This window comes from Euprymna scolopes, chromosome 14 (assembly GCF_053919585.1).
Source record: "Euprymna scolopes isolate OS-2025 chromosome 14, ASM5391958v1, whole genome shotgun sequence".
In the NCBI taxonomy this organism is placed as follows: Eukaryota; Metazoa; Mollusca; class Cephalopoda; order Sepiida; family Sepiolidae; genus Euprymna; species Euprymna scolopes.
Window position 1 is genome coordinate 113318186 of NC_136495.1, and position 72089 is coordinate 113390274.

General features: G+C 33.3%; 1 protein-coding gene across 1 annotated transcript; it reads right to left on the reverse strand.

The window, feature by feature from the left end:
- Positions 1-32669: 32669 nt before the first annotated feature.
- On the reverse strand, positions 32670-33428 carry LOC145292792 (uncharacterized). The gene has a single exon (XM_080138831.1). The coding sequence runs from the start codon at positions 33426-33428 to the stop codon at positions 32670-32672; it is 759 nt and encodes a 252-aa protein (XP_079994957.1).
- Between the last annotated feature and the right edge of the window lie 38661 nt (positions 33429-72089).

The window sequence follows — 72089 nt, forward strand, 5'->3', positions numbered from 1 at the left end:
CTTGAACTTATAGATTTATTATGGTTCTAAGTGCTAGACGGGGTCATTTTTTTTTTTTTACATAATTAATATACTCACTATTCCATACTTAACTATAACATATACTGACCCAACTTGTCACGGGTATTCTAAATTTGTCACGATAGAGGAAGCTCAATACTATTAAGAGGAGCAATTGAAGTATATTAAATAAAAGACGAGGAATAAAAGTTATATATATTATATCATCAATTCAATAGGGAACGTATACTATAGAAAAAACATTTGTATAATAAAAGTTGTTTTTGAAGGCTTGACAATGCAGGACTATACATTCGTTGTAAGCAGATGAAAAACTAATAATGAATAATTCAATAATATTCTTTTATTTACCTGAATGATGTTGCTTTTTTCATTTTATTTTTAACTGTAGATAGTATTTATTCCAAAGATTCTTTCGAGTGGATCACTTATCATCAGCAGAGAAACCTATATCTACTCTCGAAGCTGTCAACTGTAAAGCGGTTGTTCTGTTTAACATTTTTTTAATATTCTAACGCTGTTTTAAGTTTAAATTATGTTAACTGTTAAGGAGATGTAATTCTATTTGTTACTATTCAGATTACAGGGAACAGGCCAGGCAGTTTTCAAAGAGAATTTGGAGATGATGGCTTGTGTGAAAACGCATAGTGTATGATAATAATAATAATAATAATAATAATAATAATAATAATAATAATAATAATAATAATAATACCAGACAAACTGCTGCAGAAGCAAAACAAAAAAAAACGCCATATGGAACCAAGAACATAGAAGCCGCATATCTATACCATTACCACATTACTGCCCCTCCTTAAAAAAGTTGGGCTAAACAGCCAAGTAGAATCAAGGAGAAAGGAAAGACCAAGGAGAGAGTACTGACCAGATTTCCGCTTGATGAGTGCGAAGAGAACTGGGACCTTGGGGATGCTTATTGCCACTCAAATTCCAGTGAAGACCAATAGCCGCTGCCAACGAGAAATCAATGTCACTCAGCTTCCAGGGAACACCACAGGCTGTTTTCAAGGAGAGATCTTTGATGATCTGCGTGAAAGCCTCTTTGTGAGCCAATAATAATAATAATGTTTGAGACTTGAACTGACAGGTGATGGACAATACATAAATGAAATCAAAATACGAAGAGGGATCTTCCAAGGTAATTTCATAGCACCGTTTCTGTTCATCATAGCCATGATTCCCCTGAACAATATATAAAGAAAAATGCCAATCCGTATACAAGTTCACTAACACAGAAGAAAGAATGAACCACCTAATGTAGATGGATAACCTTAAACTGTTTGTATAAACAAAAACAGAAGTAGAAATGCTAATAAACACGACCAGAATCTTTGGCCAGGGTATCTAAATAGAATTCGGTATCGAAAAGTGCGCACTGTTGAGCATGAGGAAAGGGAAAACTGGAAATAACAGAAAGTATAGTACTGCACAAAACCAGAAAAACACAAATGAGGGCACTAGGTGAACATGATACCTACAAATACTTGGGAGTATCAAACCAACAGAAATTATAAAAAGAGAAAATTAGAAAGGAATACCTCAGAAGAACAAGAAACTTTTCGTGAAATTAAACTATCTAGTAGAAACCTAACTAAAGGAATAAACACGTGCGCTGTGTCACTAGAAAGGAATATCGACCAGAAGACCAGTAAACCCATGAAAATGCACAAGGCACTACACTCAAATGATGATACTGACGGATATATGTAAAAAGGAAAGACAGAGAAAGAGGGTGGTCTATATAGAAGGCTGTGTAAATAGCACAAAAAAGAATTAGAAAAATACATAATGCAGAACACCGAAAAAATAATTATTGCAACAAAAGAAGTAGCAAACAAAATAGGAAAAGAGACAAGGAATAAGACGAGTAAAAAAAAAACTGTGAATAAAAGCAGCTACACGGACGATTTATATGGATTACAAAAAGATGAGACTAACGAAAACATTTGAAAATGGCTACAAAAAGGAAACTTAAACCGGGAAACAGAATCCTTAATAACAGCTGCACAAGATAACGCGATTAGAACCAACTACATCAAAGCAAGGATCGACAAGACACAAGAAAACAGCAAATGCAGACTCTGGGAACAAAGAGACGAAACAATAAACTACATAATAAGTGAATGCAGCAAACTAGCCCAAAAAGAATATGAAAATAGATACGATCAAGTGGGGAAGGCAGTACCCTGGCAGTTATGCAGACGATTGCATCTTGGACACCCAGACAAATGGTACAATCACAAACCGGCAGCAGCACTGGAAAATGGATTTCACAAGATCTTATGGAACATGCATATACAAACGGATAAACCCATCTAAGCAAGAAGACCAGATATCATAATAGTTAACAAGAAGAAAAGTCCTGTAGATTTTGCTATTCCAGCAGACCACAGATTGAAGACCAAGAAGACAGAGAAGCGGAGCAAATACACAGAACTGGCTAGAGAACTGGAATCTGGAAAATGAAGAAAGTTAAGATAACGCCACTACTAGTAGGAGCACTAGGAATGATACCGAAAAACTTCGAGAAAAAAAAAAGAATGGGAGATATTGGAATCAGAGGGATGGCTGAGAAGATACAACGGATAACAATAATGAAAACTGCAGAAATATTAAGGAAAACTCTTGAATGTGGAGACTAACACACACGAATTACAGACACAAATTGGACACACAGAAACGACTACAGATATAAAAGAAAAAGGGATATCACCAGGAATCAACGATATAACTGTAAGATACAGCTTCCCACTTTTTGTGTGTGTCACCGGAAACTGGCACCACACCAGAAAATGAGGAGGGTCAAGGAGGGTGGAAAGACCGATGAGAAAAGCACTAGCCAAACCTCCGCTGGTTGAGTGCAAAGTGAGTGGGACCTTGGGGAAGCTTATTGCCACCCAATTCCTAGTGAAAACAAATGGTCACTGCCAACGAGAAATCAATGATAAGCGGCTGTTGCGATAATGTAAATTCTTTTGCAAAGGTTATCGATAGAGGTGGAGAGTATTGGAAATCTGGGGAAACTTGCTGTCACTCAGACTCCAAAGAACACCACAGGTTGTTTTCAAATAGCAATCTGTGATGATGGCTTGGGTGACTACTTCTAGTGAGTAAATAAGAATAATAGTCTTTTTTTAATTTTTTCCTGATCAAATATCCGGTCATGCCAGTGCTTCTCACAATGTCTCGGTTTTATTTTACGAGGGATTTAGGAAATGAATCGGTTGCAAAAATACAACTTAAAAACAATATTTGAAAAATAAAAAACATAATCCAAAACTCGAAATTACGGCTTAAAAACAATGAATTCATGCGTAATGTACGTCTATTCAATCTACACGTTTAAAGATGAAAACGGCATTTAACGCTTAAGCGTAATATGGCTGACGTAAAAATTAATCCAGATTTAGGCAGGACACAACAAATAAACTTATCTTTATCACTTAAGCCTGACTGGCTAAAAATATCTTTAAAAGATATATTTAACAGACTAACAAAAATTATATTTTAAACTAAAACATGACAGACCAACTAAAATGTTATTTTAAACATGATATGACAAACCAGCTGAAATGTTATTTTTAATCTAATCGAACACAACGACCGACTGGGTGTTTAAACTAATCTTCTCTTCTCTTCTCTTCTCCTCTCTTCTCTCTCTATCTTCTATCTTCTATCTTCTATCTATTCTTTCTTTCTATCTATCTTCTTCTATCTTTTCTTCTATCTATCTTCTTCTCTTCTATTCTTCTATTCTTCTATCTTCTTCTTCTATCTATCTTCTTCTATCTTCTTCTATTCTATCTTCTATCTTCTATCTATTCTTTCTATCTATCTATCTTCTTATATCTATCTATCTTCTATCTTCTCTTCTATCTTTCTTCTATTCTATATAAATAAAATGAACTCATTTTTTCCCGTCTGATTTTGACATTAATAGGATTAAATATCAAGATATTTCATGCAAATATAATATGCACAAACGGCAGAACAATATCTGAGGTGTGTTATCGGCTTATTATTTCTCAAATTCCTCGATAATCTTAGATTTCTATACTTTTTCTGCTGAGAAGTCACGGCCAAAACCGGTTAAGATCAATGGAAGTGGTAAAATATTTTCTCTCTAATAAATTCCTCCTCCCCCTGCCACCACTTAACACCGTTTGGGGATCGTTCACAAGGAACAGTTGAGAAGATAACACCGGTTTGGCTTCGTAGTTCTTTCATGTGAAGTTATTTAAAATCACTAAACTAAGCTGCAGTGCTCTGTGGCGTAGTGGTTAGCGTGCTGGACAATTCACATTATATTTTCACGTTCGCGCCGACCTACCGTAGTCGTTTTTTTTGTTTTTTTTCCTAAACAACTGGAATGGACTTTTCTTGGTGGCCGAACTGTTAACGTTGCAGATGTTTTGTTTTTTTTTTGTTTTGTTTTTTCACACTTTATTTTCCTACTTTTACTCATGACTCCGGGTTTGATCCTTCCTACTTATCTACCATAACATTTTTTAAAACTCCCCCCCCCGTCCCGGAAACAAACACTCGGGCAACGCCGGGTACCCCCGCTATTAAAAATAAGATGCGCCTACTCTGTATTGACGTTTAGTTATTAAAAAGGCTGTTAAGGCTGTGTGTTTCATTAAGCGTGACAGTATTACGGTGGGACTCTTTTATATAGAAGTGTTGGATGCATCTAATGAAAAAAAAAGAGAACGCACCAAATCGTCCAACGAGTTGAAACGCAAAAAAGTAATGCTAATAAGTAGACATAATCTTTATTACATAAAATTCTATACGGAAAATGTTTCTCTAGGATAAATATTCTATTTTCTGCTCACTTTGAAGTATTCCTTCATACAAGGCCAATGACGACTCGCACATTTCTCGTGGTCGTTTTTATACACACACACACATACAACCACACACATATATACGCATACAACCACACATACACACACACACATATGCAGTAATATATACTATATATTTCGCCGTATAAGACAACTCTTAAAGTTAAAAAGAAAACATCTTTAAAAAACAATATTTCATTAGATACTGGGTGTTGCAATCTCTAGCCTAGGTTAAGCAAACATGGTTTCGTGATTTAGCAATCGCTTTACTTATATATGATAAATTACCTATATATGATAATTTATTAAAATTTGCTCCAATTTTGTACCTCGTCTTATCTAACGGGCGACTTAAACACCGAAATATTCGGTATTTTTATTCATAATTACAAAATAATTATTCTTTTTATATCTACAGGCACTAGTGCTTCATGCTTACGCAATCATCAGTGTAGGACATCAATTCATGCAAGTCGGGAGATTCGAACCCAGCAACGAAGCCACCTTTGACTCGATTTGTCGTAAACATTGCATTAACGCCAGTTGGCTACCTCTCAGTTTATACTTCATAGACAGTATCCATCTTTCAGTATTCCTAAATGGGCTTGATAATTATAATTAAATAGAGTTGATATGAAGACGAAAGTAGTACCAATAAAACGAGTGACCTTTTGTGACCCAGAATTTAATGTTCTACATTGTCACTGCTATTCTCGATGCACTTTTGCCAGCGATGAACGATGGCTGTGCATGAGAATCCCGAGCAAGTATAGATATAACAATTATAAATATGTAATTGACTGAAATGGAATGTCACTGTTTCTATAAAGGCTCGCAGTGGCAATAAGAAATAGCAGAGAAACTAAATGAACGTAAACATTATTAGAGAATATTTGAATCAAAACACCACGCGAATATGCGAGAAGAATACGCGTATAGCAAAGTGAGGGATGGGTTTAATAGAGTTAGTTAATTATAAATTACAGCTAATTTTAAGAATGTAAATGAAATCATTTTCGATTATAACTCCCAGGACAAGTAAATATTTAAGCATGCATTTTGTGTCGTTAAAGTATATGGGAAAAACTGTTTTTAGGAAATAAACTTTGATTAATACATCTTTAGTATCTAATCGTTTAAATAACAATCGTTTTAAAACAATTACGTCTTCTTTTAAGAACGTTAAATACAAGATAGGAAAAAAGCAAATTCGCACAAGTTTCTTTATTTCAATTCAAGCTAAGCCTTAAAACTGCTAAACAACTTGCGATATCAACGAATTGTTTGTCTCAGAGACTAATACCGAACGCACAGCACAATGGCGGTTTAAGAAATTTCGTGGCGGCGACAAGAGTTTGATGATGATGAGCGTTGTAGTCTGTCATCGAATATTGACAATGATCAATTAAGAGCCATAGTCGAAATCAATTAACGCATTGGCTTCTGAATTAAACGTAACGTATACGACGATTTCCAACCACTTGAGAGTGATTGGAAAGGAAAAAAAACTTGATAAATGGGTGGCTCACGAATTGAACGACAATCACAAGAAACGCTGTTATAAAGTGTCAGCTTCCCTGCTTTTTCGCAACAAGAACGACCCGTTCCTCGACCGAGTGATGACTTGCGATGAAAAGTGAGTTTTTTACGACAACCGGCGACGCCCAACTCAATGGTTAGACGCCGACGAAGCTCCACGACACTTTCCGAAGCCAAAAGTAAACAAAAATAAGGCCATGCTGATTGTCTCATCAATTACAGTTTTTTGAATGATAGCGAAACCATTCCGGCGGTGAACTACTGTCAACAAATTAATGAAATGTATCAGAAACTTCGACAACAACACCCAGCATTAATCAGAATAAAAAGCCAAATTCTCCTTCACGAAAATGCCGGAGCGTACGTTGCTAAACCGACCATGCAGAATTGGGCTACGAAACTCTGCCTCATCCGCCATACTCTTGAGACCTCTCACCTACCGACAGCCACTTTTTCAAGCATCTCGACATCTTCTGCTGTCAAAAACGCCTTTAACGACATAACCCACACCAAAACGCTAGATTCTTTACGTTACTGGCATAAACACACTTGTTTTGGCGTTGCGTGTTGATGTTGATAGTGCTTATTTCGATCAATAATTTTTGCAGTAAATTTTACGAAAAGTAGTACTAACCTTCGTAACTGAGAAGGGACGGCTGAGTGTTTCGGTTACATGAGCCTTGTAAGTTGTCCAAAATGGTGTTTTTATAAGTTTTTTTTTTAAGTAAACATCTGAAGAGTACGTGACTAAATATGCAGCAATAACATAATTTTGCAGACTTGTTAGTCGCAAACGAAACAATTTGGAATTGATACCTTTTGAAAAGTAATAAATGATAATTTGAGAAAGCTTCATATTTGGAACTAGGAGAATTATTATCCTACACTAAAAATCAAATCGTCTTGCTTGGATGTTGAAACCGTGTTTTCCAATTCTGATTTACCATGCGCATGCGTAAGGAAATAAAACAAAGCCATTAAAGCTTTTTTTTTTTCTTTTTGGTTGGTTGTTTTTGTTTTACGGCATATCAACTCTTTTCGGGTTATTTAATGCCGAATCCAAAGATTTTGAAGAAAAATTTTTAATAAAATATATTTTTTGTTTTCAAGTAGGTTTCTATTTAACCCATAGTTGATACCCTAATAGGTACTACCACTCCGAGTCAGAGTGGACCTGGGAACAATGGCAATTAAAAGGTGGCTCCACACTCCCCAAAGCCCGCAAACTGGGGCCTCGTAACTAGTTTAAGGTCATATCCAGGACCGGGAAGTAGGGAAGAAAAAAAAGGGGGAAGGGGGATGTTGCTTTTGTTTTTGGTTTTGTAGAACATAACTAAGTTTTACAAAAGAGAATAGAAAAACAAAAAGGAACATCAATGTAGGTGCATTTCGTCTCAGGAAGCCAATAGACAGCCTGATCTGGTAGCACCAGAAAGCTTTTTTTTTAATCGACGATTTTGCCGCGTTTAAAATATTGCAGGTAAGTAAATTTGTAAGAAAATCTATAAATTTTTTGTTTTTTGTTTTTTTTTACATCGGCATTTTACGAATTTTATGTGTATTTTTCATTGCAAGTAGGAATCGTTTTCAAACAAAAACAAAACAAATGTTTACGATTTAATGTCTTTTATTTAATTTTTAATTGACAGTTTAAGGGCGACAAAATTACTCAAATCAGCTTGCCCAGTCGTTGAAACTGTGTTGATATAAAGGAAATACTTAACTGTCAACACATAATAATATCTAACTTTTTTTATAAATATTTATTTAAAAATTGGTTTGCGTTACAACTAAAAAGACTCGGGAAAGATTGGAAATTGAATGCCAAAATACTCCAGATTCCTATATCACATAAAAGAAACCAAATTTCCCTATTTACCGTTATCTTACTATGCAAACGAAACAATAATTTCGATATTTCAGAAATTAACAGTTTTAAATAAGAAGAAATTATTTTTCAAAAATAAATATTAACAATTTTTTAAAATAGTAATCATTTTATATTTATTTAAACAGTATATACAGAACATTTTTAAAAATTAAAACAATATAAAACATTTTTATTTTTAATTATAAACAATATAAATAGAATTTTGTATACTTTTATACTTAATAAACGGTGGTATTTTTAATTTTAAACAATATAAACAGAATTTTTTTTAACAAATATCGTTCACGAATGCTTTTGATTGTAGCATGTACGGTTTTATTGTAACAATTTTAAAGTATTGTTTTGATTGTATTTTTATTGCAAGTAAGAATTGTTTTCAAACAAAAAAAAAGTGTTTTTATCTATATGCGGTGTCTACAGTTGCATTTATCTTGTTCGTTATTAAAACACTTTCCCGCAACCAACCCCTTACACGAAATTTTCAATAAAAATACCTTAAAATTATCCTACAGTTGTTGCGAAAATTTAGAGATAATAATTAAAGTACATAATAACAAAACAATAAATAAAAACAATGTAAACAACAACAAAATAAACAATAAAAAAGTAGACACCATGAAAAAAATAAAACTAACACTAGCACAAATAATAATAATAATAATAATAATAATAATAATAATAATAATAGTAATAATAATAATAATAATAATAATAATAATAATAATAATAATAATAATAAACCAACCCCGGACAAGAACAACCATACTATAAATAAAAATACTAATAACAAACAAGATAAATGTAACTGGAGACACCGCACAGTTTGCCCACTTCAAAATAAATGTCTAACCAAAAGCGTAGTTTACCAGGCCACGATATTTGGTAAAGAAAACCCGATTAACAAGAAATATTACGTAGGTATGACTTCCTTAGATTTCAAACTCGATACTATGACGACAAAAGTACATTCAACAATAAAAAAAACACCGTATGAAAACAACATTAGCGAATAAATACTGGGAACTCAAGGAAAGCGGGCATTCGCCGGTAGTCGAATGGAAAATAATAAGACAAGCTACCACGTGTAGGGACCTAGACGACCCATGTAGATTATGCCTTCATGAAAAAATTTCCATCCTGTACTTTAAAGAACCCCAACATCTATTAAACTATAGAAGAGAAATAGTAAACAACTGTGTTCACAAGATAAAATTTATTCTAGGATAGCGATACAAAAACAATAGAAAATAAACAAATAAATAAATTAAATAAACATGAATATACATAAACGATCACACATATATGTATGTGTATATATATATGTATATATATGTGCATATATGTGTGTACACATATATATATATTTATATATAAACTAACATTAATAAAAACACTAACCTAGATTAAAAACAGATCAAGAAGCTAAATATCCAGGCTAAATAGAGCACACACAAAGGAACAGGTCAACCAGAGGTCAAATAGGCCTTTGTCCGATAAATGCATTCTCATTGGCTTATAGGAAGGGCGCGGTGGATACTAGAAAGCTGATTGGCTAACTAAATTTTCAATAGAAGATGCGCATATAAAAACGACAAACAACCACAGAATTCGCGCATAAGCCTGAAGAATCCAAGAGTGGATGAAATGCGGAATATTCAGTGTAGCTTAATCGCCATATACATTTTATAACTTACTAACTAGCTCTTACTACGTATTGAGCACTTTTGAAGTAAATACTTAAAGTTTACGCATTAATCTATACTTTCGTATATTAATTTTATGTGAGTAAATTAAGTAGTTATATATATATATGTGTGTGTGTGTGTGTTACAGTTAAGTTTAACAAAATAATCAAGATGGCAAAACTAGAGTATATTATAAATATTGAAGAGTTAATATTTATAAAGTAATCTCAACCAGATATAAAAGCTCGATAGAACCATATATATATATATATATATATATATATATATATATATATATAATTCTTGGTTCGTTCTAAATCGATAAAACCATATTTCTACATTACCAATTTAATTGAAATTTTCAGAAAATCTATCTGTAAAGTCAATGAATGTTTGCATGTTATTAAAATAATTTAACATTGCGAATTATAAAAATATTAATTAAAATAAAAATAGTTTTCGTAAATCGTTTCTGCGAGACTGCCGGTTTTATTTCCGGTAACTTCCGTTTCAACTACTCTCGAATTACAAGATAAGTAAAAACAAAAAGTTATTCATGCAGAGACTGATTCATGCTGAAATAATAACGTTATTATTTAAAAAGCCATTCTTAACATGGGGAGGGGGAGAGTGTTTTGTACCTATTCTGTACTTTAACCTTACAATTGAATAAAAAAACATCATCAAACTTTAATTAAACGTGGAAATACGATTTAAAAAATAGCGCGGATCACTCTCTGCATTAACACAAAAAAATCCCCTATTTTTTTAATTTATGTATCTTACCAATTTTTTACTTTGTTTATCTTAAGGCTTTTCAATCATCAAACATTACGTTTTAATTGATTAGTTTCTTTCACGGCAGTGTTTACATAAAAAAAAAACTTTGTTTTAACTTTTTCTAAACTGTTTCATTTTTACGACATCCCTCAGCGTATTATAAACACCCTAAGCTCCCCATGTTAAAAACGGCTTTCAAATTAAACACGCCCTTCCACAAACCTCGAAAGCCGTTCTTAACATGGGGAGATTACGGCGTTTATACTATGCTGGGGCGAGTCGTAAAATTAACGAAGTTGCTATTTATTATTTATTGAAAAAAATTCTTGAAATTTATTTATTTGACAATAAAATCTTGATAATTATAAAGAATGTTTAAAATTATTTATTTGTTCGAAAAAAAAAACTATTTATAAAAGCCCAATGTTGCTTTCATTTCAAAAATGTTTTCTTAAAATTATGTTTTTACGCAAATTTTTCAATCAATGTCTTTATAATTATATTTCGATTCCCAGTAAAACAAATAAAAAAAGAAAAAACAACCCACTTCTCCGTTAAAAAAACAATCATTTAAATTACTTTGTTGTTGGCCTTTCAAAGTTGCTTTAATTAAAAAGGAAATATATAAAATTATGTATTTGTTCGAAACACACACACACACACACACACAAATGAAAAATAAACAAACAAAAAAAACTAATAAATGGTTTGGTCTTGTTTTGATTTTCAAATGGCGCTCGCCCAGTTTAAATAATTATGAATATGTCATTCCAATTTTCTATTTTTAATAAAAAAATGTTCCATGAAAAACTTTCCCGTTCTCATTAATTAAATCGAAACATTTCCAATTAAAAAATTATGGATATATGTTCTTTTTAACTTTCTTTATTTACTTTTTTTCATAGTTCTTTCCGGAAGTTTAATTTTTTTTTCGAACAAATAATAATTTTAAACATTCTTTTGAATTGTCAAGATTCATTTGCTCCAGTAATATCGGTTTACCAAGTTTCTGGACGTAATAAATAATAATTTTAGTTTAATTTAAAGTTTCCGGAAGTAATAAATGTTAATTTTGGTAAATTTATTCTTTCCCTTTCCGGAAGCAATCGCTCGACCATATAATGATGTCTCCCCTAGATTTGGATAACAAGTGCGTGAAAAAAATGGCGTCTCCAATTTCGGCAATAAAGGGTGGAAGCACCATTTTATTCATTGTTGATTTATTTATTTATGTTTGGAAAATAAACATTTAAAATAAAGTGGTCCTTGGGCGTTAAGTTCCATGGCGACCAGCAGAATTATTTAATGGTCGCTCCCTTAGCTCCCCATTAGTCAAGGCTAACGCATGCGCACGTAACATTTATCATTTATTTACTTACGTTGCCTTTCGCACTTTTACAAACATTATTTATTTACGTTGGCTTAACTCTTTTCATGAATAAAAAAGTAACTAAACCTGAATTTGTCACTTTTACAAACATTTATTTATTTACGTTGGCTTAACTCTTTTCATGAATATTGAAAAAAAGTTTTATTCTTTATGAATATTAAAAGAAAAATGTTACTAAAATTTATTAATAATTTCTAACTTTTACAAACATTTGTAATTCATGTATTTACTTACGTTGGCTTACCTCTTTTCATGAATATTAAAAAAAAAAAATAATTAAACCATGAATCGATAATTTCTCACTTTTACAGACATTTTTAATTTACATGAGTGGATAATTTTGGGGGTAAATATTTACATTTAGGTCCACCTCCACAATTTTCTTTTTTAAATGACGACTTTTATTGATAAATAAATCTACTTCTATGCAACTTTTATTGATAAATAAATCTACTTCTTTGCAACTTTTATTGATAAATAAATCTACTTCTCAGCAACGGGCACTGAACTCCTCCTTTTTTTTTAAATAGTATTTTCGGATGGGTATGCTGACAACAAATATCAGTTAAATTTTGCAAATATTTTTTCATCCCCTCCTCCAAAAATGGTGTTTATTCCGGAAGATGTTCTTAAGATGAGGACGTTGGAGGTGATTATAAGGTGGGCCTAATCTAAAAAAGAAAATACCAAGTTTTTTAAATGATTAAAATAATTTCTCACTTTTACAAACATTTTTAAACATAAGCAACTATTTTTTTATTAACTTTTTCTCACTTTTTTATTTAAAAATGAGTAAATTTCAATGAATAGAATAATAAATCATTTATCATTTATATGTGTTTTTGGTTTTGTGTTGAATGATACTTTTTTCATTACAACAATAATGAACCAATTTAAATCTTCCGGCATGCGTTTAAGGGTTACGAAATTATCAATAAATCGTTTAGTTACTAAGCCAACGTCAGTAAATAAAAAATGTCACGTGTGCATGCATTAGCCTTGACTGAGGGGGGGGGACTAAGGGAGCGACCATTATATAATTATGCTGGTCGCAATGGAACTCAACGCCCAAGGAGTACTTAAAGTGGCACTTATGTTATCGTGCTATTTTTTAAAATAGTATTTCACACTAAATTCAAATTTTACAACATCTTTTTTCTTTTATTAATTTGTTAGGTGAAAGCACAGATAAACCGGTCGGTTTCTAATGTGTGGAAAATCTAGCTCCCGACAAAAAAGGGTACTCTGGATAGTAACAAAAATTAAAATTGCCTCAGTCTCGAAAGATTTCTTCTCAACTTAACGAGGACAAAAACGGTGAAGTGTAGTTCACCTTATGTTTCTCTCCCCCTCTCTCTTCCTCTCTTAATATCTCTCTCTATCCATCTCTCCCTTTACCTCTCTCAATCTATCTTTCTCTCTATATCACCCTCTCCATCTCTTTTTGAGCCCCTTTCTCTCTCTAACTCCCTCTATCTCTCTCTCCTTTCCTCTGTCTCGCTCTCTCCTCCTCTCTTTCTAACTCTCCCCCTCTCTCTGTCTATCTATCAATCCCTTTATCTCTCTCTATCTCCTTCTTTTTCTCTATTTTCCCCTCACTTTCTCTTTTCTATCTATATATCTTCCTCTCTATCTGTCCATCTCTAATCCCGCATCCTATTTTAGTCTCCTTAATTGATTACAGTGAATAAGGCATTGTCAAAACATAGATAAATTCTATTTTAGTCAACTAATTTACTGACTGTGAGAATAGAAGTTATTTGGAAATTAATGTTACCTTGAACATCACCAAAAGTAACTGGTAAAACCTTTCTAATTAAATTGATTTTGGCAGCTATTCGGTAACAAAATTACATTGCCTTAGCACTTGCTGCATGAGGAATACCTGCGACCTTGCTGCCAAGTAGAATTATTTATTCTACTTTGAAAAATTTAATTTGTCAAAAATCTCATGTTCGACATCTCCAAACCATCCAATATGGAGAAAAATATTGCAGAAATACAAACTTATTGTTTAGGATGAATGCACAATGGTACGCAAAAAAATCACTTGAGGCTCTTGGTCGATTCTTGCAAGATTTGTGTGGCAATGTCAGACCATTTGGGAATGCAGTAATATTACTTGCAGGAGATTTCAGACAAATGTTACCTGTTATTCTTCAATCAACACCAGCAGATGAAATAAGTGCTTGCCTCAAATACTTTAATTTTTTTGTGCCATGTGAAGACATTAAACTTAACTCAAAATATGCATATCCAGTGGCAGACTGTTCGATCCGATCATAAATTTTTGCATCACTTGTGGGAAATTGGGTACGGAAAATTGCCAGCTAATCAGAGATAAGGGGCAAAATTCTTTGACTTGTAACTTCTGTAATTTTATTACATCAAAAGAAGAGTTAGTTTAAAAGGTTTTTGCAGATATTCAAATTATAAGATTTCCACTTGACTGAGTGAACGAGCTATTCTTGCAGGTAAATACAAAGACGCTATTATTCAATGTAAAATTCCAAGTGAGGTAGTCAAATACAAATCCATCGAAACTGTTATGAAAGCAGATAAAGTGGTTAATCATCATCAAGCTATATTTGCCAGGCATGCCACGTCATGTATTGCAACTGAAATTTGGCGTACTAATTATCATGTTGCGAAATATAAACCAATCCAAGCTTTGCAAAGGAACATGGCTTGCAGTAAAAAAAATTAACAAATAATATCATAGAAACAACAATCATAACAGGACTTTTTTACATATGAATATATCTTCATTCCATGCATTCCTATGATTTCACCGGATACGTCATTACACGTTAGGAAATTGCACTTTCCAATTTTATTGTCGTTTGCAATAACCATCAACAAAGCACAGGGAACAATCTTTACAATTGTGTGGCTTACAGTTACACACTGACTGTTTTTTTCAGATGGGCAATTTATGTTACGTATTCAAGAGTCACTAAACCAGAAAATCTCTATATCAGCTAAGAAAATGGAACAACAAGAAAAACTGTGTACCCATACGAAATGGAAAATTAAACCTATAAGAAACATGCTTTTTCTCATTTTGGGACTTTTTCCATTGCGCCAATTTGAACCACAGCAACGCGTGAAAGGGTACAGCTAGTGTATATATATATATATATATATATATATATATATATATATATATATATATATATATATAAGAACAAGTAGTTAATAAAACATGCTAAAAACACTTTGAAAAAGAGTTAAAAACATATTTAATTTAAAAAGGGAGCACAAAATAAGTGGATAGTCCTTAATCCGCGGAGTTTTGACGAAATAAGTTCCTTCTCATCAGATTTGGCAAAATGCGGGATCGGATTTTGCTTGCAAAAGTATTTGATGAAACTACACGTAAGTCATAGATCTTACTTGGTAACAAATAGTGAAGGAGAGGGAATATGGTGAAGAAAAAGGTGACATCACGTGAATATATATATATATATATATATATATATATATATAATATTTTTGCAAAATTCAAGACAACAATATATAAAATAAGAACATCATATTGTGTATTTTCTAATGCATTACAATTATTTCATAATCATTTGGACAATTTCAAATATAATATCATTTAAAATTATTCCAAAATCAGACGGCAAAATACATCAGTTGTACACATATGAATGCGTACATAATCTCTATTTTAAGAGTTGGACCTACCTTTACATCACTCTAATATTGTCTTTTTGTTTTTGTTTTTTATTTATTCGATAGCTTTCGAATTTACCAATCGCCCCATTTTCGTATTTCTAATGTTTGAAATCATATTTCAACTAATTACCTATTTTAAATTTAATGTTTTGTGTGTTTTTTAAATTAAATAATTATTTTTCTTCCACAATTTATTTATTTATTTGATTAATTTCTCATGTTCTCCTTTTATCTTGTCTTGAATTTTGCCAAAATATTATATGCATGCTCAATCATGACAAATGATAATTATGAAGCTTTAACAAATGAGTCAATTAATTTTGACTTTGATTTTATCGGAATTTTAATATATAAACATTTTGGTTAAAAATATTGAGTACTGTGCGACGGGCAAGTTGTTAATTTAATAGACACTTAAGGAGAAATATTTACGGGCACTGATTTGTAATCGGGTGGTTAGAGCTCCAGACTTTCAACACGACAGTTATAGGTTCGATCCACGACTGGGAAAGGTGTATGTCTAGTCGCACTGATGAGTTGTGATACGATGAAAACAGTACTACATATGGATGAATATACATATATATATATATATATATATATATATATATATATATATATATATATATAACTACTTCATTTACTCACATAAAATTAATATACGAAAGTATAAATTTATGCGTAAACTTTAAGTATTTACTTCAACAGTGCTCAATACGTAGGTAGAGTTAGTTAGTAAGTTATAAAATATATATGGCGATTAAACTACACTGAATATTCCGCGTCTCATTCACTCTAGGATTCTAGCTAGATTCTAGGCATAAGCCTGAAGAATCCTAGAGTGGATGAAACGCGGAATATTCAGTGTAGCTTAATCGCCATATATATTTTATAACTTACTATATATATATATATATATATATATATATATATATATATATATATATATATATATATATATATATATATCAAAACTGACTGAAACAAATGCAATTACGTTTCAACGACCTAGCACTTGGTAGTATGTAAAAAAAAAGTGAACTAGAAATCAGAAACGCAAACAAACCCCCTAAAACAACAGCAGGATAAGTTTACAATCGGGCCATCAAAATGAAATCGCATGATTAATCTTAAAGAGGTAGAGGGGTTTATGACATATAAGCGTGTTAATTATGCAATACTGTTACTAGCTCGGATTCTTTTTTACTCTTTCTAGACTTTCACACCCATTTTCACTATCTGATCATTCATTTTAAAACACTCAATTTCCTCTGCATAAATCGGTCACCAACTTTTAACTTTCTGTATTTTTGAAAGCTATTTTTTTGTTATCTACCTATATATATATATATATATATATATATATATATATATATATATATATATATATATATAGATATATATATATATATATATATATATATATATATATATATATATATATATATATATAAACACTGTGTGTGTGAAAGAGAAAAGATAGAGACAGGGAGAGAGAGTTTCCTATAGACTCCAAAACGACTGGATTGATTTTATAAAACTATTCATAAATATACTCTGGGGGTGTTCTTAAATAGATTTTGTATCGAAATACATCTGATAAGTATTGGAAATCGATAATCGAAAGAAAATCCGCTTAAAGAATAAACAGTCCGATTTTGATCCAAGATAACTCCCTTATACAGTCTAACATCACAAGTGCAATTGAGAAGATTTGTTGGCGCACAAGCAGAAAGGTTCGGTGGATAAAATCAATATTAGGTTATATTATAAAACAGGGGTGCATTCGAAATGAATATTTCTGTTTAAAGCACAATTCCACAATGATATTTTGACTTTTGCATTTTAAACTACTACAGTGCAACGTAGATTTTAATATATTGTGAATTACGGAAAGCATGTGAAGGTTTTCTCTGGTGCACTACTGTCAGTTTTCGAATCGATCAAGAAATCAATCGATTTATTCATTTCCTATTTATTTTTCTCTGTTTGTTCTTGCGGCGGTATATGCTGGTATTAAAATAATATTTATTAAAATAATATTTATTAAAATAATATTTATTAAAATTATGTTTAATTACGTACAGGGTGAAACGATAAACAACACTGCCACTTTATTTTAAAACTTTTATTGAAAAGCTCAATTTGAGTAACTTCATTATGTAGTAGAGCTGACACCTATTCTATGTAGCCGCTGTCAGCCTCAATCACTGCCTCGATAAGGGTCTGGAACTGGAAGAATGCCTTTTCCACAAGCGCCGGCGGGAGTTCGGCGAATACTCGGCGGATGGCGACGATCAAGCTGTCATTGGTGTTGTCGGAGGTTATGTTAATGATGTTCTCGACGTATGACCAAACAAAGTAGTCCAACGGGTTTATGTCGTAGGAATAGAGGGGGGGCAGTGAGATAAGGGCACAAAATCGTAGCAATCTTTCTGAAGCCAAGCCTGTGTTTCTTTGGGCTTGTGGGTCGTTGCTGAATCATGCTATAACACCCAGAGTCTGCCAACAGCCACCTAATTGAACCAGGGGATCACCACACTCTTCAGCATATCCAGGTACACTTTGGTTTTTATTTTCAAGCCGACTTCGAAGATATGAGGTGACATGATGTGGCCCTTATTTGAAACCACACCAAAGAACATAACCGTGACCGGAACCTTCATTGACCTGTGCTCTCAAGCGTTGAACTGTCCGAATTTTCATTTTGAGGATGCTGGCAATGGTCGTGTTGTCATAACTTGGATTGGTAGAGAGTATGAGTTGTACAGCGACGCATCTCCGATCTCACTCGTTGAACATTGTGTCACTTTCAGACATGATAGAAGGCTCCTATTGCTCGTGGGATTTGTACACAACTGGCCAACTAGTAGACGATCTGCAACAAAAATTAAAAAAACGGTTTTTATCAAACGAAAATGTAACCGTGTCGTCTTTTCTTGTCACAAACTATTTGACCAAAATGGACATCAAGACAGTTCCCCGCTCCCCGATAGTCCAGACCTTGCTCCCTGTGACTTTTGGATATTTCCTAAGAACAAGAAAAACTTAGACACTGTCGTTATGAGACACTAAAGGAGATGAAAGAGGCTGTGACGAGGGTCATTGACACGCTCACACAAGAGGACTTATTTGTGGTAGTACAAAGAAAGATATTTCTAGTTCTAAAGTATTACTTTTTATTACAATTATATTTGCTATGATCGTTTCAGAAATGCTAATGGTCCAGCTGCATTTAAAATAGAAACAATAATAAAGATAGCTGTTCTGAATAAATCAATTTTCAGTTAGTTTCAAAGCGTTTGTGCTTATCCATTTGGTTTCAATATGTGTGTAATTTATATGGGTGTACTTAAAGAAAAATAAATTGTCCGGTCATAAAATACTCTTAAATATGATACTTTAATTCAAGCAGTTTTTTTTTTCTTATTATAGAGCCAATTCTTTATTGGTGATTATTCCTTTTATTATGTAAAACGAACTTTGTGTGTGGGGGGTGAGTTCGTTTCCAATGAACTCGAAAACGGCTGGGCCGATTTTTATGAAATTTCACACGAAGGTACTTTATGTTCCTGGCAGTGTTCTTAAATAGGATTTGTATAGATATATCTTCGATAATTATCGATAACCGATAATCGAAATAATCCGATGAAAGAAGGAACAGGCGATTTAAACCAAAGTTAATTCCTTAAACAGCCTAACATCACACGTACATTTGAGAAGTTTAATTACCACACAAGCTATAAGGCCTAGCATATAAAATCAAAAGTAAGTTCTTTGATATAATAGGGGCGTATTCGAAATGAATGTTTCTGTTTTAAGCACACTTACACCATGATACTTGACTTTTTCATTTTAAACTTAAATTCATTATCGCCGCAATGCCATGGATATGAACTCAGTGGATTCTTTGATATGACAGGGGCGCATTCGAAATGAATGTTTCTATTTAGAGCACAATCGGAGCATGATACTTGACTTTTGCATTTTAAACTTTAATTCAAGCCAATATATATAAACAATTTTTCATAAAATTAATTTTTATAAAATCAACAGTAGGTTCTCTACAGTCCAATGTAGACTACAATGTATTGTGGACTAAGTCACTGAATCTGCATCTACGCAATGCGATGTGTCCGAACTAAAACAGGCAATCAATCGATTTCATTGAGAAATGGACGATTTTACCGATTTCGATATCAGTAAAAAAAAGTGGAAGTGTGAAACATTCTTTGGTCATTATTCAATTCCGAGCAACGTCGGGTTTCCTTGCTAGTCCAATATATTGTAATGATTTTTTAAAAATATGACTTTGGTACTGTCCACTATAATCGAAACCAGAACGTTCAGCGCTCCAGCCTTAGTCGTTATTTATTTCTCCAGCATCGTTAACACTTAAGCTACCGATGGATATGAAAGTCTAATAATTAAGAGACATAGAACTATGAATGTTTAATTTTGCGCATGTGCAAAACTAAGAGCGGCAGTAGTGCTTATTACACTTATCTGCCAAGCTCAATTGTTTTGGTTTGAATTTTTGCCGGGTAAAAACCAAATCGAAAATGTAGTACTGATCCAAATACTCTATATATCAAATTTAAACTCTGGAGATCAAATAATTAAAGACAAAATTGGTAGAGATTTTTCACACAATTACGGGCAAGGTTACTTATATATATATATATATATATATAAAGTTAAAGTGCCTGTCCGTCTCTGTGTGTGTGTGTGTGTGTGTCTGACTGTGAACATTTCCCGACACAATAACTCTGTCAATTTTCAATCTACAGACTCGAAAATTGGTATACAGGGTAGTGAGATTTGGGAAAATATTTGTAATCAGTTTTCGGCCAGAAATTTGGCTGTTCAACGATTTGGCCTTTGAGAACTCTACCAAACTCCTCCGACAATTTTGGGTCTAAACACTTGACATTTTAGATATAGGTTCCTTGGACATGGATTTAACTTATTTTCGATTGCCTAACCTTAATTTAAACATACGTCACTTCCGATTTGGCGGTGGTCGTAACAGCAAAGACGTACCGGTTCGAGCGTGCCTTCTTACAACCACTTTTTTTTTTTGCTCAACACACACCTCTAAGCACCCGGGCAACGCCGGGTACCCATGCTAGTATATATATATATCTATATATATATATATATATATATATATATATATATATATATATATGGAGAGAGAGAGAGAGAGAGAAAGAGAGAGAGATTTTTGTGTGCTAGAAGGTTTTCATTTTAAATTCTATGCAATTATGCAGAATGTAGAAACTATGGATAAATAGAATTCAGCATAATAGTGAAATGAAAGTTCGTATAAACAATTATTAAATAGAAAAAGGAGGTTCTTAATATCAATCTCAGAGCGAGAAAAACTTTATAGATACATAGATAGACATGTGTGTGTATGTGTGTGTGTGTGCGCGCGCGTGCGCGGTTCTTCGTGGATCCTATGCAGGTACCTGGTACTATATCTTCCAGTTTATGTCTGCCATAAAAGCTGCTTGCATTTTATGTTCCGTATTAGCTTTCTAGATAGAATGTCCAGTGTTGACCTGCTCACCAGGTGCAATATTTCTGAAATTGAGTCATTCCTTATGCATTCCTAGCTTCGATGGGCTGCCAATGTCTTGAGAATAGCTGATGACTGGATATCAAAAACTGTTGATGTACGGTCAACTGGAACAATCAAAAAGGAATGTTGGGCGGCCATTGCTCAGGTACAAAGCCAAGTTGAAGAGCGGTCTCTCTAATGTTAACATCCTCCACGTCGATTTGGAGAACAGTGTAAAGAGTGAAAGTCAATGTGTTTTGATGGTCTACGCAGCTTCTAATCTATTAATTTAAATCGTAGGATAGCAAACAAGATGAAGATCTAAAAGGTCAGCAAATATAACACGGTGTCTGCATCCTCCAAACCTCACATTTGTAACACGTGCGAACTTCTTGTTGAAATCCCTTGGGAACTCAAATGTCATCTGAGGATGAAAGATGGAATCCATCAATGAATCTAAATTGTCTAAACCTCACACGTTGAAATCGTACGGAGAGTTGATTATATACTAGCAGGGCACACGGCGTTGCCCGGTTGTAAAATGCGTTTAAATATATTTTAATTCATGCAGATTTCGCATTTATTATTATAGAGCCAATTCCCTATTGATCTTTATATTGTACCAAATATATAGTACTGGTCTCCCAGCTAGGCCCATTTTTAAAATACACTTAAATATAATATATTAATTTATACAGATTACGTATTTATTATTATCATAGAGCCAATTATCTATCGATTATTATATTGTACTCAACATATGGTAGCGGTCGTCCGGCATGACCCAGTCGTAAAATACAATCAACTATATTTTAATTTATGAAGATTTCGTATTCATTATTATAAAGCCGCTTGTTTAATGATTATTATACTGTACCTAATATATAGTAATACATTCAAAAGTAAAAAAAAAAAAAGAAAATAACTCGCGTGTCATTAGCTGGAATCGAAACTAAAATATTAAGCGCCCCAGCCTTATTCGTTACCATTTGAGCGACCGTCAAACAGATACTAAATAGTTAAAAAGGACTGATGTTAGCGAATAAATGCATATTTGCGCATTCCTACAGAAGTACTTTCAGTCGACTTACACAAGTTCCAATTATTTTTTAAATCTGAATTCCTTAGCAGATATTTTGCCGGTTTATATATATATATATATATATATATATATATATATATATATATATATATATATATATATATATATGTGTGTGTGTGTGTGTGTGTGTATATATATATATATGTGTGTGTATATATATATGTATATATATGTATATATATATAATTGTTTATTTAATAAAGAATATCTAAAAGAAAAAAAAGAAAATAAAATAAAATATTTTTTAATTAAACAAAGATAAATAATTTTTTTAATTAAAAAAATAGATATAAAATAATATATATATATATATATATATATATATATATATATATATATATATATATATATATATATATATATAAACGGATGAAAAGAAAATTAGTTCACGGACGACCAAGAGTCATTAAATAACTGCAGTGAATGTTTTAACTGCCTTTGTCTGCAGAGAGAGGGGCGTCGAGAATTGATGACAATAGCCTCTAGTACGTCGAGGTGGAAACGATGTCGTGCTCTATGTAAAACTAATTTTTTTTCCGACCACTTTACAATTACAATATTTTATTCACCAATTCATGGTTTTGAGTAATTAACCAATTTACCGACGATTCCCCTGAAGAGAGTCGGTTGAAAAGCGCTTTGGGAATATCAAATCTCTTTTTTCCCCTTTATATATATATATATTTCTTTTTTGCTCTGGTATCTTTCGACATTTTTTCCCATATCATCCGTTTTTATTCAATTGTGGGACACCACATTATGCTCTTCACACACACACACACACACACACACACACACATACATACATATATATATATATATATATATATATATATATATATATATATATATATAACAACGGCCATTAAAAAATCAATCCCTTGACCTACATTGCGCTGCTCTGCGACCATGCATCTCAGTTGAGATGCACTTTGAAAAAATTGAAATAGACAGACATAGTCATTTTTTTATTATTACATTAGAATATATATATATATATATATATATATATATATATATATATATATATATATATATATATATAATATTTATTGGTAATCTATAGACACTAGTGCTTCATACTTATGAAACCTTTAATGTAAGAAATGAAAATTATTGACAGTCGAAAGAATTCGAACCCAGTTGAATATTAGCTTTGTCTCTGTAGCTTGATATTTAACTCCTAGAACAACATCAATCATCATTAGAAGGAAAATAATCAAAACTTTATAAACAGACCATATACAGTAAGCTTCGTTTTATAGCAGAGGCTGGAACATCATTTTACGCTTAGTAAATTATTATTCCTATTTGATGATTTTATATTAGGTTGGTGCAAAAATAATGACGTTTTTTGGCGTTCAACTATATATATATGTATATATATATATATATATATATATATATATATATATATATATATATATAAGCGAAATTATTTTTGCACTAACCTAATACGAAAGAAAGTTAAAATAGTTTTAAAACCATAATTAAGCTTTAAAACAAATTTGTATTATTAAAAATTGATTATAATGTATTTTTAAAATATTCACTGGAAAAGAGTTGACAAATAAGAAGATCTTTCGAGATTGGATGCTTTTTGATAGATAAATGTATATATAGACAAGTTGGTCGGTATGTATTATGTATTTGTGCATTATGTATGTATTATGTCTGTATTTATGTATTATGTATATACATATTATGTATTACGCATGTATATATTACAGATGTATGTATTATGAATATATTATGCATGCATGCATGTATAATGTATATATTGTGACTGTATACATGCATTATGTGCGTATTATGCATGTTTTATGTATTTTGTATGTATATCGTATGTATCATTCATTATGCATTATATATGTATGTATTATGCATGTATATATGAATTACATATGTATTATGTATTATATGAGTATGTATCATGTGCATAATACATAATACATAATATATACATGCTTGTATACATAATATAAAAATGCGTAAAATATAAATAAATACATCAAACATACATGCATAATACATAATACATAAATACATAATGCAATCATAAATGCACACATAATGCATGAATACATAATACATACGGACTAACTTTTCTATATGTTCGCCTATAAAAACGCATTCAATCTCGAAATGTTTTATTTGCCAACTTTTCAAGGAAACATTTAAAAATATATTATAATCCATTTTTAATAATAAAATTTTGTTTTAAAGATTATTATGTATGTATTATGTATGTATTATATATCTATATATATTTTTTATGTATTATGTATGTATATCATTATTACGTGGGTATATATATACATATGTATGTATTATGAATGCATGCATGTATTACGTATATATTATGAATGCATGCCTGCATTATGTATGTATTACGTATTTTATATGTATTTTATATGTATTATGTACTGTGAGCTATATATTTATAATGCATGTATTATGTATTATATATATATATATATATATTATGCATGTCTGTATGAATTCTGTTTGTATGAATTATGTATTATGTATTTTATGTGTATGTATTATGTATTTTTATGTGTATGTATTATGTATTTTATATGTATTTTATATGTATTATATACTGTGAGCTATATATTTATAATGCATGTATTATGTATTATATATATATTATGTATGTCTGTATGAATTTTGTTTGTATGACATATGTATTATGTATTTTATGTGTATGTATTATGTATTTTATATGTATTTTATATGTATTATATACTGTGAGCTATATATTTATAATGCATGTATTATGTATTATATATATATATTATGTATGTCTGTATGAATTTTATTTGTATGACTTATGTATTATGTATTTTATGCGTATGTATTATGTATTTTTATGTGTATGTATTATGTATTTTATATGTATTTTATATGTATTATATACTGTGGCTATATATTTATAATGCATGTATTATGTATTATATATATATTATGTATGTCTGTATGAATTTTATTTGTATGAATTATGTATTATGTATTTTATGCGTATGTATTAAGTATTTTTATGTGTATGCATTATGTATTTTACATGTATTTTATATGTATTATGTACTGTGAGCTATATATTTATAATGCATGTATTATGTATTATATATATATTATGCATGTCTGTATGAATTCTGTTTGTATGAATTATGTATTATGTATTTTATGTGTATGTATTATGTATTTTTATGTGCATGTATTATGTATTTTATACGTATTTTATATGTATTATGTACTGTGAGCTATATATTTATAATGCATGTATTATGTATTATATATATATTATGTATGTCTGTATGAATTTTGTTTGTATGACTTATGTATTATGTATTTTATGTGTATGTATTATGTATTGTGTATGCATGTATCAGGTATATATTATGTATGTATGCATTGTGCATGCGTTTATCATGTATGTATTATGTGTGTGTCTACTATTTATGTATGTTTTATATATGTATATATATGTACGTGTGTATACAGGTATGTTTTGTGTATTATGTTTATGCATCTGTATATTATGTATGTGTTACATGTGTAGTGATTATGGATTTATTATGTATTTATGCATTATTATTATGTATGCATTTGTATATTGTATGCATGTGTTATTATGCATGTATTATGCATGTATTATGTATTTATTATGTACGATTTATGTATTATGTATGTTTTATGTATTATTTATGTATTATGCATGTATTCTGTAGGTATTAAGCATGTATTATATATGTATTATGTATTAAGTATGTTTTGTGTATTATGTACGTATTGTACATGTATTATGTACGTTTTATGTATTATGTATGTATTATGCGTGTAATGGCTATGCAATATATATGTATTATGAAGCAATGTGCATGTCTTTTGCATGTATTATGTATGTATCTATGTAGATAAGTATGTACTTAGTATAATCGTTAATTGATGCACAGAGTAAAACGAAAGACAGTACGAATAATAAGAAGAAATGGGTGAAAAATATATACATATATCTATATATATATATGTAATTCTTGGTTCGTTCAAAGTTAACAAAACCATATTTCTACGTTTCCAATTTAATTAAAATTTTCAGAAAATTTATCTGTAAAGTCAAGGAATGTTTGTACGTTTTTAAAATAAATTAAGATCGCAAATTATAAAAAATATATAAAATAAAATAAAAATATTTTTCGTAACTGCGAGACTGTCCGCCATTTCATTTCCGGTAGAAATGAACCCTTCACGTGCACCACACGTTGAAGACTTTCGAATTACAACATTTAACCATCTATTTAATAGATGGGTAAAAAAAAATCCCTATTTTTTTAAATTATATATTTCTTTTTTTTTTTTACTTTAACCTTACAATTGAATAAAAAAAACATATCATAAAACTTTAATTAAACTTGGAAATACGATTTTAAAAAATAGCGCGGATCGGTAAGTGCACTAGGACCATTTGTTTACCTTAATTTTTTATTTTTAAAAGCTTTCCTGGCGAAGCCTACCTAAAATAAAGTTGTCTAATTCTTAATTTATTATGTTATTGGAAAAAAGAAAGCATCCCGGAATTTTGATAAAATTTTCCATTAAGGCCCGTCTCACGTTCGTATATAACAAAATACTTTTTTGAGTGGCCGTTGAGTTTCATAGCGATCAGCAGACTTATCCGCTCATGTAAATTAAAAATGTTTGTAAGTGAGAAATTATCAATAAACGGTTTAGTTACGTTTTTTATTATTTATGAAAAGAGTTAAGCCAACGTAAATAATGTTTGTAAAAATGCGAAACGCAACGTAACTAAATAAATAACGAAAATGTTACGTGCGCATGCGTTAGCCATGACTAAGAGGGGGCTAAGGGAATGACCAATAAATAATTCTGCGGGTCGCCATGGAACTCAACGCCCAAGGTGTACCAAAAACAGTTTTCATGATATGAAGAAATTTCTTTTTCGAAAGTGGGTGATCATTTTACGTTAAATTATGATAGAAAAGTGATCCCCCACTTTTTTAGAACTAACATGTTTTCATACCTTGGAAACTACTCGTTTGCCGTATTTTAAACGTTATTTTCGTTTTCAGTGACCCCGAATACCTTTAAGAGTGGTAATTTTAAAGGAATTTTCGAGAGTGGAGTAATTCTTCATATTTACAAAAAAAAAAAAAAAATAGCATCCCGGAATTTTGATAAAATTTTCCATTTTCTCACGTTCGTACATAACAAAATACTTTTTGGGGTGGCCGTTGAGTTCCATGGCGACCAGCAGACTAATCTGCTCATGTAAATTAAAAATGTTTGTAAGTGAGAAATTATCAATAAACGGTTTAGTTACTTCTTTTTTTATACTTCATCAAAAGAGTATGTACGTGAGAAATTATTAAATGTTTAGTAACTTTTTTCCTTTTATTATTCTTAAGGAGTAAAACTTTTTGAATCATGAAAAGAGTTAAGCCAACGTAAATAAATAAATGAATAAATGTTTGTACATGTGACAAATTATCAATAAATTGTTTAGTTACTTTTTTTTATTATTTATGAAAAGGGTTAAGTCAACGTAAATAATGTTTGTAAAAGTGCCAAAAGCAACATAAGTAAATAAATAACGAAAATATTACGTGCCCATGCGTTAGCCTTGACTGAGAGGGGGGGACTAAGGAACGAACATTAAATGTCGCCATGGAACTCAACACCCAAGGAGTACTAAAAATAGCTTTCATGATATGAAGAAATTTCTTTTCCGAAAGGTGGGTGATCACTTTTCCATGTAAATTTAGTTAAAAATGGGCACTCACTTTCTGGCCACCTGAGGAAGGGGGCATTTATTTTCGTGTTTATTGGTTTAAAGGTTTTTTGACAAGGCAGTTTGGTACGCGAGTGCATATTTAACAGCCTTCGTTTATGCTCGCGTAAACAAAGGCTACGTTTGTGAAATGGAAAGTAGTCCCAGAGTTCAGGGGTTAATACCATGCAAAAGAAATCAAACAAAAAATTGTTTAGCCAAGAAACACACAGAAAATTTTTTAAAAATAGCATCCATTTTTTTTTCTATCGAATTCATTTGCTGTTTTTATTGAAAACTATTTTCTCCCGGATTTTTGATAAAATTTTCCATAAAGGGCCGTGCGTCTCACGTTTGTATATAACAAAAAAAAAATTTGTAGATTTCGGTGTGCTAAAAACGAATCTGCAAACCGTTTCCCTCGCAAAAAATAGTTTTTATGATATGAAGAGATTACTTTTTCGAAAAGTAGGCGATCACTTGTAAATTTAACTTAACTTAAGCACCCACTTTCTAGCCACCTGAGAGAGGGGGGGCATGTTTATTGGCTAAACAGCTTTCGTTTATGCTCGTGCGTAGCATAAACGAAGGCTACGGCTGTGAAATGGAAAATAGTCCCAGAGTTCAGGGGTTATTACCATGCAAAAGAAATCAAACAAAAAACTTTTTAGCCAAGAAACACAGAAAAATGCCCTCTCTCAGGTGGTCAGAAAGAGGGTGCTCATTCTAAGTTAAATTTAAATTGAAAGGTGATCACCCACTTTTCGAAAAGGTAATTTCTTCATATCATGAAAACTTTCTTTTTGCGACGGAAACAGTTTGCAGATTCGTTTTTAGTACACCGAAATCTACAATAAAATATTTCGTTATATTCGAACGTGAGACGGGCCTTAAAGTAAAATAATATCGGATTTTGAGGGGAAGATTTGCCGTTTAGTCGTACAAATATCCTCAAACCAGGTAATCACTAAAAGGAACTCTTAAAAGTCGTCACCTGTATCGAGCAAAAGTTTAAAACCACTGATTATATGTCAACCTACGTCACAGTAACATATATTGAGTGAGTTCCTAACAGTATTTTGTATAGTTTTTTAGTTTAAACTCATTTTCCCAAAATTTCCCCAAACTTAGCGTGTTCGATACAGTCTGCCGCCATTTGTATTTTTCAAATATACTGATAAACACTGAATGTTTTTGAACCGATTAAACATTATACATTACATAAAAAACACTACAATTTTATCCAGTTAGGTAGAACATCTACTTTTCTGGCCTTTGATAACATTTATTTGTTATATATTTATTTTTTGACAACTTCTTTGTATCTGTGTTTAGTAATACAAACCCTTTTCATTTAATGTAACGTTTAGTCGGCTCGAAAAACAGTGTTTATCGGTGTATTTGAAAGATACAAATGGTAGCGGACACTGTTGATTACGTTAAGTTTGAGAAAGTGAGTTAAAACTAAAAAACTATACAAAATACTGTGACAAACCCACCGATTATGTCAGCCTATGTCATGGTAAAATATATTGGGTGGGTTTTTGACACTGTATTGTATAGTTTTTAGTTTTCAACTTACTTTCCCAAACTTAACGTATTCAACAGAGTCTGCAACCATTTCTGTTTTTCGAGCCGATTAAACATTTTACATTACATAAAAACACTAAGCAATTATCGAGTTAGGTAGAAACGTAACTTACCTTACCTTTGCTTTCATTTATTTGTTTTTGGACAACTTTTTCGAATATGTGTATAGTACCCCCCCCCCCATCAACCAAATATTAATTACTAACTCATATTTTTGTATACAGAAAAAAAAATTAGCGTTTCAACATTTTTGCTACGTTCAGCTTTATCCACTGATTGTTGGTCGAGCCCAAGTCAGGATTGACGGTAATCCCGAGGATCAGGATTCAATTCTGCAAGAGTACCATTTTTTTTTTTTTTTTTTTTCATTTTCGCTTTTTTTAAATACTTTTTGGGGTGGATTGCTGTACTAAGAATATAAGAAACATGCATTTTCTCTTTTTATTAGAATTTTCCAAATCGAGCCACAGCAACGCGTGGCAGGGTACAGCTAGTATTAATATATAAAGATATATATATATATATATATATATATATATATATATATATATATATATAGAGAGAGAGAGAGAGAGAGAGAGAGAGAGAGAGAGAGAGGTGCGTTACAATAAATATAATATGATGTCATCTAATGATGCAATGAAAACGAACCAAATGACAACCGGGAAAAATCTAAAGAAACGACCTTCCTGATGTTATCAACGGTGTTAAAACTCTTTTCCTGGGCGTGGTCTCCAAACAACCGATTTTTTTTTTTTTTTTTTTTTTTTTTTGCTGCACTGTGTGACTGTGGGGCGGAGTATGGCTTTGATGCTATCTCCGAACTTCAAGACCTTAAAATGACACAGAAAACATGAAAGGCCCCAGGAAAGTTAGGAGAATCAAGTACAAACACACACACACACACACACACACGCACACGCACACGCGCACACACACACACACGCACACACACATATATATGTATATATATATATATGTGTGTGTGTGTGTGTGTGTGTGGAGATAGATGGTTAGATAGATAGATAGATGAGACGATAACAAGTGTGTGTGTTTGTCTTTGCAAGGTGTCGACACCAATTAAATTGCACGGTTGTTTTTTATCGAGCGCAGCATTAAACGATAAATGGGAAGTACAATTCGTTCGTCTGTCTCTACGAGACATGTGCGCTGTCATTGTTACCAGCATGGACATTTGGGGTTTTTTAATCATGTAGTGTTTAAGAATTTCTTCTCTTGTACTAGTATGCGCTAACACTGCTTACAAATTTGGGCATTGCAACTAGTTTAGATAAATGGTAAAAATGCTGTTTTAAACTTAAGAGTAACGAGCAACCGAAAGGCAAACAGAACGTCTGATAAATGTCGCTGGACCCATTTCGCAGCAGCTACTTCGACCTTAAGCATGAAAAATCAACTAAAATGTCATCTTATACCAACGTAGACAAATTGATCAACTAACCTATATATAAATCCTGTTAGAGATACTGGTGGCTATATTGACGTGGGGTGTGTTATATTGGTGTAGGAAAACATTACAGTTTTCATATGAGATTAGTTATTCGAAATTTCAATTAGGAATTTAGCTAACGTGCTTGAGGAAGTGACGTCACATGAAGTCTGGGTTATATGTTAGAGAGAAGCTAAGCACAATTTTTCTCTTTGCCTTTGTCCGTAAGAAGGAGCGGATATGTTTTCACGGACGCTTTCCCCTCTCTCGGGAGGGGGAATTTAGGAAAATATGTAATATTGTAAGGTAAAAACGATTTTCATAAATTAAAATATGAATATAATTAATGTAAAATAATATATATTAGAATTAAAAAAAAAAAAAAATAGCAAAAATTTCAAACTATTATGTACTCTTGTAGTTTCCTCAAGTGCGTACACCAATTAGTACTGCAGATCATATATTATAATCACTTTCGAGAAAGAAGAAGAAGAAGAAGAAGAAGAAGAAGAAGAGACATCGTCAGCTACGAGATGATGGCGGCTATTATAAAAAAGAAAAAAGAAATACTACACACTGCCACGAAGAATGACTACTGCTATTTTGTAAATGCTCTGCAAAAGAAGAAGAAAGTTAGGAGTATCAAGTACAAATACACACAAGCACGCACGCACGCACGCACACACACACACACACACACACATATATATATATATATGTGTGTGTGTGTATATATATATATATATATATATATATATATATATATATATATATATATATATATATATATATAATCAACCTCCGGGAGTATTTGCTTGAATCATTACGAGATTGTTTCTATAGATGGGATACACAAATTATTCGGCCTATGTCATCAGACAATTTAAGCCAAGCAAATACTCCCGAGGTTGAAATAATAAAAACATAATAAAAACATAATAAACTTTTCTACAGGGTGGCCACAAAGTCACGCACCAATGTTAATTAAAAAAGTTAAAAAATTTAAAAAGTTATAGTAGTAACATTTATTCAAATTCAAAGTTATTTACAAGGATTACAATTGCTCGATATGTTCGCCGTTTGCAGCTATGCACGAGCCAATACGAAATTCAAAGTTCCTGTAGACACGATTCAGTAAATCAGCATCACCATCAATTTGAAGACAAGCATCAATAATACGACTCTTCAGATGATCCAAATCACGAATCTTCGTTGAATAAACAATTTGCTTAATGTGACGCCAGAAATAAAAGTCCATGGGGTTTAGGTCAGGCGACCTGGGCGACCACTCTACCGTACCTCTTCGACCGATTCAATTTTCGAAATTCTCGTGGAGCCAGTCACGGACAATCGTTGCGTAACGCGGCGGGGCACCGTCTTGCATAAACCAAGTAGGTCTGCCGTCTCCAAGTAAATCAAACTGCGATATCAAATCATTTTGCAACATGTTGAGGTATCTTTCGCCAGTAACTGTCTGATTGAAGAAGAAAGGGCCCAACACATGGTCGCGCCACAAACCACACCAAACCATTATCTTGGGACCGCTGTGTTCTTTACTGTCTAACATAAAATGAGGATTGTCTTGCGAATAGTATAAATTTGCCTCGTCGCTAAATAACATGTTTCGCCTAACAAAGTCAGGATCTTCCTCGAGTTGAACCTGAAACCATACAGCCATTTCTAAACGTCTGTCACGATCATCCTCGTGCAATTTGTGTAGAATTTGAAGTTTGTAAGGATGAAACTTTTCTGCTTTGAGGACCTTCTGCATCGTTGAACGAGGAGCACCAATTTCACCTTCTGCCCTTCGCACTGACTTCCTTGGACTGCTTGCAATTTCTTTCAACGCTTGTGCACGTGTCTCTGCAGATAAACCTGGACGCCCACTTCGCTTTTTGTCAATGACGCTACCAGTTTCTCTGAAGTTGTTGATTAAGCGACCGACAGAAGTGTGTGACACATTTTCATGAGGACGGTTTCTGTTGAATTGCTCAGCAACACTTCTGTTGGTTGCACCATCACGACCAGATAATAAAATTATTTCTACGCGCTGCTCTGTAGTCAATGGCATGTCTGATCTGAAATAAAAAATTATAAAATTAAAAAATTACATTAATAAAAAATAAATATTAATAAAAAAATAAATATTAACATTGGTGCATGACTTTGTGGCCACCCTGTATTATATTTATGCACGCGCGAACGCGCGCGAGTGTGTGTCTTTTTAGGGTGAGGAACTTTAAATTGACAACTATACTTTCTTTAATTGCAGATTTGGTTATTTTGAGTTCAGCAATGTTTGGCAATTTATCATGCGACAGGATAGCACGCGATACGATCAATTTATTGAGAGAAATATTTGACGAACGAATAATTTCACGAAATGAACATGTCAAATGGCCACCTCCTTTGTGCGATTTAACCCAATTAGATCATTTTCTTTGGGGGTATATAAAGTGTCATGGCTATGTTGATAAACAAATGACAATAGTGTCATAGGAGGAGGGTGTTGTCATAGGAGGACATATTTTCCTCGAATGATATGAAGAAATTATGATTTATTACACACATGATAATCTTAATCATCCAAATAATAACATATAATAAAAATAAAATATCATAAAAATAATTATTAATTATTATTAATTATTAATATAATTAATGATTATAACAATATATAAATACTTTAAATATTATATAATAATATAAAATATAATAAATTACTTAATTAAAAGAAATAACAATAAAAGATTATATAAAATAATATAAAAAGTATTACTTAAAAAAAATTTATTGTAAAAACGTTTTTTAGCGTCTCTGGAGATTTTCAAAAAGTAGGACAAGAAAGGTTCTTTTTTGCTTTTTTTTTTTTTGGATTCTCTTGAAAATTCTCTAGCGACGACTATAAATAGCGAAAGCCTGACGAATCATAGCATGGATGAAACGCGGAATATTCTGTGTAGTTTAATTGCCATATATATTTCATAACTTACTACCTAGCTCTACCTACGTATTGAGCACTGTTGAAGTAAATACTTAAAGTTTACGCATAAATTTATACTTTCGTATACTAATTTATGTGATTAAATGAAGTAGTCATATATATATATATATATATATATATATATATATATATATATATATATATATATATATATATATATATAATCCATATCGTTGCACCCGCTCTCCGTAAATAGTCCACTAATTCATATAGCAATAAGTATACGAGATTCATTTAATAAATAAGATTATTTTTTTAGTATAAGAAATTTTAATACAGATTTGTTTACTTTTATAAAAATGTTTTGTTTTGTTCTTTTTCACATGGGTTATATTTCTTTTACCGATTCAAGTAAAACTTTGAGAGTTTTGGCGATTATCAAAGATGGCCGACCAAGAAGAATGCTCCAGGATTGAACAGCAGTCAGTTATCAAGTTTTTGATTACTGAAGGGTACAAACCACTTTAAATTCATAGGCGAATGACAACTGTGTATAGTGCCACATGTTTCAGCCGAAAAATATCTACAAGTGGGCAAAATTGTTTAAAGAAGAGTGTTGAGGATGAAGACAAACCTGAGAGGTCTATAAAAGATGAGGTCTCCTGAGATGATTGAATCAGTCAATGACCTTATTCAGTCTCACAGAAGAACAGTGGAGGACAATGCAAAGATTTTGAGGTTAGCTAATGGGACAGCACACAAAATAGTCCATGATAACCTTGGCTACTCAGTCAGTTACCACTGGGTGCCAAAGATGCTTACTTGCAGAGCACAAACGGAGGAGGGTTGAGATGCCTCGTCAGTGTCTTTCCCGCTATAAGGATGGTGATGAGTTTCTGAAGAAGATAATAACATGTGACGACACTATGGACATGAGTCCAAACAGCAATGGAAGCATGTAAACTCTCCGATGAAGAAGTTCAAGTCCAAGCGGTCAACGAAGAAGGTGATGCTTACCGTTCTTTAGGATTGAGAAAGGAAGCAGTGAACAGTGCCAATTACTGTGAACCGCTGAGGCAGGTCGAGAGACATAAAGAACAAATGCTGGAATCATCAGTCAGAAGGAGTAATATTGTATCATGGTAACGCAATGCTCACGTAGCAGCACAAACGGCGCAGACCATCAAGGAGCTGGATTGTGAACTGCTCCCTCATCCTTCTTACAGCCCAGATCTTGCCCCGTCACACTTTCACCCGTTTAGTCTCTTGAAAGCTTTCATGGGAGGCATAATTTTATAGTGACGATGAAGTAAAAAATATTACAATTGGCTGAGATATCAGTTCAAAGATTTTTTTTACGTTGAGAGAATAAGTACACTGATGGCAAAAGTGTGAGACTTTGCTAGGAGACTACGTGGAAAATTTTTCAAAATGTAAACTTCTAACTGCATTTGATTAAAAACCAACGGCAACTATTGACTTTTTGTGTAAATTTCAACTAAAAGCAACGATATCTACTTAATTATTAAAACAAGACACAAGTTTTTTATCTTTATTGTACAAACGCTCGCCATTTTGAATGGAAACACGTGACATAATAACAGGGGAAGTAACTCAGTTATGCTAAAGACAAAGCAAGTAACTCATATTTATGATTGTTAACGCACAATTTATTAAAAAGTGGCAATAGTTAGACACTATTTACCGCCTACTGGAAGTATTCGGTGTTTTTTTTTTAGCCAAACATTTTATTTTTGATAATTTTGGTCGAAAAATGTTTTATTTATTAATTTTTTTCTACCTGATCGTGTTTTGGAATTTTTGGATATATTCATTACTGTTACATGACAATTAAGTAGAGACTATTGGTTTGTTTCAAATTCAATATTAAAAAATTTCAAATTTCGCTATTATAGTGTAGTTGCACCTTTTTTTTCTTGCTTTCTTGTTTATTTTTTTCCTAGTGTTTTTTCTTTATTTCTTTCTTCCTTTCTTATTGTTTTATTTTTTATTATTTTTTTTCGCTTTCTTTTATTTGCCTTTTGCGACCATTATTTTAAAGAAATCAATTTTCACACGGCGAACACTTTCTTCCTTCCGCAGCGCATTGATTCGACGCATTCAGCTATATGAGGGCGGCGTCTCTTCCCGGATGTTCGAGGCGAAACGCCCGAATTCCAGGATTAGACTTGCTGAATCGACCTCAATGATGGGAAAACGAAAAGCACTCTCGTCCAACGATTCATTTCAGGTTTGTTTCGCTTTATTCAACGAACGATTGGAAAGGAAAAATATACCTTACACACTCGCACGCATATGTATACTCGTACGCGTACGTGTTGATAGATTTATGTGAAACAAGCTGGATTTATCCTCATAGAAGAGACATTGCTTGTCACTCTCTGCTCTATTGTTATTTTAATGAAAGGTGCTCGACTGAGCTTTAACTTTTGATTCCTCCTCGTAATACATTCGCATCAAAAACTTATCCTGCTATCACAATGGAAAAAGGGCCGTTTCAGTCTTCCTTCGCGTGCGTAGAGTCAGAAGAAATTTCTGTGGACAGAGTTTGCTTTCTGTAGAACATATGACCGCAGAACATGCTCCCTATAGACAAAACTATCGTAGTATCTAAACACAATGGTAACAAGTACGTGCACCTCTTAAATAATGAAACTTACGAGGGTCGTCTCAAAGGTAACGCCTCCTTTTTTTTAACATTAGATGCTACCAAGACGGGAGAAGTACCATTAAAACGAGAGACCTTTTTTGTTCCAGATTTTATTTTTCTACATAGTCACCACCATTCTCAACGCACTTTTACCAAAAATTCAATGAGGTATGTCTGCTTCTGATGCACGTTTATGGGGGGATTGCTTTCTTGGAGTCCCTCGCCGTCAATATCTCTAACAGAAAGATGAAATCTTCTGGTTATGAACGTACGAATTTAGTCATTATAAAAATGCAGTTCCCTTTAATTCATTCGGGTGAAAAAAATAAGAGGCATTACTTTTGGACCCCCCCCCCTTTTTACTTTATTGCATTAATCTATGTCGGCTGACAATCATGCCATCCCATTAACTCTTATCCTCGAGTGGGTTTTGGTCTTGATAAGTAATGACAAAGCATTAAAAATATACATAATTGTCACATATATAAAACGGGTCATATTAATGTGCAGATATTAAGATGTACAAGTGTCAAGACTTCAAAAAACATCAAAACAACTAAACAGAAACAGCGTAAAATACACTCATGAGCAAAAAAAAAAAAAAATGGGCCGAGAGTGAAAGAAGGAAGAAATCGATTTTTTCAATATTTTCCCATGAATTTTTGTTATCTTAACTGAAAATTTCTATTCTCCAGATAGTTATTATTATAGCATAGAATAATAAGTGGAAAAATTAGTCCTAAAAATGGTAAGACAGCATCTTGGCGAGGATATAAAAAATCGATTGCAGGATTAATGCAGTTCAAAATGACTTACAAGCATATTTTTTATATTTTAAGAAAAGAAAAGGTGAAAACATCTCTTTCTGCAGTGAAGCGAATTGGTCAAAGGTTCGAAGTCGAACGCTCAGTAAAAAGGAAATCTGGATCTGGTCGCCCTAGAGCATCCACTTTTAAGGACGACCACAGGCTTAAATTAACTGTTTTGAAGGATCGAAAGAAAACTTATGTTAACTATAGCAAAGAATTCAAAACAGGAGACGGAAATTCTCTTTCCAGATATACAATATCTAGACGAATGAAAGAAATGGGATTTTCTTCTAAAAGGTGTGCAAAGAAGCCATTTTTATTCAAGAACATCGATCATTAATGATAGAAAGAGCCTTTTCTCGTTTTATGGCAAGAAAGATATAGACTGGTTCAGGAATGTTTTCTGGTCAGATGAATCAAGATTTTGTCTTGTTAGTGATGCTCCCGAACGGTGCATTCGAAAAACTGGAGAAAGATTTTCGCCGAGTTGCATAAAAACGACAGTAAAACTAAGGAGTGGAGTGATAATGGTATGGGGAACTTTTACTGCAGGAGGAGTTGGGGAACTTATTAGATGTGAGAAGTCAATCAATGCAAAGGAAGACATTCGAATATTAGAAACAGGACTGTTACCAAGCATCCAGAAGCTAGGAATATCTCAGAACATTATTTTTCAACATGATAATGCCACTGCACACACTGCTAAAGTCACAAAAAATGGTTTTCTGATAATTCAATTGATGTGATGTTTTGGGCAGGTCAAAGCCACGATTAAAACCCAATCGAGAATATTTGGTCCATAATATCTCGTGCATTAGCTGGAAGAACTTTTGAAAAAAATGACTGTGAGAAGCTGTGTAAAGAGAATGGAATAGCATCTCCTCTTCACCATGTTGCACTTTGGTTGAGAGCATGTCTAAATGGATTGATCTTTTAAGAAAATCAAAAGAGAATGCGATTCCATACTAAACATTTATTAAAGTAAACGTCTTGTTCCGTGTTATTAGTCTCGTTTAAATTTCCTTGTTAAAGTGTTCTTTGTTCAATATAGCGTTTAATGTAATAAAATGTATAAAATTTGTTTGGCCCATTTTTTTTTTTTTTTTTTTTTTTTTGCTCACGAGTGTATGTGTGAAAATAGAGATTAATTAAACGGAAGTATGGAGTTTGACAAGGTTTTCGTTGGTATCATTTGGCTGCTTTGTTTTACGGTATATGTATTTAATGCCGAATCCAGTAATGTTGGTAATGTTTTAAGCTCCAAATTTTTTGTTTCTTCAAATGTTTATTTATGAAGTTGGTCGTTTTTTTTATTTTTGTTTTGTTTTTTTTTATAGAAAAATTGTTTTTTCATTCTTGATTTTACAGAACATGATTGAGTTTTGTAAAGAAACTAGTAAAAGAATAACATAATAAATGCTTGGTGGTCAGTAAGCCTATATCTTCAGACAGCCTGATTCAGATAAGGCTACGATTTTCGAGTTAAACCGTGAGTAGGAATAGCATAATTAGTATTTGCTAAGATCAATGCACACATTAACATTTTTTATTCACATGAGAATGAAAATGTGGAAAATAAAGTATTTACTAAATATAAAAGAAATAAACATATATATATATATATATATATATATATATATATATATATATAATATTCATATTTCCATAAACAAATATTACATAGTCGCTACACGGAACATGCTAATGTTTCGGACAAGTGTAGCAACTATGTTATATTTGTCTATGTAAATAAAAAATATTATATTTTGCTCTTTTTATTGAGCACTACTAATAACCTCGTCTAATTCACGAGTTTTCCCCCTTTAACTTGGTATATATATATATATATATATATATATATATATATATATATATATATATATATATATATATATATATTAATGAAAACAAAGGGATGTAGTGTTTACCTGATATACGCAATGGTAAACTAATATAAATAAAAGTATTTATATATAGAAAATGTAATCCCAACCGAATTAAAAAAAAAGCTCAATACGCAATAGAGAGTAGAGCTTATTATCCAATATTTTTTCATTTTTTTATTTGGCAATTTATAACTACAATAAATTGCGGTTTCGCCTTAACTAGCAAATTCAAGCATTGCTACAAATATAATTTGCTGATTTCTTTATGTCCTCTGATGAGAAGAATAATAAAAATAGCATTCTTTGAAACTCTGCGGAATAAGGACTTTGTAAATTGTTTTTTTTTGAGTATTCAGTCGAACAATAAATTTTGATTGTAAAATTCAACTTACAGTTTTAATTTTCTTTCTCTTATATATATATTTATATATATATATATATATATATATATACATATACATATATATATATGTGTGTGTAGTATGTGTGATACATGTATGCATGTATACATACCTGCATACATATATAAATGCGCCATCCAAACATAGTGCATCAGTAGAATACTGAACAACAGTTATCCTTGAACAATCCAACAATCATAGCATAAAAATGACGATCATCAAAAACCAACTGCATTGAACAGAATACTTAGTAAGGATGAGAGATGGTAGGATACCAAAACAACTGCTTTATGGTGAGCGTTACATAGGAAAAAGACCACAACATAAACCTTAAAAAAAGGTTTAAGGATGCACTGAAGAATAACCTTAAACTGATGTAAGTCGACATCAATAACAGGGAAATTCGAATTGTGGATCAAAATAGAAAATTAATTATTGGAGGACGCAGAAACTTTAAGAAAAGCGTGTTAAGCATGCAGTCAAAAAATAGGATGAATCTGCAGTTTCGGCTGACTTTAAACATGAACTGCAATGTACATTATATGACAGATTTCTTCTGACTTAAGCTGACTTATGAACCACGTGAAGATACACAAGGTTATTCAAGACCAACAATTTTATGAGGATGTGCTGCCACACAGGTATCCCAAGTATTGTAATATCTGAGCACGGGGCTGTAATTTTGCAAGCGGTTTGACATGATATTTTAACGTGCATAATATAGGAGAGACCTTGAATGCTTACTAGACATCGTCGAGTGTCTAAGGTCTCTCTGTACAGGAGTTTGTAGAACAATCTGGCAATCTTTTCCCTAGAAGTAAACACTGTCCAAAGATTCAAAATCACATAATATACGCAGCCAAAATAAAATATCCTTTCTACGGCTAACCCACATTAGCTTTCACGGGGATGATGCACCTTTTTCAGGTGATATTACCCCAAGTAATAGCACGAAGCTGGATACTCAACTAGACTAGATAAATTCTGTTCCGTGAATCTAGTAAGACCAAAACGAAAGATGAACTACAACATATAAAATGGTTAATTGGGGAGAGGAAAATTATGTTATCAATTTCTTTACTAACTCAATGTTTGAGAGATAATGAACTTTAATGGAACATTCGAGTATCTATGTATCTCATATAGAGCTCACGTGTCAACCCCAGGTTGTGGGCCTCTTGATTTCTGAGAACTTTGACTGAAGTAAAATAAAACAAAAGAGTCCCTGTACAAGAACCAGCAAATGCTAGCAAGTTCCCTGTCACATCTGTGAACGATTATGCAAGAGTGTAGCTGGGCAGAAGAACCATCTGCGTGCACAATGGACGCCTGACATCAACATCTATTAAGAAGTAGTAATCAGCAAAAAGGAAAAAAAGGACATGCAAGAAATGAAAGCTTTAAAACTTTCGTAAATTTGTGATAACGTTTCCAAATACCCGGATGTTTTATTCATTCTCAAGGATGTAATTTTAAAGCTGGTTACGAAGAAATCGCTGCGTGTGGCTGGGAGTAAACAATCAAAACAAATAAAATATTTCGGATTATTAAGTTTTATTTCATATAAACTTATTATTAATTATCCTCTCTACTCAGATTTCTCCGGAAAAAAAAACGATTATTCTATATACAACCTACTTGAATTTACCGACTATTTTTATGTACAGATTAACTATAACGTCCCAGCATTCCCGGGAGTATTTTACATTTTTTTTTATACACTCCATAATATTTCTGTTTATTTACTGGTTACAATTTTTTAAAAGGGGGGCTTATTTTAACTCTACATTTCAGCATTTTCCACTAACGGTGTTAAAAACGAAGTTATTTAAATGACAAAGAAAAGTTTTCGCGCTTTTATTTTGTTTTTTTTTATTACATGAGAGTCACTCCTTATCAAGGCCTGAAGGCCATTCGAGGATACGTGTTAATGAGTGTAGGCATGTCACTAAGACAACAACACAGTGATCAATAGTGGTTGGGATTTAGTAGAATTTGATTATTTTAGGCAGTGTGACATGAAGAATTTGTTTACATTTGACTTGAAGACGACCATGTTATAGTCAGCTGTGAAGCAGGCCAGCAAAACAGAGTTTCACATGCAAGCAGTTCTAGGAAATAAGCTTTGTTCATGTAATTTGTGCTTAGATTTCGGCGCTGATTGAGAGTAAGCGAAATTGTTGGTAGTTGTTGTAGGTAGTGAAGTGTTTTTTGTAAAAGTTTGGTATATATATGATATGTGTGTGTACACTTCTCCATCTCTCTTTATATATATATATATATATATATATATATATATATATATATATATATATATATATATATATATATATATATATATTCTGCAGTGGATAAAATTGTTGACAAAATAAACATAAACTAAAAGAGGAAAAAATTATTTACGTAAAATTTACATTTTATCAACCCTTAAAAAAAGTAAACGTTTTTTATTTTCTACGAAACACAAACCGTATTTTTATTTCCTGTTTCAGTAGAGATTTGTTTTGATTTATTTGTTTAGATAGATAAACAAACAGATATATAAATAAAGAGAAATAGAATCGGAGATCGCAAAACACCTCAGATAGATAGTACGGACAGTAACGACGAAAGCTAATAGAATGGTTTATGCTTATAGAATACATGCATACATGCATGCTTAATAGACGAAGAAATTGCACAACGTTGAGAGTCTGTCTCTGCTTTATCGTTATATTCACGGCAGGTGCTCGACTGATCATCAATCTATGTCCCCCTTCCTGTAAAACATTCTCAACAAAAAATCATCAATAAGTTTACGTTCTCTCTATGAACTAAATTTCTTTCCTAGAAAAGTATTGGATATACGTATTTCAGTTCAGAGTAGGAGCACGTAAATGTTCGACAAATACAATATTATGTATAGATTCGTGGCTATATTCTTTTTCTACTTTTATACGTATGATATAAATTTCATCTAAATTTGGAGTTTTAAAGGGAAGTCGACTCGCAACTCCTCCTTAGGGGCTATGAAGGCGTTAGAAGAATTGGGACTACTTCCAATGTCGTCCACATAATAATTTATGCATTGCGCACAGAAGCCACTATTTCCATTTCTTTCAATGAAATAGGTGTTATGAAACTAAAGCTACCTTTATGACTGCCAGCAACCACTGTAAAAGAGTAATAAAAAATGCGAGACATTCGTATGTTCAGTACGGCAAGTTAAAAGTAGCTGAGCAGCAGTTTAGTTCCCACAAGTTTTGTCGAACAGAAGTGGGTCCTCTATCCCAACCATCATCAATATGATCTCGTCAGTATGACAAAGATAAACTCTTTACACAAAAACTTGCAGAAAATTCTACCTTTTGCGATCAGGGCCACTTCCTGTGACTAAAACACACTATGCGACATGCAAACTCTGTACGTTATCAAACACTCTATGCGATATACAAATATCGTGCGTTATCAAAAATATTAATAGCAGCAGAGCAACTGGTCTTGACGACATTCAAATCATAGTGCTCAAAAAGCTTCAGGCGGAACTAGCTCTTATACTTACAAAAAACGTTTCCTTAAAGAGAATGCTTCCCAACAGTCGGGAAAAGTTTATCAGTTTACCCCGTATTTAAAAGTCCAGTGATTGGTCATTTGCCTCTCAGTATAGACCAATCAGTCTCCTGCGTGTCATGAGTAAGTTACTGGAATCTGTAATAAATAGAGAAGTGGTCAACTACCTCAGAAAAAATAAACTACTCAGTGACATGCAATATGGTTTCCATTCTGCTAGATCTAAAGCTGATGTGCTTACTGTAATATCACATGGGATTAGTAAATCTCTCAATGAAGGCTTTGTTTCTAGAGCAATAGCTCTTGACATATTTTTGATAGGGCACGGCATAAAGGTGTACTTAACAAGATTGCCAGATTTTTTTTTTTAATTTATAAATACATGTTTATTTAAACGTAGCTGTATTCCTAATAAAATGTATGGTCATTGCAATGGTTAAGTCAGTGAGAAATATTTTTAACTTATACGAAAAAATTGATAAATAAAGAATGTAAATACATCCACAAATTAAAAGTAAGTTTCGTTTAAAAACACGAATGTGATCATTCCTTTCTTTTTTTATATTCTTTTTTTTTTTTTTTTAACTTCAACAGTTCCTACTTTTTCTGAGGAATCTGTGCTGGAAATATCCATAAGTAACATAATAATTATATAAGTGATACTGCACTACGAAACAGATGCTGTCAAGAGTGGACATTTTCACATGTGGAAATAAATAAATGATAAGATAAATAACATTTTAGAAATTAGAATATAGCTGTTTTGTCATATATATATATATATATATATATATATATATATCCACATACAGTGCTGTTTCGTTGTATCACAACTCATCGGTGCGGCTAGACTAGCACATTTCCCTAGCCGTGGATTGAAATTACAACCATAGCGTTGCTAGTCGGCAGTTCTAACCTATGAACTTTGTATCGGTGCTCGTAAACGACCTCATCAAATTTCCATTAAATAAACATTTGCCCATCGCTTTTACAGTGCCCGAGCTGCTAGTTCATTATAAACAAGCAAAACAAGCATCAAGCCTCGCTTTATAGCCAAATAAGCAGTGGGTGAGATACATTTACGACAGTGCTTAACTCAAAGAGGGGAGGGGCTAAATATATAGTCATCCACATACAGTACTGTTTCGTTGTATCACAACTCATCAGTGCGGCTAGACTAGCACTTTCCATAGTCGTGAATTTAACCTACAACCATCACGTTGATAATCGGCAGTTCTAACCATTTGACCATGGACCGGTGCTCGTAAACGACCTCATCCAAAGTCTATTGAATAAACATTCGCCCGTCGCTGAGTTAGCTTGAATAATTATAGTTGTGTGAGGTTAACCCTTAAAGCTGTACTTTCACTCTTGGTAGATTAGAATACTAATTGCCTGATGCGCCGCTACCGGGTAATGCAGACTGGATTGCGCCGACATTTTCATACGCCATAGTACACTTTCCTTAGTGTACTTGTTTTTCAAAATCCCACCTGACCTTATGTCTTATATCCTGGAGGTAAATAATACCATGTGCAGCTGTAGACTATAAACTACAGCTTTCAATAAGTGACACTAGGCCTCAATAAAGCAAAACAATAAAATAACAGAAGGTTTATGCTGTTTGAGTAAAAATCTCTTATTCGTTTCTTGTTTTATTATTATTTGATATTTCCTTTGAATTGTCCATTGTTTATCACGCCTAGACGTGTGAACATTCAATTTCATTTGAAAGGGATCGAATGTCGTTAGTTGGTTTAGAAATAAACGTTTAAAACGGATTTCATGAACAATGACCAATCCAGATTAGTGCACAAAGAGAAAAAGGAGACGACCATTGATACGTTTAAACGTATAAGATATTGTACATACTTATTATTGTGTCGATCAAGGTCAAACTCTGTAGAAATAAAAAAAGAAACAGACCTGAACGGTTTAAACCTACACTGAACACAGCTGAAATATTGGGGAAAAAATAGTATATATTTGTGCTCTTTCAAGAACATTATTCATGACAAATTATAGAATCTCTGGATTGCGATTATTATTATATTATATTATCCCTTATTTCGTTTCTGGTGTTTTCCGTCAATTCTTACAGGGTTTGGAGTTTGACTCTTTTTAAAGATTTCCCCACAAGAAAAAAGGGGGCTAGTAAAGTCTGGGGAACGTGGTGACCATTTAACACTGCCATAGCGAGAGATATGCGAAGCTGAAAATAGGGCAACATTTAAAAGACCATTATTTTTTTCATTAATAAAGATTATTCGAATTTTGATTTATTTTAAATTTCCCAATGACTTAGTCAGATTGTGTTAAAATTACAGAAAAATAAAGAATCTATTTAAGTTCAAAACCATTCAGTGACTTTTTGGACAGGCTATATATATATATATATATATATATATATATATATATATATATATATAGAGAGAGAGAGAGAGAGAGAGAGAGAGAGAGAGAGAGAGAGAGAGAGATACAGACAGAGAGGCACCTACAATGCGCGTGAATTTTTTTAGGGCCAGAGGTGCACAATCTCCACCTACACCTCTCCTTAGTCGACATTGTTAAATACCGGTTGCAAGTTCATACAGGACAACAGTAAACAAATAATGATGTTAAAACGGAAGCCACATACAGCGCCTAGAATTCCCAACTGGTTATCCATTTAGTACTAACCAGGCTCAACATTGCTTAACTTCGGTGACCTTGCACGAACCGGTGTATCAACGCGATTATATATATATATATATATATATATATATATATATATATATATATATATATATATATATATATATATGAATGGAAATGTATTAAAAAAAAAAAAGAATACGAAAAGTATAAAAGTTTATAACTTTTCTTTATTCGTTTCCATTGGTGACGTGCAGGAATACAAAATTATATTATGAAAAAAAATTAAAAACTTTCATTACACCTATGAAGACAGAAGGATCGGTCGAAAATTATGTACCTGTAAAAAAAGTTTAATTTTTTTTTTTTTTTTTTCATAATATTATTTTGTATTCCTGCACGTCACGAATTGAAAACGAATAAAGAAAAGTTATAAGCTTTTATACTTTTCGTATTCTTTTTTATACATTTCCATTCATATATATATATATATATATATATATATATATATATATATATATATATATATATATAGGGAGAGAGAGAAAGAGGGGGGATAACTTAATTTTATGCATGTAAAAATATTTAAATAAATATGTACATAATAAATTTATTGTATATATATATATATATATATATATATATATATATATATATATATATATAAGTACTATCCACTTATTTTGTGCTTCCTTTTTAAAATTAAATATGTTTTTAACTCTTTTTCAAAGTGTTTTTTAACATGTTTGATTAATTACTTGTTCTTATTATAAGCTCTATCTCCTATTTGGTTTTATCGAGCTTTTACATGTGATTACTATATAAATATTAACTCTTTAATATTTATAACATACTTTAGTTTTGCCATCTTGGATTATTTTCGTAAACTTAACTATAATTCTTATTTTATTAGAAGCTTCCGCATGGTTAAGTCTTTTTATTCTATTCAGATATGTTTGAAAAGGAACACATTCCTCTGTCTGCCAAAAATATTCCTATTCCTACCCAACAAGGATATATCCACAAATTTGTTCTCGCTTTGAACATTTTCCTAAAAACTATAAGGTGGAAGGCTTATCACCATGCCTTAAGCATTAACAATATTTCCTCTGAAGACCAACCTCACTCGGAAATCTTAACAAATGAACTCCCTATCAACTCTCACAGAGAACAAAAGAAAATTGAAAGGTTTGCTACCAAATTTTACGGATTAAAAACCTCTGCCCACCCCAAATACAACCCTTACCTTGAGGAGTTCGGGAATTCCATGTTAAATTTAGTAAAAAAAAACATTAGATTTAAGAAACAAAAACACCATTATGATCCGGTTACTCGAAAAATAAATAATTTTGCCGAGAAAGTTAAAAAGAATAGACATATATTCGTCCCTGCTGATAAGACTAAAAATTACTATAAATTTGACTATCCTCCATATAAAAGACTTTTGTATAAAGAACTTAATAAATGTTATAAAATAGTCCCTCATACGATTTTCGATTCTATTAATTCTGAGGCTAAGCATTTACTGACTTCTATGAACATTCATAACTTCACTGAAATAAGTTCTCCGGGTACTCCTAGATTAACCCTCAAGACCATAAGCCTAATTTTCATGACAACTCCTTCATCAGATTGATCTGCCGATCTAGCTCTGGAAAAACATCTCAGATAGAATCATCACCTCTATTAAAGGAAAAGTTGTTTTCCCTCTTTGGCTAAATTCAGATTCCGAAATTAATTGGTTTGTCTCTCTTAAAAATAAACACCTCCTTAACTTCATAGCCTTTGACATTAACAATTATTATCAATCAATTTCTCCGGTCATTTTAAATCAATAAATAAGGCTCTAATCTTTGCTAAAAGAAATTCTGACTCAACTCATTTAGAAATTAACTTTATTTTCCTAGCCAGAAAATCCCTTATACAATTTAACAATAAGTTTTGGAAAGACACCCCTAATAATTTTGACATCTTAATGGATCTTTTGAATCTTCAGAAGTTACGGATTTAGTAGGGCTCTTCTTACTGAAAGAACTTAAATACCATTTTAAACATATCCAAGGAGGCCTTTATAGAGACGATGCCCTTTTCACTACAACAGCCAGGCCAAGAGAGTACAACAGAATAATCAAAACATTACATAACTTAACACCGAGACATAAACCCAACGTTACGCTTTTATATGTTCATAAATATTCTAACCACCCTAACTCAATTATAAAATCTGTAGTACTGTTACATAGGGTTCTTCATGAGAGTTCTCACTGGGGTTATCATCGAGGTGCACCATTTACGTTTGGTGTATAACATAAAAGGATTCCGTGTGCGTATGATTGTCTCTAATATAAATGGTTGTGTGTTTGATTATCATAAAGGGAATCGTGTGTGTGACATGTATTTTCAGAACCTACCTCTGCTTCTTCGATGTTGGACCATCTGGGAATTTCTCATCCTGGAGAGAGACTTGATACCTGTTTGACGAAGATTTATCACTCCAAGACGATGAATGGGTTTTATAGTTTTTATTTCACTTTCCTCAGAGGTCCTGCAGAAGGTGGAAGTGAAATCGACTTGTGTGGGTTCTTCTTCACACACGTCAGTGAAGGGGGGGGAGACAACAGAAAACCGTCCATCTTCTTCAAAGCCCAAATCAAATCTCACAGATCTAGCCAACCTGACCACGTCATTCATACGTAATCTGGTCAGCTGACCTTCGGTTCTGGTAAACGTGTCTACCTCCACGTTTACTCACCTCTCTCTCTCTCTCTCTCTCTCTCACACACACACACACACACACACACACTCTGTCTGTAACAGTACCATCCGTCTCTAGAAGAACTTTTACTCTTTCTGCCGATAAAAAAAACTTTAATCAAATTGCTACTTTCTTCAATAATGCCTTAAGGAATTCAGGATACAATGAAAAGATTAAATACAACCATTACGCTCCTCCTGTTGGCCGCCTTAAATCTGTAATCACACACAATATGACTCGCAAGAAATCAGTTCAAATAACAAGATATGTCACTATCAATAGGAATGAACCAATCTAAATATATAATCCAAACCAACACACTAATCGTAATACCTCTAACCCACCCAGACGAATCAGGAGAAATAAAAATAGTTGGTTTAATCCTTCATTCAGCGTACATGCCAACACCAATATACCTAAGGAATTCTTTAACATTGTACACAACTCTTTCAAATACCCACACAGGTATAGTTCTATTTTCAATAAAAACTCAATAAGGATTTCTTATTCAACTATTCCTAATTTAGCACAAAGAATCTTAACATTTAATAACAAAAAATTAAATCAAACCCAAAGATCTCTTTCCCAATAAAACCCAAAATTAACTGCAATTGTTATGACAAACATCTTTGCCCATTCAATAATGATTGCATCCATAGAGATGTTATATATTCATGCACAATTACAGAGCTCAGCGTCATCTTGGCTGGCTTTTCTATTCTAAAATTAGCTCAATCACCATTCAATTTTTCGTCTTCTTCACTCATTCTTCTAAAATAAGTCCAGCCTTGACAGTCGTTTTAAATTCTTTTTTCTACGCACATCTTATCTTTCTTTTAATATTATTTGAACTCATTCACTTTTCTTTGTACCCATTTAATGAATTATTCCACGGATTTCTGCCTTTTGGATTACTTTGGACCATCTTCCAATTACGCGATTCCCTTGGATTTTACTTATGGAAATGGAAATTTAACCAATTCTTTTGGATTTTTTAGTTTTGCCGTTATTGGATATTTTAGCCTTCACCAGACTATCCATTCATTTTCTTCGCCCTATTCCCTCTGCTTCACTATTTGTTACCAAGTAAGATCTATGACTTACTTGTAGTTTCATTAAATACTTTTTCAAGCAAAATCCGATCCTACATTTTGTTAGATCCTACCCTCTGATGAGAGAGAAAGTATTTCTTCGAAACTCCGCGGATTAAGGACTATCCACTTATTTAGTGCTTCCTTTTTAAAATAAAAGTGTTTTTAACATGTCTTATTAACTACTTGTTCTTATATACATAGATGTTTTTGTTAGCGATACTTTTTGAATGAATTCAATTAGTCATACGAAATTACATTTTTACCTAAATGCGAGTTGGGAATTATTTTCCCTTTGACCAATTTGGTATCCCCTTAAATGGGGAGCGGCATATATTATTTTTAAAATATAATTATCCACTGACACGTGTTTTGTCGTCTACGACTCATCAGAGTGGCTGTATCTAGCGAAACTCGAAATCGGGACCCTATGATACGAAGCCTAAACCTCTACCATGCGGCTGCCTCGCCTGACTACTAAATGTATCGCGTTTTTATGTAGATGTTTTTTTTATTTAATTTATTTAAATTTAGAATTGACACTTGCTGGTCTATTTCTATACGCGTTATTCATCCTTCCAAACGAAGAGTTAACTCGTTATAAACCATCCTTGATGTGTGATTGCTCTTCTCTGTTAATTTCTATGTTATGCGACCAGTAGTGTAAGTGTTTATTGGTTAAATATTTTTACACACAGACATACGTGTATTGTTTCATTCATATAGATTTAAATCCTGCTTTAATTGAAAATTTATATGACAGATTTATTTCAACAACATAAAACAATAAACAGTTGTACTGCTTCATTGAGAATTTAAAGGTCTAAAAACTGATATTAATAAGTTAGTTGGTCGGACATTTGTGGCCTATGTAGGTGCATGGTAGGCCATTTTTGACCGGCTTGATTCTGTCGTGGGCATATGAAGGTTGCCCACATCTATAAGTCAAAGCGATATTACTCGGGTCGAAAGTAGCTATCTTTATGTATTTCAACACGGCCACAAATTGTTATATTTATAAAACATATGTCATATATACAACGAACATAGGGTAAACCAAAGATAGGGGCATATAGTATAGATTGGAGGGACTGGATTCCTAAAAACTCTACGTTTATTTTATTTTCAAAATGCATTTTTTTCCTTGTATTCAAATGAACGTTTACCACTGAATTTATGTTATTTGAACAATGGTCAATTACGACTGCGTATAAACGAAAGAGTTGACACAAGAAAGAAAAGGGAAAACGGGCATTGGTACATTCAAACATTGAAATAGGAGAAGAAATTTTGGAAGTTTCATTGAATTTATTTCAAGGTCAATTTCTAGTGGAACCAAATGAAATTCGAGTCAACAATTGATACTTTGGGAAGTGAGTAGGTTAGCAAGACAGGCAGACAGACAGACAGACAGACAGTCAGATGTATAAATGCGTGTGAATAGACTGGAATAGATATGACCAGTCTAAGATATAAAAATAGGCGTATAAAAGGCCAGAAAGAGTCGTAAATAAACACCATACGCATATATATATATATATATATATATATATATATATATATATATATATATATAGATAGATAGATAGATATAGATAGATAGATAGATAGATAGACAGACAGACAGACAGAGACAGACAGAGACAGACAGACAGACAGACAGACAGACAGAGACAGGCAGAGAGACAGAAACAGATAGATAGATAGATAGATAGATAGATAGATAGATAGATAGATAGATAGATAGATAGATAGATAGATAGATAGATTACTGTTTAAAAAATAATTAAAAAATAAATAATATTTTTTGTTTACGTCCAAATAAAAATAAGGGTGATTTTCTACGAAACAAGATCTCCAAGATGGAGACGCTAAGTTAACCGTATTATTATCGTTTAAAACAAATCGACAACGAATCTTCGTAATATATATATATATATATATATATATATATATATATATATATATATATATATATATATATATATATTTATTATTTATATATATAGCAAGGTTGTTTTCCTTGCGATTCATTTGTTTTTTCATTTGCCGGGCCAATGTTCGAACGTTCTATTCGAGTGTAAGAAGAAATTTGACATAGTCGCGAACGATTTCGACTTCCATTTGAGTTGAAATAGTCAATTAAAATCGTTAAAGGCGCTTAAGACGGCTAAAATACCGGTGTTTTATTTATTTATTTATTTATTTATTTATTAATATGCTTCGTTTCGCCTTTCTCGGCCAAATGCGCGGAATGGTTTGAGTATACATTTTTTGTGGGTTTTTTTTTTTTTAATCTTTTTTATTTTCATTTCTCTCGTGATATTAACCCGGAGGGATCAACCCCTCACAGAGAGAAAAAATGGTTACGTTCAATGTTGTAGACGGATGTTGTTAATCTGAAGCGATGTGTACGTGGCTTGAATTTTGAACAGTTACTCATATCATTTCGTAATGTTAACTGTAAAATATTAGAAAACGCTTGCATTCGAGATGAGTTCCGAGTGTAGTATCTGTTCTTATGCTACACTTAAGTTAATTTTCCTTAGTCAATGTAGGGAAACCCCTTCTATTCTAAGTCAACCTTTTGTTTTTGCCTACTTCCAGCTTTCCCCTTTTTTGGGTTGCTTGTTTTCACTCACATTAAAAACGCCCTTTTTTTTCACATATTGCTCTCGTGGCGATGCAATTAAATAACAATAATGTTTGGTTTTCTAATATTTTCAAATTAATCTTTCATAAATAATGTTTTTTCAAGATGTGTACTGATTCGAAATTATATTTTCAGAAAAAAAGATCGAATGTCCTTTAAGTGTACTATTTGTTTTTTTTATTCCGTTTATATATTATGTTATTTTTGTTGAATTTATAAAATACGTATAAAGTCAATAAATGGGAGATTTTTGCGAATCAACCATAATGCAATGTGCTCTGCTGATGAAAAGTCTTACAGAGAGGATTTTTCCGTGAAAATTCCGAATTATGGACTGAGAAAAGAAAATGTTTTTACTTAATGGATGTAAGGCGATTTTTTTTTTACATTCTCGTAAGGAGGAATCAAAGCTTGAAAATTACACACACACACACACACACACACACATATATATATATATATATATATATATATATATATATATCCTTTTTATGTAGTTAAATTCTGTTTTAAAATTGAAGACTTTTGCAAAATCGGCTTGTGCAAATACTAAGTCTATTTCTATTTCACAACTTTAGTTAATGCCTTTTTTTTTCATCCTTATATAAATGAATTCTCTTTTGTCATTATAAACTTTTTAGAAGTCGGATTATGTAAGTGCTAAGTCTGCGATAGGTTAAAATTAATATTTTTCCTTCCGGGAATTTAAACTGCATTCTTTATTTTTATTTTTGCATTTTTTTTTTTATTCAAAACTTCTTTAAACTATATATTGGGTTTTTAGATATGTATGGCTAGGTTTCCTTCCGCTTATCTATTTGCCTTTCTGGTATGGTACTATCGTCTCCCCGAGGAGGGTTACTTGATTGAGGAACGTCTTGGGAACGCAACCAGCTTCCCGGGTGGTAGACACGATACCCACGGATATCTAACGATAGGCACATGTTGGAAACATCAACAAAAGCGGGTCGATATGTCGTCGGCTATAACTGGTTGGCATGGGTCGCTTCTTCATTGTGTCATTACAGGCATCTTCCCATCGTCGGCATTAATGGCATGCTGAAATCGATCGCTTGTACAAAAATAGCGAACAAATGCATTTTTGTAAAAATATATATAATTTATTTAAGATTTAACAAGTAGGAAGCATATTTAGTCGACCCATTGCGTGCACACCAAATTACCACGTCCTCCACAAGCTTCAACTGTTTTTACAACAATGAAATTATATTTCAATTCTCGTTTTCTTCATTGAAAGATAGAGAAAGGGAGTGAATGAGAGAAATAGCGAAAGAAAGAGAGGGATAGAGAGAGATGCTTTTTACGCAATGTTTTTATTTTTTCCAACTTCAGATATCCGCGTGTAAATCTGACCTTTCTTGCATTATTCTGACATCGGTGAAGTTTCATAACACCTATCATTTAAACCCAACCGACATGCTCTAAGCTTCCCAAACCCACAAAACACCTGCATGAAACGTTTTTAACTTCATCACAAAGTCAGGCACAAGGTTAGAAGCTAGATATAGGGGTTATTAATGTAGAAGCCCTCCAGCTCCCTTAAAAAGAGCTACGTCATTGTGCCACACTGGTACCTAAGGTACTTAAGCTTATATGCATTTTTATGCTCATAACCTTTATATGCTAGTTAACATGCCACAGAATTGATCTTTTAATCCTAAACTTACTTATTGATATTTTATCTTTTTATTTTTTGTTTTACTTTTGTCATATATTTGTAAAAAATAGTAACCGTATTATTTTACATTTTTTTTATTGGAGAAGTGGTATTATCCACTGGAGAGATATGTCTTTAACAGCTGTCTGTTTTTAAATCTCCGAAACAACTACATGGTAAGCAGCTGATTATCGCCGTTTTCTAATTTCAAAATTTTAGTTAAGGTTTTCTCTTTTCATCCTTATATAGTTAAATTCTGTTTTAAAATTGAAGACTTCTGTGAAATCGGCTTATGCAAGTGCTTAGTCTATTTCTATTTAACAACTTTAGTTAATGCCTATTTTTCATCCTTATATAAATGAATTCTCTTTTGACATTATAAACGTTTTAGATGTCGGATTGTGTATGTGCTAAGTCTGTCATAGGTTAAAGTTAATATTTTTTCCTTCCGGGAATTTAAACTGCATTCTTTATTTTTCTTTACTTAAATTTGAAATTCAAAATTCAAGCATCATGGTTCAATTGTGCTCTAAACAAAAACAGTCATTTCCATTTCCAACACGCTCCTATCTTCTCAAAAAACCATTTGCTAATTTTATGAAATTATTTTTTACATAATCACTTGAATTAAAGTTAAACGTAGAGAAGCCAAATACCATGGTGCAATTGTACTCCAAAAAGAAACCTTAATTTCGAACGCGTCATTGTCCTATAAAAGAATATACGGGTGATTTTATAGGCTGTGCCTTTCTGCTTGTGCGATGATAAAACTTAATGTGAGGTTAGTGTTAACTTTGGTCAAAGTCAGACTACCTCTTTTAATTGGTTTTTTAATCAAAATTTTTTTCGGTTATCTTTTTTCGGTACTTATCGGATGCATTCTGACACAAGACCTATGTAAGAATACTTTCAGGCATATCAAGTACTTGGTGTGAAATTTCCAAAAATCGACCCAGCCATTTCAGAGTTCATCGGGAACGAACTCACACACATATACACTCAGAGTTCTTTTTATATGATAGATAGATAGATAGATAGATAGATATAGGAATAAAAGAATCCGGATTATGTGTCGATATACACAGGAATATAACAACCCTTTTAAATGTCACTTTCGATTAAGATAACAAATACGTATGAGCGATTCTTAAAGATAAGCTGAATCCAATACATGTTAGCGCAAATCTTCACAAGAAATTAATTCCTAATTCTATCGTAATAGACTTGTTAATCACTTATTTCCTCATGGAAATCGCTCTAGACAAGGCATGAAGAGACTTCTTGCAAGGAGATAAGATAAGAAGCACAACTTTAAGGTCAAAAACTACTCCAAAAATAATTTCCCAAAAAGATCAGTCCAACAAATGATTGTTAGTTGTATTTTAGCATCCGAAGGGCTAATATCATTGAGCAATAGAGATGCGTATTGAAAACGATGATTTTGAAGAAAACAAGTGAAGCATGCATGGTCCCCCGTGAGTGCACAGTGAACGAGGCATAAAAAAATTAAGTTCAGCATTCACTCTCCACCCACCCCAAAAGTCCCCAGGGATCGTGAAATCTTGGTGAAAATGAACAAGCGGTGCAGTTTTAGGCCTTAAAGTAAAGTTGTGTTCTGCACTATGCAAAAAAAGAAATGACTAAGTATATCATTTGCACTCCCTCATTTATCCCCAAAAGTCCCTAAGTCCTTAACATATTTAAATTTGGGTTCAGCACCATGCAAAACTGCTAAATAGACATACACAGAAGATTTTGGACAAATATTGTAAATAGTCCCAAAAATGGAGTGTTTTTATTAGCCTTAAAAGAGCCCCTGGGACACACCCAAGAGTTATTGCGAAGTATAGACAAACAAAATTATATAGAAATCAGTTAGTTAAAATCCAAGGCATCAATTTTTTTTTTTATTATTAAGCAAAGTGTCAATTTTAGCCATTTTAACCCGAAAGGCACCCCTGGGGCGAGGGGGGGCAGTCGGAGTTTTCCCGGAAAATCTGTTCTGTTACTTTTTTACTCATATCATGTTTGTGCAATATTTCAAAAAATTCCCAGGCTTAGTTATTGAGAAAAGTGCGGACAGACAAACGAACGAACGGACAAGGATGAATTTACAGGTCCCCCTTCCTTTTGTCGGGGGACCAACAGTACCGAATCGCAAAGTTTTAGGGCCGAGCACATTGTTCCCGAGATCAGTATTGAAAACAGTGTTGTTGGAGAAACGCCTACTATGTGATTAATATCTAGTGGCAAGCACTGAATACGGTGTTACCTAAGAAAAGTATACCACGTAAGAAAATTCCAGTGACGAGTATGTTGTTTCCATCAACAGAACCATCTTTACCTTGTGTGTTCTTTTTTCTTTCTTCCTCCAGTTATTATTCAACTTCATATTACACGGTCTTTTAGCAAGCACGCATGATAATCTCAATGGAAAGATGATATCAGTGGAAAGGAAAGAGAAATTCAATAAATAACGTATCAAGAAAGTATTATTTTCCCTTGCACCGAATGACACTTAAGTAAATGATGTACTCGAAACGTAAGAGAGAAATAAATGTTCGCGTCATCAAATTTTATTCGATACAATTGCCGTTACTTTTTTCTTTTTCTTCTTCTTTCATCGTATGGCCACAAAAGAAAAGCAAAATGGCGAGCAAAAACGTATAAACCTAAAGGCGGGACATGTAATAAATGAAAACAGGAAGCAGACGCTAGGGGGCGCGTTGTCGTTTAATATGGTGGATATCTGAAACGAAAGCCAGTAAAGAAAATAACAGATAGAAAATAACAACGCCTTTTTTATACTTTGAATAATAATGAAAACGATAAAACTGTTGACAATTTTAGTTTTTATTTCACTACATAACAACCCGCCAAATTGGCGGGTTTTAGACTCACTTTTACTAAAGGCAAAATTCATGAGTTTCCCGCTTAATCATTTTACGGTGGCATAGTCAGCTCTCCTGATAAGTCCCCCTAGCTGGTTGGAAACATAATCGGTAATGGCCACAACAACGTTTTTTTTTTCTTTTTTTCTTTTTCTTTTTTTTTTTTTTTTTTTTACTATTTTTCACCCCAAAGAAGGCGTATTACTACTTGAGCTCAAGGGCTACTATTTAGGATTATGTCTAAATGAGACTATTTAAGGAGTTAAGCACTGAGATGTCTGGTTGTATTACATTTAAACTTCTGCGACAGGAAACATGGAGGGAGTTCCAAATTTAATAGTCCGAGGGAAGAAGCTATTAGAGTAGAAGGCTTTTCGGAAATAAGAGATGTTAACAGTGAAAGGTGTGGGATTTTGCTGCTTGACGGGCTAGTGTATGTACATCGAGGGGCCGAAGAGCACATTCCATTAAGGTACTTGTAAAACAGACACAAGGATGCCACCCCTCGAAGGAGGAGATAATACCTAGAATGGTTCACATCTTAGAATTGGACCGAATTATATATCGTCCTGATAAGAAGGGAGAAATGAACATCGGCTGGAATGAACACCTAATGCAAAAAACAGATACTACACTGTGACCAAAGGCTAAAGTGCTAAAGATTGCGGTATTTTTTCTATCCCATCCCGAAAAATGTGACACTAGAGTCGGAAAGTAGACTTGAAAAGTCAATGTTCCAGAGAAGGAGGAGGAGGAGGAGGAGGAGGAGGAGGAGGAGGAGGAGCACTGTGATCCTGCAAAAGATGTCTGTACGGCCCCGTTGGCATTCCTCGGCAGAGCCTCTCTGCCGAGGAATATCAACGGGGCCGTACAGACAGCAATTAGGAATAAACTACCCTTTCTGAAACAGCTAAATCAAAGCTTGAAAGAATGGACCTCCTAAAACTTCACAGAATCAGCACCGCAACACAACAAGAAACAGGTCATTACAAGAATGGTTTAATTTCTGTTGATTTTGGAGCCGTAAAAAAGTGTCAAGTATTGCTGTTTAGGGATTTATTTAATCTTCCTCATAAGTGTATGTAATTGGCCTACAGTACATCGTCACGGACCATGATACTTATTTCCTCATTATCCCGTCATGCATGTACTTCTTTTTACGGCTTTTGCGCCATCAACGTCTCTAACGTGATCGTCTTCTCTAACGTGCTCGTTCTCCTTTTTTATAGCCTTTTTCTTTACCGGTGACGTCATTTTACATGTAATTGCATATGCGCATACGCGCTCTGTTACAATTGGACTAATTGTAAAGACTAATTTAATGCGTAGAGTGTGTGAAAAGTGTGTCGGATAGTATTTTGAGCAACGCCGGAATTATTTCTGGGTGCACACGCGCATATGGAGCTGGGTGCATACACGCAAATATTGTTGACAATTCTTCAAACCAAGAAATGTCATCAAAAGTCATAACAATTGGAAGAAGTGTGCAGAAGCTTTGAAATCAACATTCTTCAACTGACAAGTTTTGAAAACAGTTATATTGAAATTTGGCCTTGGACGAATTTAATAAGGGCCAGTGGAATGCGGCATAGAAAAACAAAATTCCTATCTAAAGATTTTGTAAATAAAAACAAATGCCAGCCAAGAGAGAAGTAAGTCAGAGAGAGTGACGGGCACATACTTGTCATTTTGTCGTCACCCACAACACGCCACCACACACACCATCTCTCTCTCTCTCTCTCTCTCTCTCTCTCTCTCTCTCTCTCTCTCTCTCTCTCTCTCTCTCTCTCTCTTACTCTCTCTCTCTCACACACACACACACACTTCATAGCATATTTGTGGAAGTATTATTGCAAGAATAAAATTATCACTTTTTTATATACCTAAAATTGACAGCGTTTGTTGTATACATTCGCCGAGCATTTTGACACACAATTTATGAATAAATAAAACTATAGCGTTACGCTAAATACATGCGAGTGACCTGAACCATATATTCGAAATTGTGTTTAAAGTATAAAAGTCAGGAATTAATCTTAGACATAAACCACATATTTATGTAATAAAAATCTTTTTCTGTGATTATTTTAATTTAAAGTTTGCCGCCTCTCCAAACAACCCTTTTTTATATATAGTTTTAAAATTTTTACACAAATCTATCTTATGATTTCCTTGGCTTAATCAATTAACGAAAAACAGGAACTGCTTTATCCGTAAGCTTAGTAGGTGCGCCAGTTGTACATTTAACATAAAAAAAAATAATATTACTTTTCTTTTTCCTCCAAAAAAGTAATAATTAAAACGACATCGAATAAAAATCGGCGAACACTTTAATAAATGAAAAGAAGAAATGTTCCAAGTTTACCAACTCTAATTCGAAATTAATTTGATGGAAAATTCGTTTAATCTTAAAGAGGATTAAAATGAATTGGGGTGACGTTTTTAATCGACCGAAACTTCTTTAGGAGTTTTAACCCTAATTTGAAGGTGACTGGGTCAATGCCTAAAAGTCGTCAATTGAAGTTTATAGTAAAGGATACATTAAATAGCCAATACTGTTTCTCCATCTCTCCAGGATACAAACCCAGTCTAATAAAGATCACAGCACGGATTTATTTATTTATTTTTGTTGTTTTTGAAATCGTTTGAAATAAGGCTCCATAATTTGTGTATTCATATCTTTTTGTGAGTGTGTGTGTGTGAGTGTGTGTGTGTGTGTGAGTGTGTGTGTAGACTGTTATCCTTAGCATCAGAGTTGTTGTTTCACCACGTTTTGGCCAACTCATAAGGGTCCCTGGCGCAGTGGATAGAGGCATTGAGTCTCTACTGTTCTATGTGAGCATTGTCTAAAGATAGAGGTTTCAATCCTACCCAAGCAGACCAGAGGATTAGTTGGCCAAGATGTGGCGAGACAACAACAACTATGGAAGGCAGAAATCACTGGGGATACAATTACAAGACTCAGCATCCCTATCCTGTCGCGGTTAATCACCTGAAGAAGGTCAGAAAATTAGGCCAGAGGATGAATTGGGTCTTTGTTTTGACAGGGGCGTGTTCGAAGTGAATGTTTCTGTTTAAAGCACAACTGAACCATGATACTTGGCTTTTTCAATTTAAACTGAAATTCAAACCATTACCACAGCACAAGCAAAAGGGTAGAGCATATAAAATCAACAGTAGGTTCTTTGATATGACATGTCGCGTTCGAAATCAATGTTTCTGTTGAAAGCACAGTTAAAACATGATACTTGACTTTTGGATTTTAAACTTTAATTCAAGCATTACATATAAAATAATTTTATAAAATCAACAGTAAGTTTCTCACAGTGCTGGGTAGAATACAATGCATTTTGGACTAACTCACTACGGGGGTGCATGTGAATCTTCATCTCGACGCAATGCAATGTGTTCCGAACTAGAGCAGGCAACCATTTTATTTGATTGAAAAATGGACGATTTATCCGATGGCAATAAAAATATTGGAGTGTGAAACATTCGTTAATTATCATTCAATTCCGGGCAACGTCAGGTCTCCCTGATAGTATCTATATAACATCTTATAAAATAACTCAAACAAACTTTTGTTACGAAAACATGAGTATGTTAGAGTGTTTTATAGAATTTAAAGGGAAAACGAAGTAATAATAGCACGCGAATTCTGCGCTGAGCTCGTGCATTCAATCATGACTGTCATTTATTTGGTTTAATATTGGGTTAGTTTCATGCGCCAAAGTAGAAATTTCAAGTTGGTTGGCGGCGTGATCAAGAATCATTATGTTAAGTTTGATGTTCTAGTGAGACTGTGCCATTTGATTTAAATATGAATAGATGAGATAGGACAGGATGTGTTTATCTGAATTGCTTCTTAACATTTTTATATTAGAATAACACCTGTCCCCAAGAAGAAAGCTTGGATAGCGGCTGTCAGATTATGTTCATGACGTTCTCGACGGATGACCAAACGAAGTAGTCCAGCAGCTTCAGTAAGAGAAGGGTACAAAGTCGTAGCACTCCTTCTGGAACCAAGCCTGGGTCTCTTTGGACTTGTGAGCCGACGCCGAGTCTGCTGCCACATTCAGGGTCTGCCAGAGGCCACTTGATTGCACCAGGGGATCACCACACCCTTCAGCAATATTTTTGCAGTATAATGGGGTAGTGATGACGCACAATCGGGAGATTCTATTTACAAACGATGCTGCTAGGAACTGACCAATCGAATTAATTCACGTTCTGCTACCAACCAATCAGAAACCAGAATTGCTCCATAAATATTAAACCTTTCTGTAGCAACTTCGCATATGTTTTCTTCGTGTTAACACAGGAAGAATCTTTTGCACTGGATTCCAACTCGAGAACTGTCTACTGAGAACCAGTCACCTCCAGGGCGTGTGTAGAACAATTAACCATCGAAACTGTTCTGTCTACTGAGAACCAGCCATCTCCAGTACTTGTGTAGCACAACTAACCATCGGAAACTGTTCTGAAACTAAACATGGCTTACACTTCTAGAGGTTATGAACCCAACGTGCATCTTTATTTCGATGGATCCGAATCACAATTTGAATTGTGGCAAGTGAAATTTTTAGGATATCTACGAATTCAAAAGCTACACAAAGTACCTCAAGCGCAACCTGAAAGCAGAAACAACTTCGACTTCATTGAAAAGAACGCAATTGTCTATAGTACGAATTAATATAGTGCTTAGATGACCGAAGTTTATCACTGGTAATGGGAGAAGCCCTGGACGATGACTGCAAAGCATTGAACATATTGAGAGAGCATTATTTATCGAAAGGAAAACTATTATTTCTTTATATACTGAACTGACCTCTCTAAAACGGATGGAAGCCGAAACCATCACAGATTATATTATAAGAGCCGAAACTACTGCAAATTCTTTAAAAATGTCTGGTAAAGTTATTAGCGACAGTCTGTTAATTTCCATGGTCCTCAAGGGATTACCGAGTGAATTCTAGGCATTTACCACCGTGAAAACCCAAAAAGAAACCCCCTTAACTTTTAGTCGATTCAAGGTAGCACTCAGAAGTTACGAGGAAACTGAAAAAATGATCACAGGAAAAAACGAATCTACGAATATCATGAAATTTAAAAATGCACACATAAAACCCCAAAAATTAAATTATACTCATGCCTGGAATAAAAACCGCAACTTTGCCAAAAACAATTTTTCTCCTAAGAAAAGTACAAAAATTATTTGCTATAATTGTGGCCGACCTAATCACAAGAGTTTCCAATGTAGATATAGGATTTTAAAAGGCGACTCCATTAAAAATGTGGAGAGATCCGTTAGCGAATTAATTAAATTATTTTCATGTACGTTTAACGCTTCAACAAACAATAATAATTGTCTTGTCGATTGTGGTGCAACGGCACATGTGATTACGAAGGAATTTGATTTTATCAATTTTGATCCCAACGTTAAGCCTCAAAATCATTTTGTAGAACTTGCTGACGGCAGTCGAGTAAACGATATCGTTTTGAAAAGAGGTGATGCTAAAATCTCGCTAAAAAACAATAAAGGTGAACTGTGCTTCTGTATTCTAGAAAATGCTCTTCTAATCCCAAAATTTAAACAAAATATATTTTCTGTACAAGCTGTCATTAAACAAGGTGCAAATATAAACTTAAGCCCCAATAAATCAAAACTGGTGTACCCGAATGGAACTGTATTCGACATTAAAAATAATGGAAGACTATATTATTTAAATAGCGTAGTCCCATCGAAAACCCCCTGCCATGATTTACAGACATGGCATAAAATTCTTGGGCACTGCAATATTCCTGATATAAAAAAGTTGCCGAGTGTAGTTGATAGAATGAAAATTAAAACATCAAAAAACTTTAACTGCGAAGTTTGTACGCAGGAAACATGACAAAGTATCAATACAAGATACCAGACAAGAAGGACACGAAAATCCTATCACTGGTGCATTGTGACTTGAACGACTCCGTGGAACTGTTACATGCTAAAATTTTAAGATCCAAATGATTTCTGATTTTGTTATGGATAATTGAATATAAAAATATATTTTTATTTTAGAGCAGAATAAACAACGGGACTTTCCGATTATGAAACAATAGGAGGTGCAATATTTTTGCAGTATATTGGAGTAATGATCCCGAACAGTCGGGAGATTCTATTTATAAACGATGCTGCTAGGAACTGACCAATCGAATTAATTCACATTCTGCTGCCAACCAATCAGAAACCAGAATTGCTCCATAAATATTAAACCTTTCTGTGGCAAATTCGCATATGTTTTCTTCGTGTCAACACAGGAAGAATCTTTTGCACTGGATTCCAACTCGAGAACTGTCTACTGAGAACTAGTCACCTCCAGGACTTGTTTAGAACAACTAACCATCGGAAACTGTTCTGTCTACTGAGAACCAGTCACCTCCAGGACTTTTTTAGAACGACTAACCATCGGATACTGTTCTGTCTACTGAGAACCAGTCACCTCCAGGACTTGTGTATAACAACTAACCATCGGATACTGTTCTGTCTACTGAGAACCAGTCACCTCCAGGACTTGTGTAGAACAACTAACCATCGGATACTGTTCTGTCTACTGAGAACCAGTCACCTCCAGGACTTGTGTAGAACGACTAACCATCGGAAACTGTTCTGAAACTAAACATGGCTTACACTTTTAGACATGTACACATTGGTGTTGACTTTCTATCCGATTCTGAAGAAGTAAGGTGGCATGATGTGGTCTTCACTTGAAACAACACCAAAAACCATAACTATGGCGTGAAACTTCTTGGAGGTGTGACCTCACGCGTTGAAACGTCTTGTTAAAATTACACATAAATCTGATGTGTCTGAATAGTCACGAAGTATTCCAACCTATAGTTACTCCGTTTGCATAAAACTAAATTGCACCAAATACAACACACATATCAATCCTTTTCGAATATCAACCGAGATCCAAAATTCATAATGATCGGTCTATTAATTTATTATTGAAACTTGTATCTACAAGTATATAAAATATAAACAAAAACACACACGAATACGCACACACACACACATATATATATATATATATATATATCGATCTATCTCTCTCTATATATATATATTTATATATATATGTATATAGTTATATATATATACTTATTTATATATATATGTATATAGTTATGTATATATATATATATATATATATATATATATATATATATATATATATATATATTAGGTATTATATAAAAATATCTGTCAGAAAAAAATTTAACAAAGTACTGTTTTAGCATTTAAAGTACTTTCCTTACTCCATGGATTTTCGATATATCCTCAGCGAAAAGTCATTAGCAAAATATTTGTTTGCTATTTAGTAGATTTATTGAAAATACATTAAATATTATAATCTTTTAAAGGGATATAGAAAAGTAAAGCATGAAAAATGGATCGAAACAATAAAAGGATGTGGTTCTGGAATAGAAAAGAATGTTGTTTATAGGTTCTAAAGATTTCTAAGATTTGCCACATAAGGGAAAAAACCAATTATGTTCAATCTAGTATCCAGAATGTAACTACAAGATTGATTAATCTATGATCAAGGTCACCCTGTTATTCATATATATATATATATATATATATATATATATATATATATATATATATATACAGAAGGAGAGAAAGGGATGCAGGAATAATCACGGTGAGATACCGGTTCTTGCGAGATCATCGAAGTTAAGCAACGATGAGCCAGTAGTAAATGGGTAAGAATTTGGGAAGGTTAGGAGCTTTATATACCGCGCCAAAACGTAGAAATTTCACGGTTGGTATTTAGAGGTGCATTTACTTCACTGGGAGAAATGCACCGCCAGTCTTATTTAAGACATGCATCTCGGAATAGGAAAACTCTGAAGTAAAACCTGAGATCTACTATCTGAAATGTCCTGTTGCAACCATATATATATATATATATATATATATATATATATATATATATATATATATATATATATATATATATATATATATATATAATCATGAGGAGACTCCTTTAATCTTTGACAGGCTATGGATACCAACCGAAGGGGTGTTTGCACATGACATTTTTGTAGCAGGAGGTGCGTAATCTCCAACCACACCTCCCAGGAGTCGGCATTGTTAAATACCAGTGTCAAGTGGTGCACTGGTGCGTATGTTCAGGACGACTGGAACACATTTCGAGATATACGGAGAGCACATACAGCGCCTAGATTTCCCAAATAGTTACCCATCTGATACTAACCAACCTCACCGTTGCTTAACTTCGGTGATCTGACGAGAACCGGTGTGTCAGCGCGATTATGCCGTATATATATATATATATATATATATATATATATATATATATATATATATATAATTTTTTATATATATTATTATTTATTATATATTTATATTTTTATAATATATATATATAACATTTATATTTATATTTACATATATATACTTAAACATTTATACACACACATATATATTTAAACATTTATATTTATATATATACTAGCAGGGGTGCCCGGCGTTGCTCGGGTGTTTGGAGGTGTATGCTGTGCAAAAAAAACAAAAAAAAACAAAAAAAATGGTTAATTTTTTAAAACTTTGACCCCTATTATGACCCCTTAAAATTTATTGTTTCGGGCTCAAATCACTTTATTAAGTTAGATCCATGTTCAAGCAACCTAAATCTAAAATTTCAAGTGTCTAGACCCAAAATTGTCGGAGAAGTTTGGTAGAGTTCTTAAAGGTCAAATTGTTGAAATTTGACCCCTTTACAGCAAAATTTCTGGCTGACACCTGTCACATCGATTTTCCCAAATCTCAGTACCCGGTATTTCAAATTTCGAGTCTATAGACTAAAAATTGACAGAGTTATTACGTAGGGAAATGTACACAGACAGACAGACACACAGACACACAGACAGACAGACAGACACGTTCACTTTTATAGATATATAGATTTAAACATTTATATATATATATATATGTATATGTATATATATATATATATATATATATATATATATATAAACATTTATACATATATAAAACTACGTGTGCATTCAAAACCTGTATGTCTCGAAATAAAAAAAAGAAAACCTACACATGTACCGAATATATCGCTTTTATTCAAAGTCGTTATAAATTCAAGATAGCAAACAAGTGACTTACTTTTCTAATAGCCAGACTAGGAAAGTACACTATCATTGCACATCTATGTAGAGATTGGTATGTTAAAGAAGATTTTATAAACGGGATAACATATTGCTAGTAGGAAGCCTAACATTTTCGAAATCGGAACACATTCTTCACAATAATGTTGCACATATTCTTCGTGAGTTCTCGTGTTTTGAAACCCGCAGAATATGTTCGTTTTGTGCATTCCCCTGAGTGAACAGATGCACTCATATTTCTGCGTATGCACCATGTGTGCAGATAAATATAAACAGTTGTTGACAAGTAAATAAATGTGAACTAAAAAAACATGAGGAAATTTGATCGCAAAACGAATTAACGAATTTGTTGTTGCAGAAGTTTCAAAATATTTCTTATCTTGGATAGCTCTAAAATATCATGCTGAGAATTTTAGAAAATCATTCCATAAGAATGATGACGAGAATGATGATAATGATGACGAAAATGATGATGATGATGATGATGATGATGATGATGATGATGATGATGACGAAAATGATGATGATGATGATGATGATGATGATGATGATGATGATGATGATGATGATGACGATGATGATGATGATTAGACTGATGAACAGGATGACAACGACGATGATAATGATTAGAATGATGAGAATGAGAATTATGATGAAGATGAAGATGCTTATGGTAACGAGGAGAATTAGAATGATGATGATGATGATGATGATGATGATGATGATGATGAGAAAGATTGTGATGATGATTATTATTATGATGAAGATGATTATAATGGTGATGAGAATTAGAATGATGTTGATGGTGATGATGAAGAGGAAGATGATGATGAGGAGGAGAATGATAATGATGATGATGATGATAAAGATGATGATCGCGATGATGATGGTGATGATAATGAAGATGATGATGGTGATGATGAGAATTATAATCATTATTATGATGATAGAGTATTAGAATAATGATGATGATGATGATGATGATGATGATAGTAAGAATAATAAGAATGATGATGATGATGATGATGATGATGATGATGATGATGATGGGAATTGGAATGAGGCGGATGATGATGATGATGATGATGATGATGATGAGAAAGATTGTGATGATGATGATTATTATGATGAAGATGATTATAATAGTGATGATGAGAATTAGAATGACGTTGATGGTGATGATGAAGAGGAAGATGATGATGAGGAGGAGAATGATAATGATGATGATGATAAAGATGATGATCGCGATGATGATGGTGATGATAATGAAGATGATGATGGTGATGATGAGAATTATAATCATGATTATGATGATAGAGTATTAGAATAATGATGATGATGATGATGGGAATTGGAATGAGGCGGATGATGATGATGATGATGATGATGATGATGATGATGATGATGATGATGATGATGATGATGATGAAATGGTAGATCGAGACAGGGGAAGCGTCCGTTAGTCTTTCCTTCCAATACAGAATCGCTAATCCAATAAATCCCTAACTATCCACAAAACTCTAGCCCTTTGCCCCATCTTCGCAGAGTTGCATCCCCGTGTTTGTTTTATAAATACCTCAATGTTCAATGCTCCGAAGAACTTGCCCAACGTAAATATCCCCGATCAACTCTACAATTAGCAATACCCCAACCCTTCACAGAGGTGTTTAGATGCCGGAAGTTTTTCTATTCTATTAGCTTTTTTACTCTTCCCATTCTTTGTTTCCTCGACTGTACCAATATATAAAATTTAAATGTAAACAAACATTAACTGCAAAACTCACCACGTAGGATCTCATTATTAATCTGGCGTCTAATGCACAGTCACCTTTTTATGCTGCAGTGGCAATGTGTCATGTTTAAGGTAAATATAAGTAAAAAAAAAAATTACCATACAAGGATTAGAAATTATGAAGAAAAAGACAAAATATTAAGAAAAAGTCAATTAATTCCGTAACCCACCTACATAAGCAATACACGATGATCATCCGTAAATAAATGGGAGGGGAGAACACATACACACATACGTGCTGTGGCACTAGCTTCGGATGATACCAAGCAAAAGTTTGTGAAAGGTCAGAAACAATGGAAAGTCTGAGGATGGAAAGCACCAATCAGAATTCCACTTGCAGGACCCGAGGGGACTGGATCTTTAGGGACACTTATTGTCACTCAAATTCCAGAGACAACCAACGGCTATTAACAATAAATCGATGGTAAATGGTTGTTACGATAAAGCAAAGCAGTTTGCAATGGTCATCGAAAGGGATGGAGAGTGCTGGAAACTAGAGACATTTTGCCACTCAAAATCCAGTGGCAACGGATTGCTTATTTCTAATGAGCAATCATCAAGGTTGATTTGTGTGAGGTAATGCTGTCACTGGAGCAGAACCTCAGTGCCTCATTAGTGTAGCTAACCGGAAAGTTCAACGCCTAGGTCAAGCAAGAGGGGTTGGAGGGTAATAACTATAATATCTACAAGTCCCGATTATATTAGCTATACATCCATTAGTAGATAAATATATATGTTCGAAAAATCAAAATAACGGCTCGTGGCATCCATTTTACATTTATCGACAAAAGCGAACAAGTTCAACTTTCTTTTTGCGCTTTTGGGGATCTTCTATGGATAAGAGTGCGTACAACGATCCTATTGCATTTTCACATCGTGAAGTCCCAAGAACTTTTGCGGCCGACGTGTTAGAACAGTTATATAATACGAGCGAGATTACATGTTATAGCTATTAGGACTTTGTAATCGGGCGCGGTTGACTCTTCGCCTGATTGCATAGCCCGGTCACTTGCTGAAGTGGCACAGCAGGCCTTGTCACGTATCGCTTGTGTTATAGTAAAAACAGTGGGTAAATAATTTATGTATTAATGCTATAACGTGTGTGTTATTTATGTTGTGTGTTACGCTTACATCTTTTTTTTTCTTCCGAGTGACTGTCGTTTAATTGTTATGACCTTCCATTTCTTGTAATAAATAATTTTACGAAGAATTCTTCCTAAGTTTTAGTTTCGGTTTCGATTATAGCTGACTAGCGGGGAGTACCCGGCGCTGCCCGGGTGGAGGACGAAACACAAGGACGAAACAATATTAGGAATGGCTTCCAAGTGGTTAAAATAAAAAGAGAAAGAGAGAGAGGTGGGTAATAAGTTTTCCTCGCTAACGATTACGCCAAAGAGGATAGCGAATTCAATGAGCTGGTAATTAACTTAAGAATCGTAGGAGTCGCCACGCATGCGCAGAAATGAACGTTGCTTTTAAACCTGGCCGCGGGCCAGGTAAGCTTCCTACTTTCTGTCATTTTATTTATTTGCTTCTCCACGAAAGCAAATTAGACGCATGGTCGTTTTTAATGTGGGGGGAAAGCTAAGGGGGCACTTTGGCAGTATCCAAATAAACAGTAATTGTCTCAGTATGAAGGGTTTCCCCTACATTGACCAAGGATCAATTAACTTAGGTGAAGCATCAATTGCCGCTTTTTCGAACAGTTTCGCTTTATACGAAAAAGCCAAACAAACACCCGAGAAGACGACATGGTGGGAATTTTGAAAAGGAAATAAAGGATGTCCGTTTGCGAATGCGAGATATTGCACAACAACCATTAAGCAAGCTCAATATGAAACGGATGGTACGCTTAAGTACTTTTAAGTATTTTAAGTATTGTAAACAATTTTAATCGTCTTTACTTCCACTGCACCATTTCATTTTTTACTTTTTATTATTTTTTATCACTCGCCTAAGGACGACCTATGGAGGTCGAAAACGTTCGCGAATACGGCAACTTCGTTATACAATCGTACAGAATGTTCGAAAACTAGTCCATCAAAAAGAAAAAATGGATTGTAAGAGAAACAAAGAAGAGTTGTCTCTGCTCTTCAAGGAAGCGTGTGCACACACACACACACAACACACACACACACACACACACACACACACACACACACACATATATATATATATATATATACATATATATATATATATATATATATATATATATATATGGTGGATTCTCTCATCGAAGACGATGAATGAGGATTCAGTATGCAATCTTCAGCATTTCCTAAGCTCTGTTACACCACATGCATAATTACAATCCTGCAAGACGTCCGGCAAACTCTTCCGCAGATGGTGAACTAGCATATGCTCGTCGGTTAAGTGAACAGATAACCCTGTTTTCTGCGTGCTTTGAAACCACAATTGCATACATATTCATTTTTCGGTGGATTTTTCTGGTGTTTTTCCTTCATATTTGCACGAAGGGCGTCCCTATGGCGAAGGTGGTTATGTTCAAATTCTCTGGTCCGTAGAAAACGCATCTTTATCCTGTCTCTGCGATCCCCTTCTACACTCTCTCTCAGGAGCTCAGAAAAATCCCACAATGCGTCAGGTTGCCTTTTAGTTTATCTTTGTAACGAAATAGGGGGCGCCCTATTGGGCGGCAAGAATTTGTTAGTTGTCCGTTAAAAAGTTGCTTAGGAACTCTTGAGTCATCCATTCTCACAAGATGACCAGACCACCGCATTTGTATCCTAATCAAAAATGATTCAATATCAGTGATTTAACATCTCTCCAGTAATTCACTGTTTGGAACACGATCCTGCCATCCAATATTGCAAATAGAATGCAGACATCTCATATGGAAGGAGTCAAGTTGTTTTATATGCTTGCGGTACAAGGTCCACGTTTCGGCACCATACAGAAGAGTAGGCAGAACAACAGATTTATAGACTGCCACCTTCACTTTTCGAGACACATCGTGGCTGTTCCAGAACTTGTGTCGCAACCTACCAAATGCCTCACTAGCTTTATTAATTCTACCTTTGATGTCCTTTTCAAATTTAGCATCATCGGACACAACAGATCTAAGGTATGTAAAAGAAGATACTGTTTTCAAGGCTTCACCGTCAACATATACTACTGGTTGTGACGAGGGCGTAGCGTTTGGTTTTGTCTGGTGAATAATTTCAGTGTTTTTATGCTAATTGTAAGACCGAAGCTATTGAGGATGTTCTGCATGTCATCAAGCCTATGGATGACAAGAGCACAGTCATCAGCATAAAGGAGATCACGTAGGAACAATACCGAGAAACTTATAAAAAAAAAAGGATGGGAGAGATTGGAATCAGAGGGATGGCTGAGAAGATACAACGGATAATAATAATGAAAACTGCAGAAATAGTATGGAAAACCCTTGACTGCAGAGACTCACACCACTCATGAACCATAAACACGAACTGAAAATACAGAAACGCAACACATGTAAAACACAAAGGAACATCGCATGGAATCCTGAAAACTTAAACTGTATAATTGTAAGGTACCCCTATGCGCTTCTGGGTTCCGTTCTCCCTTGTGTGTGTGTGTGTGTGTGTGTGTGTGTGTGTGTGTGTGTGTGTGTGTGTGTGTGTGTGTGTGTGTGAACAGGGTTAAGGAGGATGGGAAGAACAAGGAGAGAAGCACTAGCCAGATCCCCGCTGGATGAATGAAAAGAGAACTGGGACCTTGGGGGGAGGCTTATTGCCATCCAAATTCCAGTGAAATACCAATGGTCGCTACCAAAGA

Coding starts and splice junctions, on each gene's coding strand:
- LOC145292792 (XM_080138831.1), bottom strand. CDS start 33,428: ATGCCATTGACTACAGAGCAGCGCGTAGAAATAATTTTATTATCTGGT.